This window comes from Carica papaya, chromosome 5, assembly GCF_054855325.1.
Source record: "Carica papaya isolate Zhongbai chromosome 5, ASM5485532v1, whole genome shotgun sequence".
Classification (NCBI taxonomy): Eukaryota; Viridiplantae; Streptophyta; class Magnoliopsida; order Brassicales; family Caricaceae; genus Carica; species Carica papaya.
In genome coordinates this window covers 13,158,369-13,230,457 of record NC_142313.1, presented here as the reverse complement: position 1 = coordinate 13,230,457, position 72,089 = coordinate 13,158,369, and the positions used below count along the sequence as shown (strand labels likewise).

The 72,089-nt window shown below is 34.5% G+C and overlaps 5 protein-coding genes and 2 long non-coding RNA genes across 16 annotated transcripts in view; 3 read left to right on the top strand and 4 right to left on the bottom strand.

The window, feature by feature from the left end:
- Positions 1-21,868: 21,868 nt before the first annotated feature.
- On the bottom strand, positions 21,869-23,141 carry LOC148253762 (uncharacterized). Its single transcript, XR_015819107.1, has 2 exons — positions 22,677-23,141; positions 21,869-22,199 (listed from the first exon to the last, which is right to left on the bottom strand). It is a non-coding gene; the product is annotated as an uncharacterized LOC148253762 (long non-coding RNA).
- A 1,615-nt stretch (positions 23,142-24,756) lies between these two features.
- LOC110814177 (Chitinase family protein) lies at positions 24,757-25,927 on the top strand. The gene is made up of 2 exons (XM_022041557.2): positions 24,757-25,291; positions 25,436-25,927. The coding sequence occupies exons 1-2, from the start codon at positions 24,834-24,836 to the stop codon at positions 25,800-25,802; spliced, it is 825 nt and encodes a 274-aa protein (XP_021897249.2). The 5' UTR covers positions 24,757-24,833; the 3' UTR covers positions 25,803-25,927.
- A 239-nt stretch (positions 25,928-26,166) lies between these two features.
- On the bottom strand, positions 26,167-27,322 carry LOC148253761 (uncharacterized). The gene is made up of 2 exons (XR_015819106.1): positions 26,704-27,322; positions 26,167-26,540 (listed from the first exon to the last, which is right to left on the bottom strand). It is a non-coding gene; the product is annotated as an uncharacterized LOC148253761 (long non-coding RNA).
- Positions 27,323-33,691: 6,369 nt separating this feature from the next.
- On the bottom strand, positions 33,692-35,078 carry IAA30 (indole-3-acetic acid inducible 30). Its single transcript, XM_022041563.2, has 4 exons — positions 34,728-35,078; positions 34,403-34,623; positions 33,981-34,080; positions 33,692-33,906 (listed from the first exon to the last, which is right to left on the bottom strand). Exons 1-4 carry the CDS (start codon positions 34,898-34,900, stop codon positions 33,846-33,848), a joined length of 555 nt encoding a protein of 184 aa, XP_021897255.2. The 5' UTR covers positions 34,901-35,078; the 3' UTR covers positions 33,692-33,845.
- A 2,511-nt stretch (positions 35,079-37,589) lies between these two features.
- LOC110814131 (Flavin containing amine oxidoreductase family) lies at positions 37,590-48,681 on the bottom strand. 2 transcript variants are annotated; one of them, XM_088219598.1, is made up of 10 exons: positions 48,197-48,681; positions 47,589-47,774; positions 47,375-47,459; positions 46,546-46,693; positions 46,384-46,464; positions 46,056-46,227; positions 44,587-44,688; positions 38,756-38,915; positions 38,538-38,641; positions 37,590-38,122 (listed from the first exon to the last, which is right to left on the bottom strand). In XM_088219598.1, exons 1-10 carry the CDS (start codon positions 48,578-48,580, stop codon positions 37,823-37,825), a joined length of 1,722 nt encoding a protein of 573 aa, XP_088075724.1. In that variant the 5' UTR covers positions 48,581-48,681; the 3' UTR covers positions 37,590-37,822. The 2 variants fall into 2 exon arrangements, with proteins under 2 accessions (XP_088075724.1, XP_021897188.1); XM_022041496.2 differs by lacking the exon at positions 44,587-44,688 and having other exon boundaries at positions 48,197-48,676.
- Positions 48,682-49,351: 670 nt separating this feature from the next.
- Positions 49,352-59,512, top strand: ASY3 (asynaptic protein). Of its 8 annotated transcripts, none has more exons than XR_002539623.2 (13): positions 49,353-49,605; positions 50,447-50,493; positions 51,020-52,555; positions 52,662-52,899; positions 54,872-55,009; positions 55,114-55,177; positions 55,286-55,435; positions 55,510-55,568; positions 56,524-56,670; positions 57,571-57,662; positions 57,781-57,820; positions 58,603-58,794; positions 58,928-59,512. XR_002539623.2 is itself a non-coding variant. In XM_088219735.1 (12 exons), exons 1-12 carry the CDS (start codon positions 49,566-49,568, stop codon positions 58,611-58,613), a joined length of 2,562 nt encoding a protein of 853 aa, XP_088075861.1. In that variant the 5' UTR covers positions 49,353-49,565; the 3' UTR covers positions 58,614-58,795. The 8 variants fall into 8 exon arrangements, 6 of the variants coding, with proteins under 6 accessions (XP_088075863.1, XP_088075861.1, XP_088075862.1 ...); XR_015819037.1 differs by having other exon boundaries at positions 58,912-59,512; XM_088219735.1 differs by lacking the exon at positions 58,928-59,512 and having other exon boundaries at positions 58,603-58,795.
- Positions 59,513-69,579: 10,067 nt separating this feature from the next.
- Positions 69,580-72,089, top strand: part of PIL2 (phytochrome interacting factor 3-like 2) — a 4,354-nt gene continuing 1,844 nt past the window's right edge. For both annotated transcript variants that reach the window (XR_015819050.1, XM_088219786.1), the window contains exons 1-6: positions 69,580-69,762; positions 70,096-71,029; positions 71,109-71,216; positions 71,315-71,380; positions 71,474-71,539; positions 71,654-71,978. Coding sequence is in view for 1 of the 2 variants with exons in the window: in XM_088219786.1 (XP_088075912.1) it covers positions 69,755-69,762; positions 70,096-71,029; positions 71,109-71,216; positions 71,315-71,380; positions 71,474-71,539; positions 71,654-71,962 (1,491 nt within the window). In the remaining variant the exon portion in view is untranslated. The remainder of the gene's footprint in view (positions 69,763-70,095; positions 71,030-71,108; positions 71,217-71,314; positions 71,381-71,473; positions 71,540-71,653; positions 71,979-72,089) is intronic.

Sequence of the window (72,089 nt, the reverse complement as noted above, 5' to 3'; positions counted from 1 at the left end):
ATGAGAAGAATTATCCCACCCATAACTTGAAACTTGCCGCAATCATACATGCCTTGAAAACCTGGCGCCATTATTTATACGGAGAGACCTTTCAGATCTATACCGATCATAAGAGTTTAAAACACATATTCACTTAAAAGGATCTCAACATGCGTCAGAGAAGGTGGATGGAACTCCTGAAAGACTATGATTTTGGTATCTTATACCATTCGAGTAAGGGCAACGTGGTGACAGATGCTCTCAGCAGGAAATGTGCAGGTATCTTAGCTCATTTGATGGTTTCAGAATACAGGCAAATTGGGGTCACACAACAGGTTTGGCTTCAAGACCTGAAGAGAGTCGCATGTTTGGGTCGTCTGACCGTCCAGCCCGAGTTAATACAAAGAATAAAGAAAGCCCAGTCAGTCGACGCCGCCCTTGTAGCCCACAAGATTGATGCAAAATAGGGAGTGAGCTCAAAATTCTGAGCCTCTGCTAATGGGTTACTCCAGTTCCAGGACAGGGTGTGTGTCCCAGAAGACAGTGAGTTAAAGAGAGACATCATGACAGAGTCCCATAGCTCGAAGTTTGCCATACATCCCGAAAACACCAAAATGTACCAAAGCATGCGACCTCAGTTTTGGTGGAATTGGATGAAGAGGGACATAGCTGACTTTGTATCTAAATGCTTGGTATGTCAGGAGGTCAAGGCAGAGGATCAACACCCAGGCGGGTTACTTCAGCCTTTACCGATCCCAGTGCGGAAGTGGGAACATATCACCATGGACTTCGTAACGGGATTACTCAAGGCACGTTCAAGACATGACGCCATCTGGGTAATTATTGACCGGCTTACCAAGTCTTTCCACTTTTTAGCCATCAAGATGACCGATCCCTTGGACAAGTTGGCAAGAATGTATATCCAGAAAATAGTCAGATTGCATGGAGTTTCAGTGACAGTGGTATCCGACAAGGACCCCAGGTTCACTTCTCGGTTTTGGAATAGCTTTCAGCAGGCAATGGAACAAAGCTGTCTCTCAGTACTGCCTTCCATCCTCAAACTGATGGACAATCAGAAAGAACAATCCGTACACTTGAGAATATGCTCCCGAGCTTGTGTCCTTGACTCTGGGGGCCATTGAGATGACCATCTACCCCTGATAGAATTTGTCTACAACAACAGCTACCAAGCGAGCATTTGCATGGCTCCGTATGAGGCGTTATATAGGCGCCCATGTAGATCACAGATTTGTTGGGAAGAAGTGGGCAATAGAAAATTGTTCGGCCCGGAGTTGGTGAAGGAGACCACGTCTAAAATAGTTAAAATCAGAAAGAACATTCAGACGGCTCAGAGCAGGCAGAAGAGTTATGTAGAAACCCGGAGGAGAGATTTAGCGTTTGAGAAAGGCGACCAGGTGTTGCTTAAGGTCACTCCTTTCAAGGAAATTAGTAGGTTCGGCAAGAGGGGACTGAACCCCCGATTTATTGAACCATTTGAAGTCTTAGACAGGATTGGTACTGCCGCCTACAGACTAGTACTGCCTCCAGAGCTCTCCAAGGTCCACAATGTGTTCCATGTGTCCATGTTACGTAAGTACAACCCGGACCCCTCTCATGTCTTGGCTCATGAACCGTTTCCACTCTAAAAGGACTTGTCTTATGAGGAAGTACCAGTTGGTATCACGGACCGAAAGAGTAGAATACTCCGCAACCGGAAAATATCATTTGTAAAGGTTGTGTGGCAGAACCACACGCCAAAGGAGGCTACCTGGGAGCTAGAATCAGACTTTAGAGCCCAGAATCCCCATTTGTTCGACCAAGAGTAAGAGGCAAATTTTGGGGACCAAATTTCTTTAAGGGGGGAAGAGTTATTGTAACACACTAATTCTTTTACTATTATTATTATTGGAATTATTTTTATTTTATTTTATTTTAATTTTTATAATTGATTTATTATGTAATAATTATATGGTTTTAAATTTAGTTTAATTTAATTAAATAGCAATAAAAATAATAATAATGATAAAAATGGGTAAAATTATTTTTGAGATTTAATTGAAAACAATTTTGGGAAAAGTGAAAATTCAGATTCTGGGGGTGTTTTTGAAAAGAAAATCAAAAAACGAGGGTCAAAACGTAATTTAAAAAAATTACGCCATGTTAACAGCCACGTCAGCAACCACGTCAGCAGCCCCTGCCAACCAGGACACGCCGCATGGTAGAGACGCTGACGCGGGAGGCCACGCGAAACGGAGTCACGTGGGCGATCCGCGTGTGCACGATCGAACGATTGAGATCCGTTCCCGCGCGCACGGACGGCCCAGATCAAAAGCACGTGCGGACAGCCCAGATTTCACGCGTGCAGACGACCCAGATTGAATGATGCACGAATGGCCCAAATCGCATCGCCATAGACGGCCCAGATTCATTCCTAATTTAATCGCGATCGGACGGCCCAGATTAAATCATGATGGACGGCTCAAATTAAAAGGAAAATGTTATAAATAATCTCATCCACACCTAATCCCAAACCCTAACCGCCAGAGCCCTCGCTAGAGAAGACAACCCAGCTGCCGGGGGAACCGATTGCCGCCACCGCCGCCGTACTGGAGCACTTTTCGGCCGCCAGACGAGGTAAAATTTCTCCTGTTGGCTCGGATTTCAATGCTGAACCCACCTGTGGCCAAATCAGAGCCAAACCACCGGCCAATTGACCGAAAAATGCTGTCGAAGCCCAGCGGCGTCGCCGCGGGTTTTCTCAGTTTTTATCTCCGATGAGGCCCTTCCCAATTTTCGTTCGGTGTAATTTTTACACTATTGTGACCACCATCTTTTCCTCAACAGGTTGACCAGAGCAAAACGCCAAATCGCAACTCGCACCGGAGGAGCCGCCGCACCCAAGAGCTCCACTGCCGGTAAGTCTCAGTTTTTTGTATTTTTTAGCCCACTGAGGGCCTTACATGTGTTTTCTCGCAGGAACTGGTACTAGTTTGGCTGAATTCGGCCAGAAACGGCCGAAAACAGCCAACCCGAGGTGGATCAACGCCGTGGGCAGCGGTGTCGTCGCCGGAGCACGGCGGAGCCACCGTGTTGGAATTTCAAAATTGCCTGAGGAGGCCCTGGGTCTGATTTGGAGTTTTTTGGGGACATGTGCAGGTACTGGAAGTGTGTTTCAGTTCCTGGAGAAAAATTTAGGGAATCTAGAGACTGCCCGTAGGCATAGTGAAAAATCGATTTTAGACTTCGAATCAGGTAAGGATCTCTCACCCTGTTTCCTATCACAGCATTAAAGCTTAATAAATGATAAAACGGTATTTTATGAATTAATAGATATGTATAATTAATTAAGGTTGCTAATGAGGCCCGAATATGATATATTTTCGGTCAGTTGCTGTTTTAGTTATTTTACAGTTTTAAAGGCATTATGGTGTCTAATCTATTTATTTTATAGTTTTGAATGCATGAATCACTGTTTACTTCACTACTGCTTGATTTTGTGAATCCAATTATATGCTTGCATTGTTGGATACTCGTTACTGGTTTAAATATTCATGATTATGTGAGAAACAAAAAACTAAGAAAAGAATAAAAAATGTATGTGAATTGATAAGTGGATAAGTCGACAGCCTCACTAGATATCCTAGAAGATGGTGGACAGACCAGGTCCATAGAGAACCCTACCGGGAACGTTGTCTCTCATACCGGACGGGGTATGGAGACTTTAAATGTTTTGGTGCTCATACCGGACGGGGTATGGGGACGGCCCGCTTCACCCTCATACCGAACGAGGTATTGAGATTTATAGTTTTAGCGCCCATATCGGACGGGGTACGGGGTACGGGGATGGCCCTAGAGTTAAGTTATTAAGGTGAATGGTTCACGTGTAGTGGGGATCCCTATGGATCTCCATGGATACTGGTAGGCTGGTAAAAGAGGAAATTTGTTGCCTGATGATTGAAATATTAAAAGTATGACATGTGTTATGTTACAGAGTGCGTATGATTTGATGATATTATAATGTTATTGTTTTCATAAATTGTTTTCATGAATCTCACCGAGGTAAGTGGACAGTAAAGGGTTTTATTATTGATAAATGAATTTGTTATAAATTATGCTCCATTGGTCGTTTTTGTTTTCTACCAACATTTACTTCTGTGACAGTGAGATAGTGTGACATCTTTACTGGGCTAGTGTAGCTCATTCTTTACTTAACCATTTCAGATCAGGAAGACTTGGTTCCCGAGCCTGTTCCGCAGGAAGACGGCGAGTAGATACCTAAAGATTTTATAATTTTCCTTATAGTATTCATTTCTAGTATTTACTTTAGTTAGCTTATTCTTTCATACGTTTAATACGTTTTGGTTATTGTGTAAGGGATGTTAATTATAATATTTTATTTCGCTTCCGCACTTAGAATTTATATATATACATTTCTTTTTTAATTTCTGGGGTCGTTACATTGTTTGATTGGATCTACACCTTCATATGTTTTGAGTAAAATATTCTAAGCTCTTTTATTGTTTTGGCATGTAATATTTTTTTTATGACCGACAGCTCCACAGACTGACAAATTAAAAATAAAACATTCTCATTAAACGAATGATTATGAACTAAGTCTTGTAAATCTATTGTTGACGACCTTTCCTTTTCAATAAAACCATTATATAAAATTTCGCCATAACCATTGCTTCTCAAACACAGCTCCATTAAGTGCTTCCATATCGTAAAATTATTTTTACCATCAAACTTAAAATTGATGACTGAACTTGTTGAATTTGGACTTCTGTTGTTGAACGATAAGCCATATTGATTAAATCTTACGCTCTAATAACGGATTTTGACAATTTAATTTTTTTATAATTGCCTAAAGAATAAATTTATAAATTAAAAAATACTCAATATTTTATTAATAAAAAGAACATAAATTTTACAACACTCACAAGATTAAATCTCATACCCCAGACTCGTTATATATTAGTTTGTTAAAGCTAATAAATTTCATTTATTTTTTTCACCTCACATCCAAAATGTTTTTCTTTTCCATGCACTTATCTTTTCTCTTTTGTCTAAATCTATTTATATAAGTAGAAATATTATCGTTTTGCATTCACATTCTTTATTGCTGTAATTCATTTCTTCTCTTTATTGTTGTCACTTCTCATTTGCCTCTCTGTATTATAAATTAATTGAAGTTTTAATTCAACATTAATTAAATTAAGTTTAATTATCCAACATGCCATCAACAAATTGTAGCAAATTCTCCTTAGACCCTCTACCACCAACCTCAATCCTCAAATACTATAAAGAGTTTTACAAATTGTTGTACGTCCTATACAAAGATCAATGGTACAATAAAGATGCATATTCTTCTTGTAGTCAAAGGTGCCTTACTTTACGGCCGGTAAATATTTAAGGGTGTTTAGATTTGTAAAAATTTTAATAAATGACTTACATTTTGTGTTCTTACTCAAATATATAAAATAAAAGTTGATATGAATGTATTACTATATATATTTATTCAAAAATATTTTTTTAAAAAAAAAAATTGATTAACGCTATAAATCATCACCCATATTAAGGAACATATCACAAACAACAATTGATCAACAAAAAATTTGAAAATTAGTCCATAATTCTAACAAACCAATCTACGATTCCCACACGATAAAAAATATAAGTTTATATTTTAAATAATTAAGTACCAGATACATATGTATGTATATAAATAGATGAGGGAGGGTAGGAGAAAATTGAATTTGAATAATGAATGATGAGTAGCATGTAGCGTGGGTCACTTGGGAGTCAAAAATGTTGAACAGAAAGAAGACTCGTACATAAATGGAATGGAGCTTAGTAGCAACTTAAGTAAAAGAAAGCGGCGCCTTATGAATTAATGCAAAAGGATATATATATATATATATATATAGCTGTCAATTTTCCAATCGACTTTCCTCGACGCCATCTAAATTAAAAACAAAAATTGCAAGCTTCCCGTGTACCCTTACCTTATCTACCACGCTTTCTTCTTTCCCATTAATTTATACTCAAGTTGACGCCTCCTCATTACTTCAAACTTAAAAGCTCAAAAACAAATTAATAACCCAACTTTTGCTCCAACTATAAATTGATTACTACTATTAATAACTATATGTGTATCTATATATTTGAAGGAACCAAGAGCCTTTAGCTTTAGTGGTACTAATATTTATTTGTGGGTAACATGTTTAAGAATTTGACGATACGTAATTACAACGAGAACTTTGCTCTTGATTAAAAAATTTAAAAAATAAAAAATAAAAAGATTTTAAAGGAAATTCTATCAACAAATATAGGGTCTCAAAAATTTAAACTTAATTGCCCTTTTCATACGAAACTATACATAGTTTTTTTTCTTCTAAGAAAATATGCGTTTTCTAATTCCTTTTTTGTTTTGTTTTTTGTATTAATAATTCTGAAGTATTTTTAATTCCAATAAGTTCAAAAATTAATTAGTAATATATATATAATGATATTGGATAAAAGAGATAGAAGGTGGTGATAAATAGATGAGGAGATTATGATAATTGGTAGAAAAATAAAGCATTATATATCTTGAATCAGTCATCTCAATTAGACTACAGCAGTGTGTAGCTAATAAATCCAAGTGCACATGTAAATATTTTGTGTTTTAGGAGTAGATTAAAACTCTATATAAATATACGAATATAAAAGTTAAAATAAAGTCATTAGGTGAAATAATAATAAAGGATTCCGTTTTGAAGGAAACAGACAAGGAGATCCTTTTCCTTTTGCTTTCGTTTTAAGTTGGCCTCGGGAGATTTTTAATATTTAAATATTATTATTTATCTACTTTTATATTTTATACAATCTCATGAACCAATCTCTTCGCAGTAGCTTTGAAAAGGGAGCGACCTCATTACAGAACCATATACAAAGAGACACAGTCGAACTCGTAGACCTTGATGGCCTCCAACCGCGTTCATTTCTTCTTCTTCTTTTGTTCTTTTCATTATTAATCTCATGACTTCGGCTCCATCTCCAGCTTAAAACTAATGACTTCGGCTCAGCTAATTTGTGTGTGTGTATATATAATATATATATATATACATAGTCTTCTCCGTCTGTTCTCGATGGAAAGATGCCATTTAAGGGTGGTTGGTGGTTGGTCCATACTCTAATAATGGAGTATTTATTTGTCTAAAAAAAGAACCAAATTATTAAATAAAATTAATATTATACATAAATAACATAGGACAAATTTAGTTGTAATTGTATTTAATTCTTATAAACCTATATATAATTCATAATTAATTACCTAGAAGTTTTTATGGTAATTAACATAAAATGCACAAGTAATAAAATTAAATTGCTTTTTATTAGTTGTTTTAAATTAACTCTTGACATAATATTCAAACATCTAATTCAATTTACTTAAGAGGACAAAAACACTTGATATTAAAATACATATAATATATATATCTATTATTTTTATAATCTACATATGGAAAACGCGTGTTGTTACAACCTTCGTATATCTCAACATTGATATAGATATATGAAACATGTATATATAAATTATTTATATAGATATCGAAGGAGATTAATCAGGTTGAGCATTTGACACGTTAAAAAATAGTGGCGTGGTACAATCAAACTTTAATGGGGAGGCCGAGCAACCCATGCCCTCCTATGTAGCTTTTTAATACTTTTGACTTAATTAAGCGGATGCCTACGTATGTTATGTATGTGTGAACAAATATTTATATGTGTATGCATATGTATATAAGAGAAAAAGAACGTAGCCCGCTGGGATCAGGGTCCTGGTCTAGTGGGACCACCACCGGTACGTGTTTTTCTTGTTTTAACCTAACTACATAGAAAATATGGATTCGTATACATGCATTTGCATGATGCAAACGAAAAAAATTTATCATTGCATCTTAAAGCAATCTATATATATATATATATATATATATGTACATTAAATACCCATAAATACGTATCACTTACATTTTACCCATCTACATAATATAATTCAGTATTAATAAATAGTATATTTCTTCAATTTCATTTTGTTCTTAGATTGTGTTTCGAATAAACATAAAATTATTGTAAAATCTATTTATGAATTTTTATATATTAAAATGATATAAAAATTTAGATATATTATAATTAAGAATAAAAAATAATAATAATTCATGCAAAATTCCATTTGTAATTTGAATAATAGAGATTATAAAAATTTTACCAACTTGGATGAAATTTGAAACATATCATTACGATTCGATATAAAATACAAAGAGTAAAACATGGCTGATAATTATTACCATCTCCTAGCTTTATGAAAAAGTTTTTCAATTTAGCTCCTAACCCAACTTTTTATAGTCTCTAGCATTTTAGGAATGAAATTTGGTATGATATAGGAGAATATATCTAATTAAATTTTAATATACAAAAAATAAGAAAATATTTATATATAAATATATTGATATTGCTTTAATTTTTTATTGAGACCAATAGCAAATTATTGTTTTCTCAGCCCAAAAGCATCAAAACTAACAATAAAATTACTCATTATTTTCATATTTTAATTATAAATAATAATAAAATATAAAAAGGAAATCAGTGTACTTTGAATGGGCCTCTTACCAATTTGTGAGACAAGGCCCACATTACCTACAGCTCTTTATTTATTTATTTTTCTTTTCCACTTCTTTATCATATTTAAAAACAAAGCTACAGATTGTAATAGTTATTTTTCAGCAAATCTAATGATTGAATTGATTTATTATACTGTTTTATAATTGTATAAAAATAGCATATACTATGTCAACAAGAATTATAAAACAGTAAATCTAACGTAAACAAAAAAAAAACTGTGTAAAATATGCGGAATAAATATAAGCCATATGTGATAAAAAAAAAAAAATTATGCGAATAAAAATTATCTATAGAGAAGTGGTCTACATAGTAATTTCATTTGAATAAGAGGGGATATGTAGTAAAGAAAATCATTTCGGTAAAGTCACACAAAATCTTAAAATACCAACAGTTGAGCTGTTACTGTTATATATATTATGATATAATAGAACTCGAGTATAAAACTATTGAGAATCAAAAATTGCATAGCGTTGACCCAAATTTATATAGTGAGCCAAAGAGAGAGGTGAATTCGGTTTAAAGGTTTTGGCTAATTTTAAATTTAAATGAGACTTAATTAATATAACTTGATAACCATTAAATAATTAAGACAATATATGAAGCAATAACCGAAAAATAAGCATTCTTGAGGTTTTTGCTACTCAACTTAGTATCCATCATAAATCACAATAATCTCTACAAGCTTATAAAAAAAATGACTACAACAATTTGAAACAATAGAACTTAGTTACCCAAAATGTGTCCACACATTTCTGAATAAAAATTTCACTATTTCTTCTTTCATCATGATTTTTTTTTTTGCTAGTATTAATATTATCATCTTGGAAAATCTATCCACCATTACATCTATATGGTTATATCTACTCCTATGAAATCCATAAAGATGTTTTTCATGTTCTACTTGGAATTGGCAATGGCGGTAGAGATCAATCTATATAGCACGCACTGCTTCAACAAAACATGTTACATCTTATTGCATCCGCAGTCAATAGACAACAACGAAGATTTTATATGGTCTTGTTTACTCCAAAGTGACTTGCTACCTTTGGAGTATGAACTTCTCGCATCCATTATATATGATTTACTTTTATTGAAAAATATAGTTATGATCATTCTTAGAGTAATCCATCACGTAATATAAACTCTGGTGGTTTCTTTATTTTCACCATAATCACCATATCACAAAAATCTAAATTCTAACCACACATGTTGATATATTTTTCGTGTACACTTAATTTAATTTCTATCATAGTAGACAAGTGAAATATTTTGATCAATGGCCAATAATGTATCAACCAATTTATTCTGAACTCTAAATGGTGGAATACAATTTGGTACCAGAGTATTTTGATCCTACATGTGTATGGTTAAGACTAAACGTGGTTACAATGAGATAGGGAAACTATTTTTATCCTCAACATTCACCGAAATCTTTCAAGAAGAACCACAAGTGTTGGATATGTTATAATGTAACAATATTATACTGTAGCCGACTTGGCCAAATAAATTGCTAATTTGTCTAAATAGATGACAAAAGTTTTGTTTTGGATAGAGAATCAATCTCGTGATGATTCTGACAGAAGCTCCACAGAGACAATTAAAAGTCCCAGTACGAGATCTAAAAAGAATAAAAAAGAGTAGTCTCTTCAAAAAGGGGAAGAGGGGAGGTAGCCAAGACCCTTTAAGGTGGAGACAAAAATTGATATTTCATCACATGACCATTTGATTGTTATTGAGAAATTAGATTCTTGGATCAACCAACTAGAAGACTTATTTTACCTCGTCTTCAACACTATACCTATATAATGTAAAGTAAGTTTCCAATTGATTGATCTAATAATTTAATTTATTAGCATCAATCGAATCATTATATGATGGAATATCAATTTTTGTCTCCACCTTAGGTTTTAGTTGTCTCTCATCTTCATCTTCTTGAGGAGACTGCTCATTTTTCTTCTTTTTTAAGACTCATATCGAAACTTCTAATTGTCTTCATAGAGCTTCTATTAGAATCATCGCTAAATTAATCCTCCATCCACTACATAAATTTTGTCACTGTTCAGATAAATTAGCAATTTACTTGGGCAAGTTGGCTATAGTTGAGTCTTGTGCCATTATAGTAGACTCAACACTTATAGTTCTTCTTAAAGGTTTTCGATGAATGTCGAGGATAAAAAACAGTTCCCTTGTCTTCTTGTAACCATTTCTAGTTTTAACCATAAACAGGAAGGATCAAAATGCTCTAATTACTAAATTGATTTGTATTGAAGTGACATAATTTAACAACTCTCAAGCATATATTAATTGGAAATTGAAAGAATGTTTATCTTAGAAGAGATAACTTTTATTTTTGTAACACTCGGGCCCGAAAATTTAGTTCAGAGTATAAAATATATATATATATATATAATTAAAATTTTAATTTAATTTAATTTTGTTAATTTTTTTTTAAAAAAAATGAATTAAGGACGAAATTAAAAACAATTCTAAAAAAAATAGGTGAAAGTGTAAATACGATGAGTGTTTTTGAAAGACAATTTGAAAACAGGTGGTAAAATCATAAAAAGAGAAAGTTTGGCCATGTGGGACAGCCCAATCAGTAGCCAAGGCGAATCAAGACACGCCGTGTGGCAAACACGCTGACATCGGCACCACGTGAGAGGCCACGCGGACGATCTGCATGCCTGGGTGATTCAACGGTCTAAGATGAATCTCGCACACACAGATGGACCAGATGCATTCCCTTTTTAGACACGATTAGACGGATGAGATTGATTGCAATAAACGATCCAGATTCGTCCACACAATCGGCATAAACATGCAACAATCGGACGACTTTCCACGCTCCACGTCGACACAGATGAATGGCTAGGATCATAGAGAAAAGAGATATTTAAACCTCTCTTCAGTCGGCCCAAAATCCTTGTTGACACCCAGTCGGAAAGAAGAAAAAGAAGGCGACTGGAGGAAAGACTAGCTACTAGAGGGACGCCGCCGCCGCTGCCGCCATACTGGAGCCACTGCCAACTGCTGAGAAAGGTAAACTCTTCCCCTTCCCGCTAAAAATTCAATCCCGAGCCTCTCCATTGCCATATTGGAGCAAAAGAGTTGACGGGTGACCCCCATCCCGTTTCCCATTTCACATTTTTGACCATCATGTTCACCGTCCTCTTCTGGTGCAGATTAACTGAAGGAAAACTTCAGCTGCGAAGGAGGACCGGCGGAGTCGCTGCACCCAGAGACCTTCCGTCAATAGAGGTTTCGGTTTTTTGCTTTTTTGGGCTAACCGATACCTCCTAACTTGGTTTTTTTCAGGTTTAAGTGTAAAACCGACCAAAATTGGCCTAAACCGACCAAAACCAGGCAGGTCGATACGAACTACCACTGTGGGCGGCGGAGCTGGTGCCAAAGCACGGCGGCACTTTTGGGATATTTTTAAAAATGTGACAAGTGTTTTAATTTCTACAGGTAAAATTCAGGAAATCTGAGGATCGCTAGAAGGCACAGTAAAATATACGATATTTCGGACACCGATTCGGGGTAAGAATCCCTCATTATTTTCTTTGTTATAGTAAATTGAAACCTAGTAATCGATAATACTATGTTTTGTAAAAATTAAACAATTAGAGAATTATAAAAATAATTAAAGATCACTAGTGGAGACGGAACCGGCCAGTGCATATTTACCCTAATTTACTATTTATTTTTTCTTGTACTATTTAAAATGCTTACTAATATATTGTGTACATTAAATTACCAGTTTTAATTGCTTTCTCAATTATTTAATTTACCTAACTGGGTTTGTTGGTTCATTTTGCAATAAATGCCCCAATTATGTTTTCTATATTTATATATCATCTCTTTGCATGACTTACTGCCAATTTATAAATATGAAATATTAATATGTAATTTGGTGATTGATTAATTGTGTGAATCTATGTATGAGAGATTTATTGGGTACCCTAGAAAGGGTGAACGAATCTAGTACATAGAAAAAATCCTACTGTAGACATTATCTCAGTCAGATGGGTTGAGAAGTCCCATACCGGAAGGATTTAGGAGATATGATTCACTCTCATACTGGACGGGGTATCAAAACAACGATATGTTCGGCATCCATTACTAGATGGGGTATGGGGACAGCCAGTTAAATGATAAATTGGTTATTGAGTTCACACGTCAAAGCACATCTATATGGACCCGCAAAGGTACCGATAAACAGGTAAAAATGTAAGTTGTTATTCTTACTCATTGGATATGAAATCACAATATTATTTGAGTTATTATCTTTATAGGTCAATTTTGAAAACTCATAACGGTAATAATAAAACTTGTGTAGTTTTATATTAATTGAGTTTATCTAAACTAATGGCTCTATTAGTTATTTTATAATTTTTACAAACCTTTGATTTTCCGTATCAGTGATTAGTATGATATTCTTACTAGACTAATGTAGCTAATCCTCCTACTTAACCATTTTGGATCAAAAATACCAAGATCTAGATCCTGAACAGTGGGAGAGTTGCGAGTAAATGTTATCTCCTAAACCCCATCAAAGTTGCCAGTGGAGGTTAACCCCATATGATTTCAGTTTCATTTCTGTTTCTATTAGTTTAACTTTTTTTGAAGGGCCATTTGCATAATCTTATTGAACATTCCAATTTACTGTGTAAGGAACGTAAACTCTAATTATTATTGTTTTTATTATTTTAATATATATTCATTCTTTTAAGGTTTCGGGTCTTTACATTTGGTATCAGAGCCACGTTACTCAGAACCATTCATTACACAAAGGTTTAAAAACACTATAATACAACCCAATATTCAACCTTTTCTTGTGAAATACAGGTACAAGGATATGAGGAGAGTAAAACTCCCACTAAATCGAGCAGCCTGGGACAGGTCGCTTCGAGAGGATGTCGATCGATTCTTTGAGATGCTGGAGAGACTTATCTCCGCCTAGTAGGCATGAGAAGAAAGGTGGGAGTTGTCTAACCCTCTACCGTTGTCACAGTTTGAGTCACCCCTGCAACGAGAAGAGTCAGAGAGTTGCGAGTAAATGTTATTTCCCAAACTCCATCAAAGTTGCCAGTGGAGGTTAACCCATAGGATTTCAGTTTTATTTCAGTTTCTGTTAGTTTAACTTTTTTCGAAGGGCCATTTGTATAATCTTATTGAACATTCCAATTTACTGTGTAAGGAACGTAAACTCTAATTATTATTATTTTCACTATTTTAATATATATTCATTCTCTTAAGGTTTCGAGTCTTTACAGTTGGTATCAGAGCCGCATTACTCAGAACCATTCGTTACACAAAGGTTTAAAAATACTAGAATACAACCCAATATTCAACCTTTTCTTGTGAAATGCAGGAACAAGGATATGAGGAGAGTAAGACTCCCACTAAATCGAGCAGCCTGGGACAGGTTACTTCGAAAGGATGTCGATCGACTCTTTGAGATGCTGGAGAGACTTATCTCTGCCTAACAGGCATGGGAAGAAAGGTGGGAGCTGTCTAACCTTCTACCGTTGTCACAGTTTGAGTCACCCCTACAACGAGAAGAGTCGGTGCCACCTCGATATAGCTATGCTCCTCCATCATATCATCTGGCACTGCCATAATACAATTCGGTGCCCCCACCATACAACCAGGTGCCGCCACATGGCCACCCATCATAATCCAGTCCCTCTTCCACAGGACTCAGTTCCACTCATGATGGACCCAAACTACATTGAGAAGTACAAGTGACTAAACTGATCTATTTTTATATGAGCATCCTCCTTCGAAGAAGCCGAGTATTAATTAGCAGAGATAGAGAAGATATTCGCAACTCTTAGAGTGATTTTTGAATAGAAGGTTCTACTTGCCACCTATATGCTTGTGGGTGAGGCAGGTCGCTGGTGGCAACTGAATCAGGCCACTCTGCCTATTTCAATCACTTGATAACAGTTCCTGGTAGCTTTCAATGCAGAGTATCTACTAGAGGATTTTCAGCATTTGAAGGAAATGGAGTTTACACACCTGATCCATGACGATATGACAGTGTCTGAGTATGCTTGAAAATTCTTGAAGTTTGGCCAATATTATCCTGAGAGTATGATGGATGAAGGCAGGAAGACAAAGAAGTTTGAGTAGGGCCTCCGTCCTAGGATTAGACAACAGCTATATGTATTCGAGTTCAGCACTTACTCAGCAGTCTTGGTCAAAGCGCAGCTAAAAGAGAGGAATCTCCACATTTTTCCTCAAACAATGAGAAATTCCAAGCGACCGGTCCCACACCACAGGCCAACACCTACTGCACCAATCCAGCAGAACAAGAGACTTAGGTCGGTGACCCAAGCTCTTCTTCAGAATCTAGCAACAGGACACGATATGACTTGCTAACACTATAGCAATGATTATGAGAACCGACCCTGCTATCGCCTTAACAATACCTGCTACATATGTAGGAGTGCTAACACTACGCGAGAGAATGCTCGCGAAATAAGAATCAGGCCAGATCTCTCATCCATGGCAGAGCTTACACCCTCACCCAGCAAGATGCTGAAGCCAACTCGGACGTAATATAAGGTATGTACAATATTTACAATCACATTGCACATGTTTTGATTGATACTGGTGTTTCAAATTCTTTTATCTCACATGCTTTTGTAAAAAATTTAAATGTGTTACCTAAAAATTTTGATTATGTGCTATTTGTATCTTCTATTGGGCATGGGACACAATTAGGGGAGGTCATACAAAACTTGTATTGTACAGATAACCGACAGAGAATTGAGTATAGACCTAATAGAAATAGATACAGAGATTTTTGATGTAATTTTGGAGATGAACTACTTAGCGACGTATCACGCTACCGTAGACTGCTTTCATAAGAATCTTGTATTCAATCTTTCTAATGAAGAGTCATTCACAAATTAATAAAAGTGTTATATATATTTTTCCTTATAGCAATTGCATTGTTATATGACGCTTCAACTTGGTTGTCTTTTCTACATTAGGTAAGGATAAGGAAAAAATCTACATCCAAGAGATTCTTATGGTCTGAGAATTTTTAGATGCATTTTCTGATGAACTACCCGAACTACTAATGAATAGGGAAGTTGAATTTACCATAGATTTTTAGTCTTGTACCAAATCCATCTCAGTTTTTCTTTACCGCATGAGTCGGATAAAGATGAAAAAACTAAGAAAATAGATCAAAGAATTGCAGGATAGTGGGTTTATCCAACACAATATATATTCTTATGGTGATGGAGTCACATTTGTAAGGAAGATGGATGAGTTCCTGAGGTTGTGTATTGATTACAGGAGATTGAACATAATCACAATCAAGAACAAGTACTCCCTTCTTCGAATTGATAATCTTTTCGATCAATTTTGAGGTGCTCAGGTTTTCTCCAAAATAGACTTGCGTTTGGGTTACCATTAGGTAAAGATCATAACAGAGGACATTCCTAAGACAGCCTTCAGAACTAAGTATAAACATTATGAGTTTTTGATCATGTCATTTAGGCAAACCAATGCGCTAGCTATTTTTATGAATTTGATGAACATGATTTTTAGGTAATTCCTGAATCAGTTTGTCACTGTATTCATTGATGGTATCTTGGTCTATTCAAAGAGTAGAGAAGAAAATGTTTATCATCTTACTCAATTTTTACAAGTTCTCAAGGAAAAGAAGTTGTATGCAAAATGAAGCAAATGTAGCTTCTACCTTGAGCAGACTACCTTTTTAGGGCACATAATATCAAAAGATGGAGTGTTAGTGAATCTCGAAAAGATTGAGACAATACTCGGTTGGGAAAAATTGACTTCGGTTAAGAAGATCCGTAACTTTTTAGGAATGACAAGATATTACCGCAGGTTTGTGAAAATATTTTCTAGCCTAGTTGCTCGATTGACCCGATTTACAAAGAAAAACGTTAAGTTTGAGTGGAACAAGGATTGTAAAATGAGATTTATAAAACTCAAGAAATGGTTGACTACCACACCCGTGTTAGCTCTACTAGGTGGGACAAGTGCATACATAGTATATAGTGATGCCTTTTACCTAGAGTTATGTTGTGTTCTGATGCAGCATAAAAAAGTTATAACCTATGAGTCTAGACAGTTGAAGAGTCATAAGAAGAATTACCCCACCCACGACTTGGAACTTGCTGTTATTATCCACGCCTTGAAGACTTGATGTCACTACTTGTATGAAGAGATTTTTGATATTTATACAGATCATAAGATCTTAAAGAATATATTCACTCATAATGATCTTAACATGCATAAGAGATGTTGGATAAAGTTCCTCAAGAACTATGATTATAAGATTTTGTATCACCTGGGTAAGGGTAATGTGGTAGCCGTCGCGCTCAGCAGAAAAAGTACAAGTTCGTTGGCTCATTTTATAGTTTCTGAATGCAGGATAATAGGGGCTGCGCAACAGATACAACTTCAATACTTGAAGAGGGTTACATGTCTGGCTCATCTAACTGTCCAATCCGAACTGATTCAAAGAATAAAGAAAGCTCAATTGACTGATTCCACCCTAACAGCTCTCAGAAAGGATATAGAACAGAGAGTAAATATAGAATTCTGAATCTCTACTGATGGGTTGCTTAGATTCCAAAATAGAGTGTGTGTCCCAAATGACAATGAACTAAAAAAGGGACATTATGGCAGATGCTCATAGCTAAAAGTTCACCATGCATCCTGAAAGTACTAAGATATACCGAAGTATGCGACTCCATTTTTTGTAGAGCGGAAAGAAAAGAAAAATTGATGATTTCGTCTTCAAATGCCTTATTTGTCAACAGGTTAAGCAGAGCATCCTAGACGAGCTACTTCAACTATTACCGATCCTAAAGTGGAAATAGGAACATATCACCATGAATTTTGTAACAGGGTTGCTTAAGGCACATTAGGGACACGATGCTATCTGGGTAATTATTGATTGACTCACTAAGTCTTTTCACTTTTTGGTTATCAAAATGACTGACCCATTAGACAAACTAGTAAGAATTTATATCCGGGAGATAGTCAGGCTATATGACGTTTCGGTGATAGTGATATCCAACAGAGACCCCAAGTACAACTCTCGATTTTGGTCTAATTTTCAGCAAGGAAGGAGAATAAAAGAATCCATCAACATTGCCTTCCACCCTCAAACTAATGAAAAATCAGAACGGATAATTCGCACACTGGAGGATATGCTCCGAGCTTGTGTTATAGACTTTAGAGGCCATTGGGATGATCACTTACCATTGATAGAGTTTGCTTATAATAACAGCTATTAAGCAAGTATCGGTATGGTCCCATATGAAGCATTGTATGGCCTACCCTGTAGATCGCTGATATGTTGAGAAGATGTGGGTGATAGAAAATTATTTAACCTAGATTTTATAGAGTAAATCACAGCCAAGATAGTTAGAATCATGAACAACATCCAGACAGCTCAGAGTAGGCAGAAGAGTTATACAGACACTCAGAGGAGAGATTTAAAATTTGAGAAAGACAATTGGGTATTTCTTAAGGTCACCCCTTTCAAAGAAATCAGAAGGTTTGGTAAGAGGGTGAAATTAAATCTCCGATTCATTGGACCATTTGAAATCTTGGACAAGATTGGTACGTTCGCCTACAAACTGACACTACCTCCAGAGCTATCCAGGATCCATAATGTGTTTCATGTATTTATGCTACGCAAGTACAACCCAGACTCCTCACATATCTTGTCTCACGAACCACTTTCACTCCAAGAGGATCTATCATATGAGGAGGTATCGGTAGGCGTTGTGGACCGATAGAACAAAGTACTTCGCAATAGCGAAATCTCATTCGTCAAGATCCTATAGCAGAGTCACGCAAAGGAAGAGGTCACTTGGGAGCTAGAATCGGACTTCAGAGCCCAGTACCCCCAACTGTTTGACTAGTGAGAGGGTGACAAATTTGAGGAGCAAAATTTCTTTTTTAGGGAGGAGAGTTGTAACACCCAGGCCCAGAAATTTAACTCGGGATAATCTTTTTTAATTTATAATATATATAAATAAATAAAATTTTATTTTAATTTAATTTTGTTAAATTTTTGAGGAAAAAAATGAATTAGAAACGAAATTGAAAATAATTCTGGGAGAAAAGGAGTGAAAGTGTGAATACGGGACGTGTTTTTGAAAGAAAATTTGAAAACAAGGGGTAAAATCGTAAAAATAAAAAGTTTGGCCACGTGGGACGACTTGATCAATAGCCACAACGAACCAGGACACGCCGCGTAGCGGACACGCTGACGTCGGCACCACGCAGGAGGCCACGCAGGCGATCCACGTGCCTAGCCGATCCAACAGTACAGATTGAATCCCACGCGTATGAACGGTTTAGATGCATTTCTTTTTTAGACGTGATCGAACAGATGAGATTGATCGCGATAGAAAGTCCAGATTCGTCCACGCAATTGGCCTAAACAGGCAACGATCAGACAACTCTTCTTCCTCTACGTCGACGCAGATGAATGACCAGGATCAGAGAGAAGAGGGGTATTTAGACCTCTCTTCAGTCGGTCCCGAAACCCTAGTTGATACCCAGCTAGAGAAGAAGAAGAAGAAGGCGACCAGAGGGAAGACCAGCTGCTGGAGGGACGCCGCTGCCGCCGTCGCCGCATCAGAGCCACCATCGATTATCGAGAAGGTAAAATCTTCCCCTTCCCCCTCAAAATTCAATCCCGAGCCTCCCCATGGCAATATCGAAGTAAAAGGGTTGATGGGTGAGCTGAAAACTGCAGGCAAAGCTCAGCCAAGTCACCACGGCCAAAACCCAAAATCCTCTCCAATGACCCCCTTCTTGTTTCCCATTTCGTGTAATTTTTTTACCATCGTTTTTAACGTTCTCTTCTGGTGCAGGTTAGTCGAAGGGAAATTTCAGCTGCGAAGGAGGACTGGCTCTGTCACTCCACCCGGAGACCTTATGTCGGTAGAGTTTCAGTTTTTTGCCTTTTTTGGCCAAATTGAGGCCTCCCAACTTGACTTTTTTTAGGTTTACGTGTAAAACAGGCCAAAACTTATATAAACCAATCAAAACCAGTCAGCCCAAGGTGAACCACCACCGTGAGCGCCAGAGCCGGCGTCGAAGCACTGCGGCACTACCGTGCTGGAATCCTAAAATTAGCTGAAAAGATGTTTCAATGCCTATTTTGGCCTTTTGGAGTATTTTTAAAAATGTGACAGGTGTTTTAATTTTTGTAGAAAAAATACAGGAAACCTGAGGACTGTCAGAAGGTACAGTAGAAAGTATTGTATTTCGGATACCGATTCGAATAAGAATCTCTCACCTTTTTTTCTGTTATGTAAATTGAAACCTAATAATCGATAATACTGTGTTCTGTGAAAATTATAAAACTCTAAAAATAATTACAAGTTACTAACGGAGCCGAAACCAGTCAGTGCATATTCGCCATAGCTTACTGTTTATTTTTCTCCTATACTTTTTAAAATGGTTACTATTATATTGTGTGCATTAAATTAACAGTTTTAATTGTCTTCTCGGTTATTTAATTTACCTAACTGCATTGCCTCATTTATTGGTTCGTTTTATAATAAATGTCTCAATTATGATCTCTTGATTTATATACCGTCTCTTTGCATGACTTACTACTGATTTGTAAATATGAAATATTTATATATAATTTGATGATTGATTAATGATGTGAATCTATGTATGAGAGGTTTACTGGGTACCCTGATCAATGGTGAATGGACCCGATACATAGGAAAAATCCTACCATGGACATTACCTCAGTTGAACGGGGTTGAAAAATCCTATACCGGAAGGATTTGGAATATATGGTTTACCCTCATACTAGATAGGGTATCGAGGCGATGATATATTTGACGCTCATTATCAAACAAAATATGAGAACGACCGGTTAAATGATAAATTGGTTATTAGGTTCACACGTAAGGGGACATCCATATGAATCCTTAGAGGTAACGGTAATCAAGTAAAAAGGTAAATTATTATTCTTGCTTATTGGATATGAAATCACAATGTTATTTGAATTATTATCTTTATAGGTCAATTTTGAAAGCTCGTAACCATAAAAATGAAACTTGCGTGGTTTTATATTAAATGAATTTACCAAAACTAATGGCTCCACTAGTTATTTTATAATTTTTACCAACATTCAATTTTCCGTATCAGTTATTAGTGTGATATTCTTACTGAATTAGTGTACCTCATTCTCTTATTTAACAATTTCATATTCAAAAAAACTAAAATCCAAATCCTGAATAACAGCTGAATTGCGAGTAAAAGTTATCTCTTGGACCTTATTAGAGGTCAGTGGAAGTTAACCCTATAGGATTTCAGTTTCATTTTTATTTTTGTTATTTTAATTTTTTTTGAAAGAATATTTTTATAACCCTATTGAAGATCCTAATTTACTATGTAAAAAATATAAAATCTAATTATTATTTGCTTATGTTATTTTAATATATATTTATTCTATTAAAGTTTCAGGCCTTTATAATTTTTCTCCAATTAATTCTTACAATAATATTCTCTTATATAGCTATGAAAAGTTTACAAAAATAACAAATAAATTAAAATAAATAAATACTAAAAATAATATATAAGCTAATATCTTGGTAATTTTTTAGTAAATTAGTTAAAACTATTAATCTATTAAAGGAAAACTATAATAACCTTAGATAAAAATAAAAAAGAAAGATCATTCTTGATCAACCAGCCGCAGACAACCTCCTCGGTATTGGTAGCCTGTCTTATATATGTTAGCAGCAAATTGCTGAGTACATATTGTTGTGCCAAAATGTGTAAATACATGTATTAAATAGAGTATTTTATAATTATATAAAAAAAATAGAATATATAATGTTTTATATTATATTTATAGATTTATATCTGTACATAATATGTATAACTTATATATATCTAACATATTAGTATAATAAATTTTGTGTTATAGATCCATACAATATACATAAAATTTAATTTTACATACATGACAATGTTATATACAATAAATTTGATAATAAATAATTGAAAACAAAACTGTGAAGATTAAAAAAAAAAAAGTGAAGAGCCCCTGACTACCGTTTCCTAAAACAGCATGTAATATATCAAATTTGAAAAATGATAACCTGAATGCATAAAAGGGAAATGGCCAGATTGAACTCATGAAGTCAAAACACAAGAATAAACCTTAGAGCAAGAGTAGAAACATTCATACTTGAAGAAGGAAATAGTTTGGAGTCTAAACCTTAAAACATGTTAAAGAGGATCACAAGTAATGTACAGAATGAAATGAAGCCACTAGAAATTCTAAGACTTGAAATCAGGTTTAAAGCTCCTCGGAAAGAAGTATGACCAGATTTTGAAGAACTTAGTGACAAAACATCCTCAGACAGCCCCTTTGAGGGAATGGTAATCCCAATTCAGAAAATAACAGTCTCAGAACTCTAAACATTCTCGAAAATCTCCATAAGAAATTGACATCCGATTTAAAATAATTAAGTGGTGAGACAAAATAGATTCAGTGCTTCCAATCATATTACAAAGCCCTGAAACAAAGAATTGAACATGGCATTTTAGCAAACTCAAGCCAAAGAATACATGAATGTGCATGAATCTAACTTACGTTCAGAGAGCCCTAAAAGAGTAGAGTCAGGGATTGGAAAGAAAACCAAAACAATGGCCAAAAGAGTGAGACTCAAACAGGTATGATACAGCCTGAGGTGAGTTAAATAGATTTGAAAATTCTAACATGAACCCTGAAAACATAGAAGAAAACCAAACAGCAAAGAAGTTTCTATTTTTACTCAAAACAGTAGACTACGTCTCGAAACATTCCATCTAATTCATTCTTCCAACAATTTCTTTAATCAGATCATCAAATCCAAAGTTTCATCCTTTTCACCACATAGAAATGAATAATCAAGCAACAACATATTCAATCCCCTAAATTCAACTTAAACTGTATACTTTTCGCGAATTAAAAGTCACTATTACAGTTGAAATCAAGGTTTTCGAAACCTTACCAAAGGGACTCGGATTAGAAATTCCTCTTTTTTGCTCTCGGTTAGCCACCTTTCTCTCACTCTCTATCCTTTGGCTTTCAACTCCTGTCCTCCTTTTAGACTGAAACACTGGCTTCCAAAATTTCATCCCCTCCTACCAGTCATGCGTCCCTCTATTAAAGTTCGAGCCCCACCTTCTCTCTGTCTTCACCGTCTAGTGTGGCTAAATCAAACTCCCACTCGGTACCTCGAGTAATTCCTCAATCCGAGCCTACGTCTCGTCTCCACGAGCTTCCCTTCACAATCCCGAGTTACCTTCTAGTCTCCATTCCGAGAGGGTATTGGGCTTTCCATTTTGTTGGATTAAAGATGGACGGGGATGTCCCCTACTCTCTTTTTTCTGCTTTCCTCTCAATTAATTTTTCATTCATTTTTCTTTTCTGAATTTTTCTTCTTCTTCATTTCTCTTTTTCTTTTCTTTTTTTTTTTTTTTTTTTTTTTTGTTTTTGTTTTGTGCATTTCGTAATATTTTTCTTTACCTTTTTAACATTTTTTTACAATTTCTCGTTGTTCAATGTGGAAGAAAATCCAAATCTTCCAAGTAAGAAGAATTGTCTGGGAGAATTGTTGGTTTTTTTTTTTTTATTATTTTTTCAATTTTATGATATTTTGATCCACTTATGATAAATATAAAAAAGAAAGTATCTCTCTTGAGCTTATCTCATCGTGTAAAACTTGTGAGTAGTAAATTAATGGTGATAATAACATGGGGCATTTTTGTGGGCTAGAATATATACTTCTAGTTAGTTAATTTATTTATTTATTAGGAAACCAAACACTTTTTATCTTTTTTTTTAAAATATAATTAATTAGTTACTATTTAAATAATTTTTTTTTTTTAAAAAAAAACAATTAATATTATTAATATACAGAACTAGAAGTCATAAAATATAAAGCATGATAGAATTTCAATGTTTATTGCATTGCATTGATAGTAGGATTTGATCCCTAATAATATAATGACAAATCTATATGGTATAAGAAATGCTTTGGAGATTGTGATTATTGTAGGTGAATGAAAAATTTTTATTGATCAAATCAAGTGTATTAATAATAAGTACATTTTAGATCTTTTGGCTCTACTCTTATAAAGGAGATGCTAAATTCTGAGTGTCAATTAGTTTAATTATAATGCGTTATGTCTGTGTCTATCACCTCCCTCCGATGGAGTGAGAAAAATAAGGCACTTTTTTTTTTTTGTTATATTCTAATTATAATAGACTTTTGAAATATTTGTGTGCATAATTTAATTAGTTTTTCCATCTGTATTTCTTATTCTTTGAAAATTAGTATTTTTATTAACCGGCCCACTTGTTTATTATCATTAATCATGGTCAAGAAAATATTATTGAAGTCAAAACTAATAAACAAGAGCTTTAATTTGGGGGAGTCCTTAATGATTAATATATAAACTAATCAATAATTAAATTCAGTCATTTTATCATCAGATTGGTAAAGATGAATGTAATTAATCATAAGGTATAAGACTAATATAAACTACACAAAAAGGTAAATTAAGCAATTCATACATTTAATTGAGTAATAACTCGTACACAATAATTTTCCTAATAAGTATGAAAAAAAAATATAGTTTGAAAATTTAAATATACAATTTTATAGAGATAAATAGAAGTAACAAAATTATCTTATATTAGACAATATTGATTATTTTATGGCTAAAGAAAAAGGGGAAATGGTCGTTGGACAGAGTTTGACCACTTTCCCTGTATTGCCTTAGGAGACTTTTACGTGGATTCTGTCGACACTTTCCATATTGGCGACGTCGACGTTGGGATCAACGGCTCAACCCAATTCTCAACTCTCCATATTTGGCTTGGTCAAAATACTCTAACCAATCAATGCCATTTCATTTCATTCTTATATTCTCGTACGTACATACATACATACATTATTATATAATAATGAAGGATTATTAAAGTCAATATTTTGACTTCTGACCCCAGTTTCTTTTTTTTCTAATCTTGCTCTTTCATATATTGGATTTCTAACTTTCCCACTGAGTATCCAACCCCAATACTTTACAAGATTAATGGCCAAGGCGTGAATGTATATACACACACACACACACACAGGGGCTACCCACCAAAAAAAGAAAGCATGTCAATCATGGCATCCTATTCTACTCTTGTCTTCTTCCTCATCTCCTCCATTCTCTCATTTTCTTCATGGGAAACTGAAGCTAGAGGATTGCCAATCACTTCATTGATCACCAGAGACCTCTTCAATGCAATTTTCCTACACAAAGACAACCCTGCATGTCCTGCTAAAGACTTCTATACTTACGATTCCTTTATTCTAGCAACGAGACGGTTCCCAAGATTCGGCAAGACGGGCCGTTTAACCACTAGGAAGCGTGAAATCGCCGCCTTTCTTGCTCAAATTTCCCACGAGACCACCGGCGGTTGGCCTACTGCCCCGGACGGCCCCTTTGCCTGGGGCTTATGCTTCAAAGAAGAAGTTTCTCCTCCAAGCAACTACTGTGATTCTACTAATACCAAATGGCCTTGTTTTCCTGGAAAATCTTACAAGGGCAGAGGACCCATTCAATTATCATGGTAAATACACACACACACACAAAAGTATGATTTTATGTTAATGGGTCAAATAATCTTATTGGGTTGAATTGTGTTATGCTTCTCTATGTGATCATTTGGATGTTGTGTTATATAAAAGAATAACATTAAGTGGGATGGATGCAGGAATTTCAACTATGGACCAGCAGGGAGAGCACTTGGTTTTGACGGGTTGAGGAACCCAGAAATTGTGGCCAACAATTCGTTGATTGCATTCAAGAGTGCGCTTTGGTTCTGGATGACAGAGCAGAGACCTAAGCCATCTTGCCACAATGTGATGATTGGCAGATATATCCCTACCCCAGCTGACATAGCAGCTAATCGGACGGCCGGATATGGTCTAGTCACCAACATAATCAACGGAGGACTCGAATGCGGAATACCGGGTGATGGTCGGGTCAACGATCGGATCGGATACTTTCAGAGATACGCTAAGTTGTTCAATGTCGATACTGGACCTAACCTAGACTGTGCAAATCAGAAATCCTTTTAAAAAAAACTTTCTTTTTTCATTAAAGAAATAAAAATATTATGTTAGATTGATGGAATGGAACTCTGTGTTTTGTTATTTTCTGTAATTCTCTGGGAGATCATATATAATATAATATAATTTATTCATTTCGAAGATACATGCAATGAAATGGTTACAACAAACAAAATGTGAAGCAAGACTGACATGAGGTCGATTCTGCAGTGCGAATTAATGTGTAATTAAAAATTATATTTAATTAAGCCGGCAAGATGAGACAAGGATATTATTGCATATAACTTCAATTTTTTTTTTAAAGGTAAATAGTATATATATTTATCAATTATTTGATATATATATATATATAACAATCAAGACATAACACATATATCCTTCAAGAAATTTATTTTTGTCAAAGATAAAATAACACAAATAACCTCCAAGAGATTTATTTTTATTTTAAGAATTAAAGACCTGACAGAAACTAGAATTAATCTATTAATACTTAAACCATACAAAATAAGATGCTGCAACCCAACAATCAGAAGAAATGAAAAAAAAGAGGAGAAGAAGAAGAAGAAGGAGAAGGAGAAGAAGAAGAAGAAGGAGAAGAAGAAGAAGAAGAAGAAGAAGAAGAAGAAATAGAAAAAGAAAAGAAAATCAATTAGTCATTGGTTGTTGCTTTGTTATGGCATTGACAGCATAGATGCTTCCTGGGATATATCCTGCTACTGTTAACAACACTGTGATCCAGAAATCAGCCTGCAACTCCAAGATTTAAAGATACATAATGACGTTAATTTTCGTTTGGTAAACATATTCGAATTCATATGATATGGGATTGTATTTAATTTGACTATATATATGTTTATATATACACATATGGTCCAGATCTAACTCAGAATTGAGATTAATGTACACAAACCTTGCATCCTTTGGACTTAACTACGCCGAGGGGAGGCAAGAGAATGGCAAGAAGAAGATCAGCACAGTCTGGATTTCTCTTTTCTTTACAGTAATAAAAAAACTGCGTCAGTATACAGCACATATTGAGAGGGTTATGCTTCACATACGCTACAGATTAGACCTCATCATGTGTACTTATATATAACATCAAAAGCTGATCTTTTTAATTTGCATATATTCTAACTAAAAAGGAGGAGAAAAAATGATGAATTGAAAGGTGTTGGCAGGAGATCACGCAAGCAAAGAATCGCAAAGATGATCAACATGTTTGATTAATTGAGTTGTGTGTTGGTGAAGCTTTAAGGTGAAAACGTGAATCATGCGTTCATAATTTCATTGTTTGAAGATGATCACCAAGAACATATAGCTTTAAGGGAATGCTAGCTGGAAATGTTGGTGTATATATATATATATATATATATATATATGCTTGCCTAGAGAATAAAAGAAAAATATTGCTTTCTTATCTGGAAAATATACTTTTTTGCTTACAGTATTAACTTTATAGGTACCATTATACAATAACTATTGAGAGATGATCAAGGTGGGAGTAGAAATAATCTAACAGATGAATTGAAATTTATTTTCTTTAAACAATGTATTTATATTCTAAAATGCGATAATTAAGCACATAATCCAGTCAGATATATCCACATTTTCCCAGTCAAAATATTCTCTGTACCCCAATAATATCTATGAAAAATATTATGTACATGCACAAGGAATTTGATTCTTTTTGTTAGGATAAAGAAGTTGATGCATCTTTGTAGTAATATTATTATTATTATTATTATTTAATAAATATAAATCATAATATTTATGTTAAACTTGGACATAAACACAAATATTTAAAGACTTTATTATTGTATTTATAGTAGTAATTTACATGTACTTTCAGATTTGACTACTATAACCATAATGCTTTTATTAGTTAAAATTCAGAACTGTATATAAAAGTAATGAAATCGAATTTTATTAATAATGTGAAGTTGGTCATTTAATTTGTTATGATGTTGGTGAAATTGTATTAACTAATAAAGGATTCATCTCGGATTTGTGTTATAATTAATGTGAAATTTATTTTTAACTTCTTACTTAAAACAATTAAAAATTTAAATAATAATAATAATAACGTTATCATTCTAAAATAATAAATTTGAATTCATAGTTTTTCAGTTCTAAATGTGTCTTGGTATTTCATATGAAATAGATTTTTATTGTCCTTTAATAAAACTAGAATTACATACTAATTTAAATTTTGTATAGAATAAGAATAAGAACATAGTAAATGTGGGATGAAGATTTTAAGAAAATTAATTATAAATAAGTAGAAATACAAATCAACCATTGTTGAATTCAAAATACTAGTAGAGTTATTTCAGTTATCTATTAATCTGGGAATTAACATATAATTACGATATGTAATTAATATTTGATTTATATAATAGACTTGATGCATCCAATCACTAATTAAGAATAAGTAGGTGCCATAAAAATGTGTAAGTGAATTCTACAGATTTGAATTTATTTCAAACATAATAAATTTAAAAAATATATATAAACATATTTTATTTTATTGAAATAAAATAATAGAAAATAAGAATCAAATTTTCTCTTAAATATTGCAGTATAAGAAATTGTACTTGTAATACCCGGGCCTGGAATTTATCCCGTGTTTAATTTTAAAATTAAAAAAATATATAAAAATCTAATTTGAAAATTAATAAAATTTAATTTAATGTGAAATTATTAAAAAAAAATAAGTTGAAAACGAAATTAAAAATAATTTTGGAAAAAACAGTGAAAATTTAGGTTCGGATGGTGTTTTTGAAAGAAAAATAAAAAAATGGGAGTCATAACGCAATTAAAAAAAATTGCGCCACATAGGACTGTCCAGTCAGCAGCCTCGATGAATGGGAGCGTGCCGCGTATCAAGGCATGCTGAGTCGGTGCCACACTGGAGGCCACGTTAGCGATCCGCGTGCCCTGCGATCGGACGGTCTGAAAGCGTTCCCACACGTATGGACAGTCCGAATCCGTTCCCTCCTCAGGTGCAATTAGACGGTCGTGATTAAACGAGACGAACGGTTCATATTCGTTTACTCTTTAAACGAGATCAGACGATCGAAATTAAATCGCAATGAACTGTTCACATTCATTTCCTCTTTAAACGCGATCGGATGATTGAGATCAAACACGATGAACGGCCCATATTTATGTAAAACGGGTATAAATATTTTGCATCACACCAAACCCAAATCCTAGCCACTACCCTTCTGCAGGAGAAGAAAAACCAGTCACTGAAGAAGAGAGCCGACTATCGCCCGTCGCCGCGCCAGAGTCACCTCTGACCGTCAAAAAAGGTAAAAATTTTTCTATCAGCTTAGAATTTGATTCCGAGCACCCCTATGACCAAATCAGAGTAAAAAGAACGATGGTGAGTCGAAAATTGCGGACAAACCCGAAACCTCCTTCAATGAGCCTCTTCCCATTTTCCATTTCGCGCGATTTTTTCACCATTGTGTTTACTATTTTGTTTTCTATAGATTGGCTGACAAAAAACGTCCAGCCACGAAGGTGAGCAAGCGGAGCTACCGCATTGAAAAATGTCACCACCGATAGGTTTCTATTTTTTGACTTTTTTCGGCCAACTGAGACCCCTTAATGTCTTTTCTCACAGGGATATGTATAAAACTAGTCGGAAACGGCCAGGTCGATGCAAACCGTCGCCAGAACATGGTAGTGCAGCCATGTCAGAATTTCAAAATTGACCGGAAAAGGTTTTTAACACCCATTTTGAATTTTTTAGTGCATTTTTAGATATGTAAAACGTATTTTAATCTCCACAGGAAAATTCAGGAAATCTGGAGACCGTTAGTAAGCACATTAGAAAGTTTAGTATTTCAGACACCGATTCGAGTAAGAATCTCTCATCTTATTCACTGTTATAGAATTAAAACTTAATAATTAGTAATATGGTATTTTGTGTAATTTAAAAAACTTTGAGAATAATTACAAGCCTATGTAACTGATTGTTGAATTTACAGCTTTAAATACATGATGATATACTAGAATAGTTGAATGATTTAGTTGTACTTGCTTAACATATATATTGCTTATCTTGTATAATTTACAGTTGATTTGTGAAATTGAAAATTAATATGCAAATGGAGAATTGATTGGTCATGTGAATTAATGAATGATAGCCTTACTAGATATCCTGAGAGATAGTGGACGGATCGCATACATAGAAAACCATATCGTGAACGTTGCCTCATACTGACAAAATATTGAGGAATAGTACTTTTGGTGCTCATATCGGATAGGGTATGGAGACGACCCGATTCAACCTTATACCGGACGGAGTAGTGATGAATGATATTTTTGGCGGTTATACCAGCTGAGGTATGGGGACGATCGGTTAGTTAACAATATTGAATATTGGTTCACGCGTAGTGGGATATCCTTATGGGCCCCCAAGGATACTAGCAGACAAATAAAAAGGGAAAGTAGTTGTTATTGCTCACTCAAAAATGAGATTGGAAAGTTATTTGAGTTATTGTCTCTATAGAGCAATTTTGAAAATCTCGCAACGATAAATATATGCAATAAATAGTTTTCTTTATGATAAATGAATTTACTTAAATCAAGAGCTTCATTGGTTGTTTTTATGATTTTTACTACATTCAGTTTCTGTATCGGTGAGTAGTATAATATTCTTACTGGGGTAGTGTAACTCACCCTTTCATGAACTATTTCAAATCCAAAGGACCAACACTAGATCCTCATCAATAAGAGGGTTGTGAATAGTTCACCACCTAAACTCCCTTCAAAAACTAGTAAAGGTCGTCCTAAAATACTCAACATATTGCCTTTTGTTTATTTCTTTTATTTTCGTTTGTTCTTTTAGAATGGTCATTCCCGTAACCTTATTAGACATTCTAAATTATTGTGTAAAAAATATAAACCCTATTATTTCTCTTTCGCATTTAATTTATGACTTTATTTCCTTTAAGTTCCGAGTCTTTACAGTTGGTATCAAAGTCGTGTTCCTCAGAATCATTTTTTACACAAAAACTTAAAAATACCAAATACGAATAATCACCCAACCATTCCTTGTGAAAAATAAGTACAAAGATGTAGTACTCGGGTCCGAAATTTGGCCCGGAGTTAATTTTAGCATTAAAAAATGTGTAAAAATCTATTTTTTAATTTAATGTAGGATTATGGAAAAAAAATAAGTTAAGCATGAAACTGAAAATAATTTTGGAAAAAATAGGTGAAAATTTGGATTCGGATGGTGTTTTTAAAAGAAAATTCAGAAACTGGGGGGTCAGAACGTAATTAAGAAAAATTGCACCATGTAGGATCGCCCAATCAGTAGCCCTGACGAATCGGAGCTTGCCCCGTTGTAAGGCACGCTGACTCGGTGCCACGCGGGAGGCCACACTAGCGATTTGTGTGCCCTGTGATCAGATGGTCCGGAAGCGTTCCCACACATGTGAACGGTCCGGATTCGATCCCTCCTCAGGCGCGATCAGACGGTCGCGATTAAACACGATAAACGGTTTAGATTCGTTCTATTTTTAAATACGATTGGACAGTTGAGGTCAAATCGCAATGAACGGTCTTGATTTACGCGAGACGGGTATAAATATGTCGCATCACACTGAACCTAAACTCTAGCCGCCAGCACCTCCGGTCAGAGAATAAGAACCAGTCGCCAAAAAATAGAGCCGACCGCCGCCCACCACCGCGCTGGAGCTACCTCTGACCACCAAAAAAGATTAAAAAAAATTTATCTACTAGGAATTTGATTTCGAGCACCCCCATGGCCAAATTGGAACAAAAAGAACGGCGGATGAGTCAGAAACTACGGGTGAAACCCGACGGCATCGCTGTGGGGAAAATCCGCAATCACCTTCGATGAGCCCCTTCCCGTTTTCTATTTCATGTGATTTTTTTACTATTATGTTCACTGTTCTGTTTTCTACAGGTTGACAAAAAAAAATGCTCAACCGTGAAGGTGAGCCAGTGGAGCCGCCACATTTGAAAATTCTACTGTCGGTAGGTTTTTTTTTTTTACTTTTTTAGGCCAACCAAGGTCCCTTAACGTGTTTTCTCACAATGATATGTATAAAACCAGTCGAAACTGGCCAAATCTGGCTGAAAACAGCTAGGCCAAGGTAAAGCACCGTTGTGGGCGATGGTGCCGTCGCTAAAGCACGGAGGTACCGTTGTGCCGAAATTTTGAAATTGGCTTAAAAAGGTTTTAACACCAATTTTGGATTTTTTAGAATATTTTTAGGTACGTAAAACATATTAAGAATCCCTCACCTTATTTTCTGTTATAGAATTGAAGTTTTATAATCGATAATATAATATTTTGTATAATTTAGAAAAGTTTGAGAATAATTACAAGTTACCAATGAAGGCAGAACCAATTAGTCATTTATTTATTATCCTATGTAACTGATTATTGAATTTACAGGTTTAAATACATGATGATATACTGAAATGATTGAATGATTCAATTGTGATTCCTTGATATATATATTGTTTTTCAATATACATTATTTTTCTTGCATGATTTACGGTTGATTTGTGAAATTAAAAAATAATATGCAAATGAAAAATTGATTGGTCATGTGAATTAATGAATGGTAGCCTTACTGGATATCTTGAGAGATGGTGGATGGACCGAATACATAGGGAATTCTACCGTGAACGTTATCTCATATCGGATGGGGTATTGAGAAATGGTATTTTTGACGCTCATACTGAATAGTTCACGCGTACTGGGATATTCTTATAGGCTCTCAGGGATACTAGTAGACAAATAAATAGGAAAGTGTTTGTTATTGCTCACTCGAAAATGAGATTGAAATATTATTTGAGTTATTGTCTCTATAAGTTAATTTTAAAAATCGCGCAATGGTAAATGTATGCAATAAATAATTTTTTTATAATAAATAAATTTATTTAAATTAAGAGCACATTTGTTGTTTTTGTGATTTTTATTAACCTTTAGTTTCTGTATCGGTGAGTAGTGTGATATTCTTACTGGGTTAGTGTAGCTCACCATTTCATTAATTATTCCAGATTAAGAGAATCAAGATCCAGATGCCGATCAACAAGATAGTTGTGAATAAGTTCACAATCCGGATTCCCTTCAGAAGATAGTGAAGGTCGTCCTAGAACGCTCAGTTATTTACCTTATTCAGTATTCTAAATTATTGTGTAAGAATGTAAAATCCTAAACTCTATTATTTTGCTTCCGCATTTAATTTATGATCTTATTATCTTTTAAATTCTGGAGCTTTACAGTACTATCTTGAAATGTTTTTAAATTGTATAATTTGGACATTATTATTTATGAATTTCACTTGTGTGAGGGAAATTTGAAAATCCTGGAGGCCTTATTTACTAACAATTGCATAATATTTGAAAACCCAAATGAATATATATGATGGTCCGTTTTTCAATTTCCTAACAAGGCCTAGTTTGATATAATTTTATAAATACTTAAATGCAATTTTATGAATAACTACATGTATATATTGTTTTATTAGAACATTATTATTATTTTTTAACAATTTAGTATTTGAATTTTGACATTATGAACTTTTAGAAAAAGACATTCGTTATAATATCCTAAATAATAATATCCTTGTGTGTGTGTGTGTGAGAATTGATACTTGCATAAATAGGAAGTCTCAATTTTCCAAATTAATTAATATCATTAATCAGAATGAAAGTAGGAGCAGCCAATATTTATGAGAATTTGAAATACATTGTTTTGATCTTTGTATAAACATAAATTTAATTTTTATAATTTGAAGTAATATTCTTGTCATTTTGTAATTAAAATATGTGCATACTTGTAAATAAATTCAGACATAAATTTTAAATATGATATTATTTTTATAAAAAAATAAAAATAATAATAATAATAATGATATAGCTGGTGCTGCTACTGATTTACACTAATTGTGTATGTAAATAAATGTACATGATCCATCCGTAAAACTGTCAAAATTTTCAATTCTATGTCTCTTCCAAACCACAAAACCATATCATAAATCGAACACATCAAAACCATCATTGTTGAAAGTGGTAAGCTCTTGTGATCTTCAACCTTCTTACAGTCGATAAGAACATCCTGCAATTATAAATTAAACATAACTAAATATATAGAGATTTACATATATACATATAAATACTGAAATTACTTACTCCCAAGGAACATCCCCAACCATCATCCAATCGCCTTCCTTGTCCTCATATGTCAACACATGACTTTTCTCACAATGCATCAATTCCTCCTCTTCAGCCCCTGTAATTAATTTGTTCCGTCAAAACAGAATATTAATTCCCAATTCTCAAATTATTACCAGAAGAGAAATATAATATTGTTGGGAAAATAAATATAAAGTAAAAAAGAAAATGTACTATATGCCTGTTTACACACATAAAATCAAGAAGAAATTTTTTTATTATGATCAAATAGCGTACATTAATAATAAATTATAAGCTATTTATATAGAAAAATTATGAAAATATAAATAAAATATAACCAAGATCAAGCTTGCCAAATCAACACATATTAATACGAGAATGGACAGACACACTTAGAAAAAAAGAGAAAAGAACTTAACAGAAAATGGCAGCGTTAAACATATGATCGAGACTCCTTATCAAATCACGGTAGCCATCGTGAGCCAAAAGATCTAATTTTCGACCAATAGGAATGCCCTCCATGTAAACCTTTACAAAGAAAGTTGCAGAACTATTACATTCGCTTTCTTCTTCTTCTTCTTCTTCTACCGTTTGCTTTAAAACCGACTTTATGGGTGGCCAATTGCCAGATCCCTGCAAACTAATTAAAAATATTTTTGAAAGAAATGAGAAATGGGTATTGGTTAAAAACAAGTTTGGTCAAATGGGCTCTTGTTATAGTAATGAATGAATGAACGTAAGTACCTTGTAAGCTGAGAAGGAGTGTGGTGTTGAGTAGTTGATGAAACGGTGAGTCCGAGACTGAGATCAGTGCTAAGATCTGTTTTGAAATTTGAAGAAGAAGAAGCAGATGAGAGAGGAAGGTGGTAATTACTGCTTTCAATAGATGAAGACGACGGAGTTACAGCTCTGCTCATTTTGTTGAGATGTGAAGACAAGGAAGCCGCCCTCTCTGCGTTTTGCAGGTATAGATAAATAGACAGAGAGAGAGAGAGAGAGAGAAGAATGTTGAAAAATGATTCATGAGGTTTTTTGTGGGAGACAATTCCTTGGGAAGACTGGTTGGCCTGATATGTTGCCAGCTTAGCAGACAACTACACGTGTCGAATATCATTACATCTATATATCTATATATAATTATACTTCCTAAGAAACTTTTCATCATCATCTTCACAGGTTTACACTGAACATGAGTCTTTTTAATAGTTGTTGGCGGCTAAGTAAATTTATTGCGTCCATGTAAACATTTAATTTAATCTCATGTAAGTAGTTAATCACATTTATTATGTTGTATTAGCATATAATTAATTAAAAAGATACCATGTTAATCTAATACATAATTGAATGCACGAGTTGTTTATAATATGGATAGAGACATTATAAACTCAGAGGAAATGAATATGGACGGTTGAGGGAGAATCAAGAAGGATACAAAAGCATCGATATCAGAAATAGAAAAGCTTTGTATAATATATATACGTACATGTATATACGCAGAACAACAACATGCAGTGTACAATAAAATTAAATCCGGAAAAAGTTTGTCTGAAATCGAAGTTCAATGGATGAGATCATCGTGTCCCGAAATCAAAAAACACATATTATTAATTAGGGTTAATATTGATAATGATGATACTGACATAATGTTCTTGTAAAATTTAACATACAAAAAGTATTAAGCAGAATGCTTCGACCTCAAAATTCATACAGGAAAAAGGAATACAAAAGACAGTTTGGATATTTAGTGACTGTTCCCTAGGGTTTCACACTCGAATAATTTATTCAATTTTCATTCTATTCTAACTTGATATAACAATTATATATGTACATACATTAGGGGTAATATATAGATACTTCTCTTCTTATATTTTTACATTAACTTTTTTTTTTTTTTTTTATTTATATATAAATAGATCAATTAGAAACAATTTTTAATTATTTATGTGCATTTATAATAAAATTAAATTGTATTATTATTTTTTTAAATTTATTTTTATCATGTTATAATTATTATATATGTGTTACATAATCAATAAATACATATATTTATTTAAAGAAAATTAGATTGCATGAGCATTGGGAGGAATTTTTGGTGAGATTGAGAAATGGGAATTACTACTTAATCTTTAAAGAGTAAAAGGCTGTGTTGGGGATAGAAACACAATTTGCAAGCACAAGGAAAAGGAAGCAAAGACACAAAGTAAATGCAATTGGAATTGAATTTCCAATTTCGCCAACCCCACGTGCACAAACCACGTGTCTCTCTCTTCATGACAAATCTTTTATATCATTGGTCCTCTTGTTCCTCAACAAATATACATATATATATATGTGTGTGTGTGTGTACACATATTACCCAAAACAAAAATATTTTTTTAAAAGGGAAAAAAAAGAAGGAGAGTAAGGGGAAAGGGAACATGAGATATTGCTTGTACCGAAAGAATCGCCATTTGTAAACCAAGGAAAACGAAAAGGGATGTGAGATGGAAACAAATGAAGGAAAAAGAAACAGCACTTTGTCTCCCACCGCCCATACCATCCATCCTCTTTGGTTTGGTTCAATTTTTCTTTTTCTTTTTAGTTTCCTAGTTTCAACTTAATTAAAAGGAACTTAATTTCTCTGGAACTGCAACTGCCAATTTTTCTTTTTGAGTTGTTTGGGTGAGAATAAGAAAGGTGATTCATAGTAAGTTCACCGTCATTCATCATTCATGTCTACTCACTGTTGGGGAATTAAATTTCGTACTTTTGATTTGGGGGGGGGGGGATTACTCCAAATTTTATTGGGTTGCTTTTTCTTTCCTCCGCTAAAGTTTGTCTCTATTGATAGGGGCTTCACTAGTGGGGGCAGCATCCCATTTACAGCCTTGCTTTTATCAACCAATATCTTCTTTTTATTTATGGTTCTGCTGTTTTCTATATATGTATGTAATAAAATATAATACAGTAATAGGAGGTAGTTTCTTGTTAAACTTGTTTAACTTAATTTGGACAAAAGAAGAAGCTCTTTGAAATTTCCCTTCATACGTTAATGCAGTATTAGGCTACACTTTGTTGTTTCCAGATTCTTGTCTTTCGCTATTTTTTAGGTCGATTCTCTTCTTTGCTTTTTCTAATAAATTCCACAACTCTCTTTTTTTCCACGTGCCTACAAGCTATGCTTCATGCTTTACGGGTTAGGGAATTCTTCCCATCTATCCTCTTCTACATAATTCAATAATAATAGTGACGGTAATAACATATTTTACATTAATCAATACTTTAAAAACATTCAATTTCTATTTCTTGCGCTAATATTTCAATACAAATTAAACAAGCAAAATTATTTCTGACTAAATAACTTCTGCAAAAGGTGTAAATTTAATTTACAAGTTCATATTTTTATTCACTCCCAACATAAGAATGTAAATTTGCAAAAGAATACCATCATCTTCCTATTATATATATATATATATTAAATTATGACTAACAAAAAAGCTTTTTACTTTGATTTTGCATAATGGGAAAAGGGGAGGTGAATGTTTTTTGCGGTGAAAATAAAAAGTGAAAAAAGGATGTGCCCGACAAGTTTATGTCCAGCGCGTATCGTACATTCCCTACAACGAGTAAAAGGAAGATTTGCTTCAATAGCCCCATAGGCTTTTCAAGGGTGCCCAAGGCAGAGCCACTAATCACGGAATAAGCAAAGACTTAATACGTCGTTATTACAAATTTAATGGAAATGCCAAAAAACGAAAGGGAAATCCAAGGAGAAAAACACTACCCATTAATGTTTTAACTGCTGAAAACTACACGGGACTACATACTCAGAATATGGAGAACTTGGCCTGTATCAGACACTAATTGTATGTATATTGTGATAGAAAACTGTTTACTTCTGCTGCAACCTCGTACGCACCCTCCACACATCGTCCCAATGCCACACCAGATACATAATTTCCTCCCAAGAAAAGCCCTTCAAACCCACCGCTGTTAAGAGCAGATTTTGCAGCATCTACAAGGTCTAAATGACCAACCAAGAATTGTGGAATTGCTTGCGGCCACACTCTTACACCTAATACAAACGGATCCTTTGCACTCGGATTTATGAGCATCTTTCTCAAATCACGGTCGACCACCTCCACAAGCTTGGCCTCAGTCTGTTTACAGAAACTACAACATCAGTCAAAGTAAAAATGAAATGAAGCTTTATGGAATAGAGCCCTTATGCATAGCCCAAAAGAATAGTAGTTATTACACAGTGTTGCAATATATGTAGTTGCCTGGATTGGTGAAATGTAAGCAATTTAGTTTTAGAAATAACTACATGTCAAGCAAAGCCTCAAAAATAGCATCAACTCTTGAGGAGACATAGCAGTGCCAAAACTTAAGTTCATGGGTAAGACTCCAAACACAACTAGTGTATTTACAGAGCAAGAGCATAAAAACATGGTCCTTTTTCTTCAAAAAATGATCCTATTTAGTATCTGAACATAAAGTGTCAATATGCTACTACTGGATCCACTTATCCATATCATCCACATATCCTCAAATTATACTTCAGAACTCTATTACCTTGGACAAAATCCCACGGTTGGTAGCTCCTCCAATATAGTTCAGGAGCAGAACCCTTCCTGCTGGCGCTCGATTAGGAAAAAGCGAAGAGCTGTATATTGTTCCTGCAGGAAAGGAGTTGATAAAACTTGAAAATTTTGGTATGAAAATTTTCAGCATGTCCAGGACAAGCTATTTTTAATTATCAAACATTAATCACTAGGTAAGAGTTTACAAACCTAAGGTTTCCACTCCTTGGCTGCGTGGATGCAATTGGCCGAAGCCTTTAAGTTCACCATCGATCAAGCACTCAGTCCGAATTGCTTCCTTTGGATATGAGATGGACACTGCTGCAACTGGCGGGTAATAGAATTTTGAGAGTGCATCTGCAGCAGGATCCTGAAAAGAAAAAGTAGTAATGGGTAAAAACTCATTAGAAACTCTACCAAAGTAGACCAGCAAGAGACCAGAAATTGCTGACTCAAAATATCTAGAAAATATCCTTTTTTTGGTCGAAAAGAATATAAATAATCAACAGAGGCACCAAGGGGGTCTCAACCTCGTACAAAAGGGACAAACAAATTACAAGATAGAGCCAGCTTTCTCATCATTGAGGTTCCCAGAATACTCTCATTTCGGAGTGGATGACCTTCAAAAGTAAACTATAAGGTACAGAACCACAGCACTCAAAGAGTAGTAAAGTCACCAATAGAACCATTAGAACATCTTTATTTCTAACCAAATTGTCCATAAAATCAAGAGGCCAATGAGGCCAATAATAGTCTTCTTAGTCCAGCCTGCTCGACTGCCCTCTCCTACTTTCAGTACAGCAAAGATTAACCTACTAACCACCCACCAACTGATTGCCGATACCCACAACCTTCTCCCTTCCTTACCCAATATAATGAGATGGGGCTCATACTCCCTCCCTCCTAATACAGTGGAGTGGCTAAACCAATTGTCATGCTTACATTCCCATGTCACATTAGATATCAGAAATGACATCCTTGGGTCAACACATAGGACTTTTCCAGTTCATTCAACAAATGCATTACAATGATCACAAAGAATGGTCTGCCACCAGGACTTTGAGGTTGAAGGTATCCATATGAGCCTCCAAGCAGCAGGATTATGTAGAAACCCCATACATAATCTGGAGAGTATCTTCGGGTGATCTCCAAACTAAGAAGCGGAATAATTCTCTTCCATAATAGGGATATTTGCTCCTTGTAGGACCAATTCTATTGTGTATAGTTTCCTTTTCTAATTCTTTCCTAACAATCTTCTATATATACCTACCTGCTGTACACTGTTGGAAATGAATACAAATCACACTGATTTAATTCCAAAAAACTTCATGGTAACAGAGCAAGTTCTCTGAACCCTGGAGAAATTTTTTTCTTTCGCTCATGATCAAATACGGAATGGCCATGGGGAGGACAAACAAACTTTCTGAAGTTACGTCAAGGGCCAATGGAACTATTTCCATCAAGTCTAGTGAAGCAGAAGCCCCCCAAATTTCGATCACTGGCCACAAGGTTAATAGAAATAACTACTTTCAATGGTCTTAATCGGTCAAAATGGAAGTGGGAGAGAAGAATATCTCACTGGAGAAATAATCCAACCAAGCATTAAAGACCCAAAATTCCGAATTTAGAAGGCCCAAAACAATCTGGTCATCTTGTGGCTGATAAATTCCATGACCAACAACATTGGTGAGAATTTTTTGTTGTACACTACAGCTCATGAAATCTAGGAAGCAGCTACGAAATTCTACTTGAGCAAGGAAAACATGTCTGAAATTTTTGTTGTTGAATCTACTTTCCATGACCTGCAACACGAAGACTTATTTGTAACCCAGTATTATGGCACCCTCACTCACCACTGATAGTGCCTAAACGTATTTGAGGAGCTATCTTGGGGTTGTCCAGACAATGGGAAATGATACAGAGAGATTCCAGAAAGGAAAAGAATTTTTAAATTCCTCACAGGACTGCACAAGAATCTAGATGAAGTTTGGGAAAGAATAATAGGAACGAAATCATTACCTGGTAACTGTGAAGTGTTTTCTGAGTAAGAAGAGAAGAAAACATGAAAAAAAGTGATGCTGTGAGGCATTCATTGGTCCACCAACTGAGCAAAATTCTGCCTTGGGTGCCGGTGGCTGTCATCCCAACACAAGCAACTGGCAAAGGAAGGAGAGACCCTAGTGTGATCACTGCACAAAGCCTGATCACAACTTCAACAATTGCCAGAAAATTCATGGAAAACCAGCAGACTTAAAGACCACATAATCAATCACAGGGAAAGGATGACAAAATTATGTCTCTATTGATGAAGCAGCTCCCCTTAATGTGTCATGCGCATTTAGCAAAGAACAAACAGAAGCCCTTCAAGAAATGTTTCTTCAACAAAACCCGATCCATAATAACATTGGGATTGGGAAAACCGCACAAAAAAGTAATTCCTATTTTGAAATAACCAAAAAAGTGATTCTTTAAGTGCTCTTAATGCTATTTCAGGAGGATAAGATACTCAGATCATTGATTCAAGCTCATTTGACCACATGATGGAAAATGCAACATTGTTCCATGAATATAATTTGTGCAATGATAATCTTACCGTGAAAACAGTGGATGGATCTCACTCAAGAGTAGCTGGAGCAGGTCCTATTCCCATTTCAAGGGAGTTAACACTAAATGGAGTTCTTCATGTACCAAGTTTAGACTGTAATTTGTTATCAGTAAGTAAATATACTCGAAACCATAACTGCATTGCTAAATTTTCTTTATATGTGTGTGAATTTCTGGATTTAGGTTCGTAGGAAACAATTGGCAATGCTAAAGTGAGCTTCAGATTCTCTCCTTAAGCAAAATGTAACTCCTAGAAGACAATTCAAAAATGGAGTATGGTATGACATTTTGACTAGAACACTCAAACTTTGTTTGCTTTTAATAATCGTTCCTATTCTTATTAAAAAATTAAAATTTGAAAAATTTTCATTGTGAAGTGTGTCAATTACCAAAGCATACTAATATTTTATATCCTATGTTGCCTTACAAAACATCTATACCTTTTTCTATATAGTGATGTTTGAGGACCATCTACAATCAACATCATCACTGGGATCAACAACAACACTGGTACTAGATAATTTATTCTTTCATGGATAATCATACTAGAATTGTATAGCTATTCCCTATAAAAGAAAAAAATCAGAAGATGACCATATCTTCAGAAAAGTCAATATTAAGGTCTAAACTCAATTTCAAACAAGAATACTCGGACACTAAAGTCATTGATTCAAGCACATTTGACCATATGATGGAAAATGCAACATTGTTCCGTGAATATAATCTGCGCAATGAGAATCTTACCGTGAAAACAGGGTATGGATCTCACTCAAGAGTGGTTGGAGCAGGTCCTATTCCCATTTCAAGGGAGTTAACACTAAATGGGGTTCTTCATGTACCAACTTTGGACTATAATTTGTTATCAGTAAGCAAATTTACTCAAAACCATAACTGCATTGCTAAGTTTTCTTTATATGTGTGTGAATTTCTAGATTTAGGTTCGGAGGAAACAATTGGCAATGCAGGTGTACTCCAGATTCTTTCTCCTTAAGAAAAATGTAACTCTTAGAAAACAATCCCATAATGCAGTATGTGTTGAGCCTAGAAATAACCCAAACTTATTTGAATAATTCTAGCACAATTTTGCAATGACAGTATTGACCAAAACATCCAAACTTTGTTTACTTTTAATAATCTTTCCCATCCTTATTAAAAAATTAAAATTTGAAAAATTTTCGTTGTGAAGTGCATCAATTATCAAAGCATACTCGTATTTTATATCCTATGTTGTCCTACAAAGCATTTAGATCTTTTTCTAAAGTATATAGTGATGTCTGAGGATCATCTACATTCAATGCCATCATTGGAATCAACAACATCACTGGTATTAGATGGTCTACACTTTCGTGGATAATTATACTAGAATTATATAGTTATTCCCTATAACCATATCTTCATAAAAGTCAATGCTATGGTCTAAACTCAATTTCAAACAAGAATACAAGTAATAAAAACTGACAATCCAAAAGAATACTTTAAAAGAGAGTTGGGCACATATCTTAAAAAAGAGAAAACTGTTCGTCATAGTTCATGGTTGATACCCCTTAACAAAATGAGATAGCTGAAATGAAAAACAAATACCTTTTAGAGGTTATTCAATCCCTCATGTTCACCGCTCAAGTTCCCAAGTTTTTCTAGAATGAAGTTGTTCTAACTAAAACCTACCCCATCAATAGAAAGTCATCTCGGTTTCTCAACTTTCAAACACCCTATAAAATCATGTTTCAAGTCTTTCCTACCACACTGCTTCTATTTACTCTATCTATCAAAGTTTTGAGAGTTTAGTTTTTACTCACATACACAACCATCATAGAAACGAACTTGATCCTAGATCAATCACATGCATCTTTGTTGTTGTACCACTCAAACTAAAAGGAGCAAAAGTGTTATTCACTTATTACGAGGAAGTTTCACAATTTCATAAATATTATTTTTCATGAAAACCAACCATACTATAAAATTGATATTCAATGGGAGAAACATACACATGAATACCAACTTTGGGACTCCACCAGTGACCCTATCTTCAACAATACCTCAGAAGATCCTCATCCTCTTCCAACTAAACCCAATCAAATTCACGATGAGACATCCAAACCAACTTAGTCCCTAGACTAAATGGATCCTTGATCAAAATTCCATATACCTCTAAGACCACCACCTACTCAACCCACTACAAAGACTAAACTATGTGTCTACACCAAGAGAAACAAGAATCAAGATGAGAAAGAGCCGCAGCCACCAAATCAAGGCTATGAATCCAGTTCAGATCCAGAACCCCAAGATCCTTCAGGTAACATAAGATCATATCCCCCTTCTGAAGGTTTGTATAGTGATGATAGATCTATTACATTGAGAAAGTAGAAAAGAGTATGCACTGATCATCCATTACAATTTTGTATCAGATAAAGGTCCTATCATCAACTCACCAGGCCTTTATTATCAATATTTTTTTTTGAAATACAGAAGACGGTAAATGAAACTCTTAAAGTACCTAAATGAAGAGGTGCAATTATAAAGGAAATCTGAGCCTTCTAGAAGAATGGGACATTAAAAATAATAGAATTACCATATGGGAAACAACCAATTTACGGTAAATGGGTCTTCAAAGTCAAGCATAATGCTCATGGCAGCATCAACATGTTCAAAGCCCGCATAGTAGCCAAAGGCTTCACTCAATCTTATGGAATCGTTTATTAGGAGATATTTCTACCTTTGGAAAAAACTCAACACAGTTTGTATACGGATGTCTCTTGCAGCAACTCTGGATTGGCTAAAAAACTCAACACAGTTTGTATACGGATGTCTCTTGCAGCAACTCTGGATTGGCTACTGTTTCAACTAGATGTGAAGAGTGTCTTTCTAAACGGAGAATTGGAGGAAGAAATCTATACAGAAAAAACCATAGGGCCTTGAAAATTAAGTCATGACCAAATAAGTTCATAAGCTAAGAAAATCTCTATATGGTCTAGAATAATCTCCAAGAGTGTGGTTTGGTAGTTCATTGAAGCAATCAAAAAGTTTAGATATAATCAAGGCCAAACATATTACACCATGTTTGTCAAGCATGATTCCTCAGGAAAAAGAGTCATTCTCATCGTATATATAAATGACATAATATTTATAGGATTAAAGACCTCAATCCTTATATTAAAAGAAGTCTTAGCAAAAGAATTGGAGATTAAAGATGTAGATAATCTCAAGCACTTCTTGGAAATGGAAATTGTTAGGTCAAAGAAAAGAAGCTCAATGTCTCAATGAAACTATGTGTTGGACCTCTTAAAGGAGAATGAGATGCTTGGATGAAAGACAACAACACACCTATGGATCCCAAATTAAATTGGGAGGTAAAATTGATAGTACTCCAGTAAAAAAAAAAAAAAAAGAAAGATATCAATGTTTTGTAGGGAAATTGGTTTACATGTCATATATCATACCAAATTAAATTTGCTGTCAGTTTGGTAAATCAATTCATGAGCACCCAACTGAAGAATTTGTGGAAGCAATATTTCGGATTCATAGGCACCTACAAATGACAGCTGGGCAAGGATTATTTTTCACATAGAACACAAATCAAGAAGTTGAGTTATATATCAATGCGAACTAGGCTGATTCTATAACTGATAGGAGATTCTCTTCTGGAGACTGCACATACGTTTGGGAAAATCTAATCAATTTGAGAAGTAAAAAACAATCAATAGTATCCAGGAGTAGTGTTGAGGCTGAATTTAGAGTCTCAGCATATAGCATCTACAAAGGAATGTGGCTATAAAGAGTATTCTATGAATTGACGATTCCCTCTTTAGAGCCTATGAAGATTTTCTATGATAATCAATTTACAATATGCGTAGCGAAGAAGCTAGTTCAATATGATCAAATAAAGCATGTTGAGGTTGATAAGTAAAAAACAATCAGTAGCATCCATGAGTAGCGTTGAAGCTGATTTAGAGTCTTAGCACATAACATCTATGAAGGAATGTAGCTATAAAGCACATTCTATGAATCGAGGATTCCCTTTTTTAGAGCCTATGAAGATTTTCTACGATAATTAGTTTACAATAAGTATAGTGAAGAACCTAATTCATCATGATTGAATAAAGCATGCTGAGATCGATAGACACTTTGTTAAAGAGAAGATAAAGATGGACAATATCCTTCTGGTACATCCAGGCCTACCACCATAGAGCAAATATCTTCACCAAAGCATTACCCAAGAAGAATTTTGATGACCTTAATTCAAGCTAGGTTTGCTCAAAATTACAAACCAGCTTGAGGGGGAGTATAAAAACCCTTATCTAATCTGGGGGGTATCTTCAGGTATCTGCCAATTAAGAAGCAGAATAATTCTCTTCCATAATGGGGACATTTGCTCTTTATAGGACTGATTCTATTGTGTATACTTTCTTTTCTGTTTCTTTCCTAACAATCTCCTATATGTACCTAGCTGCTGTACACTGCTGGAAATGAATAAAAATACACAGATCTGATTCCAGAATACTTCAGATTACAATTAGGGCAATCTTCTTTTTGCACTTACCCTTAAAAAACAACCTTTATATAATATGAAATCATGATAAATTTGAAGTAAATCTGTAGGTTGATCAACTATAAATTTGATGAGATTTTACTACTAACAGATAAAAGTTTAATCCTACAGGAAAAAATCTTCTGAACAAGAGATCATATATAATAGATTTAGTATGTCCTATGTCATATAGAAACAGGAGGATAACGTCTACCTAGTGTTTACAACGAAAAGAAAAGATTCAGTATGTCCTTTGCCAAATTTCTCTGGCAGCATCTAAAGGAAAGATTCAATTATTGAGGACCACTCATCTTCAAACATTTTCAGCCAAGGAAATTAGTAATCTATGATCCAAACAAAAACAGGTTAATAATGACTTACAGAAAGAGGGCGCAACAGACTACTTGCAACATGAGATGGAACAGTCATGACCACACTTTTGCTCTGCAATGAAACCAATCCTTCTGGAGTTTCATACGTCAAACAATATCCTCGATTGTTTAATTTAATAATACTTGAAAGCTTCCAAGATAATTTAACTTTGCTACCCAACCTGCCAAATATAAAGCAACTAATAAAAATATTTTATAAGGAGCTGATTTCTGAGGTGGGAAACCATCAGAAAAGTGCTCTACAAGGCAGTTAAAAATGATGTTGGTCCATAAAGGGTATCTATTTTCTAAAACATTCAATCAACAAGCAACATCACCTTGCAGAAATTGCCTCAGGCAACATTGTGAGTCCCTTCCTGAAAGATCCAACTGTTTGTCCCTTTGGTTTTGGCAGACGCCTGCACATTAACAAAGTTAGTGCTTTTGAGCATATAAAAAAAGAAAATAATACAGGCCTCAAAGCAAGTGTATATTATTACGGGTCACGCGGTGGCTTGACAGTGTTATTTCTCTCCTGGATTGCTTTAAAAGCGCCTCCAATAATGCTGCCACCAAGCTGTTCCAGTCTCCAAACCTTTCCAAAAGCTGCTTTCATGCTAAGTTTTGAAGGATCACCCGCATAAACACCTGCATAAACAACATTGACTGGTTTAGAAACCCTGATCTCTTTGGGAAGTGAAACAGACACATGTTCTGATAGTTGAATGCATCTCAGTCAAAAGATACAATATTTGCGCAGCTCATTTATCACCAATCCATATATTGTCCTGCTTATTTTATACAGCATTAAAAATACAAATTCATAATGCTAACCATAGCCAGTAATGAGATATGAATAGGGATTGTTTATCGTCATTAATATTGTTCAAACAAAATTGACTCGATAATCATGGAAAAAGATTGATATAAAATCCAGTTTCCGGCGTCTGCAAGTGCAATCTATTTCAATTTCCACTATCAGTCATGTCATGGCTGCCCTCTGAAATTGCCTACTCAAGATGATGCAACAGCTTCAATCATATGCAAAAGCATATTTCTTTTCAATTCTGGGTAATGAATAAGAAAGTTTTGCTTTTCGTGCACCCATAAAAGATAGCATGTAGCAATAGAAGACATTCTGCAAAACTCATAACAAGGAACATGAAGCATCAAACACACATAGCATAAACAAACATGATAAATGATTGATCAAATATTGTTATAAAAAATGTGTCATGTATGGAGTAATTGACAAAAAGCTGTACAGCATGTACTACAAGATACTGAACCGTTCCAGGGTTGTCGGCGCTATGGATCCTTAACCATCACCTGAACAAAATGGCTCAATTAGTCGCTCAAAAACCTCATCCCCAAGGTTGCGGCGAACAAACTCTTCAACAGATTCCTCATGACCCTGTAACCTTTGTCAAAGTCGAAAATAATGAGTAAATTCAGTCAATAAGAGCATATATACATGCGTTTCTAGAACTAAATCTTTTCCAAAATAAATCTAAACAAAATTACAAGAAAGTTGAGCACAAACTGGAGGAGCAGGGCGAATTCCAATGGCACCAAATCCAGCCCTAAGCTTTCCACCAAAGCTCATCAAGTCAAAGAATGGCAAATCAGTTGGCTTTGCAGGCACTGGCCTTAATTTCCCATTCCAAAAAACAAAGCGAGGTGCATTAGGGTCCCCTAGTACCAAATCATCCTTCAAGCCACTATCTACCTGCAAAGCATGCATATAATCCCAAAAAAGTAAATGAAAAACGACCCAGCAGCGAGCTAACAGCAGCACAGCCAAGAACCCTGACTACCATGGAAGAAATAAAATGCTCACAAACACAATTATTCGTAGGTAATATTTTTTTTTTAAAAAAAAATTTCTTTTGCACATCAAGTTTGTGATGTTATTAGCGTTGCTACATAATAAATCATGACATTAAATGTTTGAACTCGAAATAGCAATTCCATTGTACAGTTCAAGTCCACAGTAAACAGACAGTTTTATCACTCTAACAAATGTCTCGATTTCAATAGTAAGTTCAAGAAATGGTAAACTAATCGCCATAACCAATTCACTACTCCTGGAAAAAGCATCAATGCATTACGTAATTAGTTAAAACCAAAGGAGAAATCTCAGAAACGCACCACCATGGTGAGAATAGGATCAGACGGCTGGAAACTGTTGGGGCCCTCTTCCCAGAGGTACCCGTCCCTCTCAACGGTGGTTATGTTGCCGCCGACGCGGTCTCTGGCCTCGGTCACAATCACATTGGAAGCAACATCACGGTGCTTCGTGGCAAGTGCCTGCGCGATGCAGAGGCCACTAATCCCACCCCCGACAATTACGCAGTCCGCCGTGGGGATACCTCCATCGTCGATGTTCGATGGCGAGATGGTGGAGCCCTCCGCGATCGAGCACTGGAGCCGGAGAGAACTGTTGGTTTTTACTCTGAGGTTGGATGTGGAGATTGAAGGGAAAAGGGAGTGCCCTGTTGGCCGTAGCACAGACAGCTCCATAAGAGCCGCCATGGCGGGGTAGAGAGAAAGAAGCGAGGAAGGAGACTGCGTTTGATTTGGTTGTTTGTTACTGCCTCTACGCACAGCATTTGCGAGTAGAAACAATTATCAGATTGCGTTGATTGGGTTTGTTATCCATAAGGGCAAATCTTGGGTGTGCACGCTCATACCTCTTATGCGTCCATTTTCGATATTTGGTTTTTGAACAAATTATAAAACATGAATGATTTACATGGCAATAAATAAAATTCAACTTTATTTGCTAAATAAACAAAAACATAACTGAAAATATGATAATTCAAAAAAATTACTATAACATTATTAATAGTCCATAATCAAAAAGTGGTAATAATATTAAAAATATATATATATTTTTTTTTTGTGTAATATCCAAATATACTCAGGTCTATAAAAACTAAAATCATTAATAAAACTTTAATAAAATTAGTCAATATTAATTTATAATGATCTTTAATTCTAAATGTCATTTATACCCTTTTCTGTTCTTATGAGAATCTCTTGAGTTGCTTAGAAATTTTAGGAAAACTGAGAGTTTGGTTATTTTGTTATTGAGGATTTGGTTACTTTTGCAATTTAATTACATTCATTTGCTTATGGATTTTTTTTTCTTCTTCTTCTTGCTTTTCAAAATTACTACTTGGTAATCTTTGAAATTTTGAAATTGAATTGAGCAGAAGGGCAATATCGTCAATTACAGATTGACCCCTTCGCAGTGCGCGCCATGTGTGTGTGTATATATATATATATATATATTAGAACTACTAGGTCGTTTAACCGACAGACCATTAATTACTTCATACTTTCATAACAAACCATTTCATTTTCCCGCTTCCTTTTGTTCTTCGCTTTCGCGCTCCTCCAAAGTTTGAAATCTACTGTCTCTTCTCACCACCTCGAAGTTTGATTATTCTCTTCTCTAGATCGTTAGTTTTTTTGGTGGTTCTAATGAAGTCTCTCACTAGAGATCTCCTGAAATATGAAGTTGGAGCTCCGTGATTTTCATTTGCAAGCAAACTGTAAGGGTTTCTTTTTTTTTTTTTTTTATTGAATCTCACGTATCATGCTGTGAAACTTGTTCAGTTCCACTTTGCTTTAAGATTTTTTCTTTTCTTTTTTGAGTCCGCATTTGGAATACTAGTATCCAAATACAGGATACTCTGTGCTCTGCTTTCTATGTCATTTTTTGGGTTCCTCAGTTTTCCGGACATTTTGCTCATTAACAAATGCGGGCTGTGATTTTAAATCTGAAACTTCTCGATATTTTTATTGTTCCAATTTGCAATTATTATTTGTCTTCCTGCAGATTTTCTCTTGAATTTGTCGGTGTTGATTTCTAGAAGCAGGTAAATTCTGGTACTAGAAAGAGACCGTGATATTAGGGTTTTGCTAATCCACGTTCTACCATTCTGATTGTCACTGGAATTCTTTTTAAAGGCATCTTGTTCTTGTTTTTTCTTTTTATTTGTTAAATACACCATCATATGATTGTTTTATCCAAAATTTTGCAGGCTTCTTTCTCTAATTTTACTTTCGCATTTTGTTATGTTGGTGGAAAAATTGAGGGCGATTTGGTATTGTATGTTTATAATATAATGGATAAAACTGAACTCTTGTTACTTGTAGCCATAGTTTTGAAATGATCTAGTTGGGTCTAATATTCTGCTTCTCTGGTTCCAAAATATTCAATCGGTTAAGTAGACAGTGACACTCTTGTTTTCTGGATGATTTGTACTAAGATAAATGAGGTTGAGAGATGTACTACGTCATGTTTGCTTCTTCATAGAGATTATGTTCCCTTGTTAACTGTCAAGTTGCTGGTTTGCAGCGTCTAATGTTCTTGGTTATGTGAGTTCTTAGGTCTCTTTGCACAGATGGAGGTTGATCTGCAACAAAATTTACAAGGGGTAAGTATCTAAATACGTTTTAATATTTGACTGGTTATAGAAGGTGTATATGCTTCCTAGTCGCTGTTGGTTGGTAAAAACATTTATTCTATGTTCCTGTATATTATTCTCTTTGCTTAGGGATAAATTTATGTATACTGTAACAAGATGCATATCTGTTATTTCCCGAGACTGATAAACTATCAACATAACTTTTAGTTGATGGCTCTGTCTATTTGTCTTAGTCTTGTTTGATTATGATTTAGTAGTTAATTTTACTTGCTACACTTGCATATGTCAATCTATAAATTTGATGGTTGAGCTTTACTTACAACACCTGTAATGTACAATTTGTAAGGTCTGTGAATGTGTTTGTTCATGTGCAACTGTCCTTGGTCCTGAAATCTGCTGCCAATTGACTTCAATTCATTATTCACTAGAATTTATGCAAATCACAAATTGTGTGGATGTGCATATACGTGGTCTTTCAGATCTGCAGATCTTCTGCAAATTAAATGTCTGACATTTTTGTGAAACTGTTTTTTAGGACCAAAGGAATGACTACCGGGGCTTTGGAAGTGAATATCAGCCTTCTAGTCAATCTAGAAAGATGTCAGTAGGAGTTATGGCTGATTCATTTGCTAAGAAAGTTGGAAAGAAGGATCAGATTATTGTGCCAAATACAGAGATGTTGAATACTGAGTCAGAACCAAAACATAAAAATGAAGGTCTCACAACTGCCATAAAACGGAAACAAGATGAGGCTCATGGGCAAGTATCCTCTCCATGGATCACTACCAGATCCTTTTACCAAAAAGTTCCAACTTCGGGTACTGATCTTTCCGTGAAGCAAACTTCGAGTTTACCTGGTGCTGGTGTGAAGCAGAAGAAGCCTAATGGAGTAAAGCATGCACCATTCACATATTCAGTAAAACTTTTTGCAAATGAGACCTCTGTGTTACAGTCTGTTGATGGTAAGCAGGACAAAGTTAATGGCATAACCAACAAAATGAATGGAGAGAAGGGAAGAATTCCAGAGAGGGTCGAGGAATTCACATTTGCAGCTACACAGGAAGTCCTTGTGCCGCAAAAGGCTGTGAATGTGATGAAGGATAATACAGACAAGGCAGAAAACAGAGGTACTGAGGCTTTGAGAATGAAACTTTTGGAGATTCTGGGTACTGTTTCTTCCCCAAAAAGTCAGTATTGTAATTATCAGGACCATAAGGTTGGAGCAAGTAACTTGGATTCAGCTCAAGTTGTCAACCGAGAGGATGCAAAAAATCTCAAGCCTAGACAAAATTCAGATACAATAGAAATGGATTCTGGAAGTCCTGTCCCTGCTGTTAACAGACCAGTAACCAGGTCTTTGCTCCACAAGAGAGCTGCAAACAAAGTGCAGCCAAGCAAATCTAAACTTGGTTCATCTTCTAACTGTAAGGGGAGACAACAAGAGAAGAACATTTTCTCTTTCCAAAAAGAATATCAGTGTAAACTTGATAATGCTGCCGGTACTAGGTCTAAGAGGAAGAGAAGTCAGAGAAAGGATGCATTTAAAAGAGGAACAGTTTGCTTTACTGGAGAGGATGGTGCAGATTGGATTCACAAAGAAAATTATGGCTGGAAAACACCACGAAGTACCAAAAAAACATCCTCATTTAAGAAAACAGGAAATCACAATGTTACGCCTCCTGTGGATAATAGTGATTTCCAGGAAGCACAAAATACCATCCAAGAAAGAGAATTGAATCAATCATCTGTTAGAAACAAGGAAAATCAGCAAAGTGATTTGGATAGTCCTGCTTCAGCAGAAAAAGGACACCAGGAAGAAAATATTGCTACTACATCTCTTAAGAAGTTTATGGACTTGCAAAATGATTTAGAAAGTCCAACATTTGGAATTAAAGCTCCCAAATCAATCCCTTCACCCACCTCCATGGCAGAAACCGTCCAAATGGAGGAGAGTGATCTCAGTCTTCCACCAGAAGAGAGAAGATTTAGTTTGGAAAATATATGTTCCATCAGGACTTTCAAAACTTCAAAACAATTTGATTATGAATCAAGCCCACAAATAGAATTATCTGTATCCTTTTGCTATTGTGAGAATTTGAGTGCGATAATTAGTCTCCAGAAGTGTGTATGCTCTACTATAGTCTTTTCTGCTTTTGCCTTCCCTTATTGAACTTCAGGATGACTTAGAGAAGTTCCAAGATTATGCAGCAAAGGAACAGACTCCAGTCAAGTCAAGAAAGGGTGCAGAAGATAACCTGTCTGAATCATCTTTAGGAGAGGGACTTCAGGTTCACTTGCAAAAGTTTCAAGATTATGCAGCAAAGAAACAGACTCCTGTCGAGTCAAAAGAAAGTCCAGATGATGGCCTGTCTGAGTCATCATCATCATCAGGAGACTCCGACAGCTCTAAAGAAGGTTCACCTATTATTCAATGATATTACTGTACACTTCTAATCACTATTGCAAACATGCAGACTTCACTTATATGGTGGATATTTTTATTACTAAATAGGTTCATTTTTGTTTTATAATGTATTCTGAGGTGCCGCACAAGCATGGCATCTTAGAGCATCAGAAACACTTTCCTTGTGATGTTTCTGGAAGCCCTTTTTGACATTTATGGTTATATCATGATGGACCCAGCTTCTATGATTTGCATATTATCCCAGAGGGGTCTACACTCTTCAACTAAAGAACAATAGGTAGCAACAATTCTAATTCCTTGTTTCATATTTTACTTTCAATTATGGTAGGATGTTAACGGATTTTTCCCAATTTATGCAGTCAGTAAATGCAAAAGGCTGTCTGTCCTTTCCGTTAGTACCCTGGTAGAGTCCCTACCGTTGCATCTACTTGCAAGATGATTAACATAGAAATCCATAAAAGATTTTGAGTGTTTTGTTTTCGAGTTTCCTTGTCTTTAACTATTTTGGATACAATTAAGACTCAGCAAAGAGAACCCTACAATTTCTAAAATTTTCAAAACTTCGATAATTTTCGTCCATGTCTTTCATAGATTAGAAATAAGGATTTATACAATAGACATGATAGTAACAGTTTCTCTTTTTAGCAGGATGTAAAACTGCTACAACTGCCTATGACAACTGCTAACTACAGAAACTGCTAGAATTGCATATTATAATTGCTACAACTGCTTAATCTTATCTTCCTAGGCTTAGTCAACTCTAAGAACTACTTGACAAAATTTATTCCCATACAAACTGCCCATGTACAAAATATAACACCTATAAACACATATAAAACACCCAAAGACCTAAAGATAATTTGTTCTGAACAACAAAAATTTTCTTCCTCCTTTCATACACTTTGGCAGATGGGATTATTTTTTGGTGTTTAAGATCCCTAACATCTCATAACATTAGCTTGCTATGTTGTTTTTGGACTTAAAAGCCTGTTAATTTTCTGAATTATAGTTCTGATTTTATCATTGTGGAAATGCTTCTGTTAAGTTATTTACTTGTTGAGACTTGAGTTCAATTTCTTGCTACGAGGTGTAGGCAGCTTTACTGGTTTGAGGCAGGATATCCAGTTGACAATCCTCTTTTAATATATTTGCAGTTTCCTTAATTCACTATATTTCATTTTCCTGATTTCTTCCAACATCCCATTCCTTCCCATCACTTCTATGTTGTAATGCATTCACGAGGTAGGATGTGTTTTTATGAACTTGAGTGCTACTGCCATTATTCTTTTATTTTAATTTAAATTGTTGAATCAAGCATACCTTCTTGAATATCTGATCTTGAAATTGTGATGGGTGCAGATAAGTAGCCAGTTACAAATAAGGGTCAAAAAACAAACTAGCGATATCTCTAGCAGAAATATAGTTCCTAAGCAGCAAGAATGAACTTTTAATCCTGAGAAGAAATACTCTGATGCATAAGAAAAACTTGAGATTGTTTTTGCCCCTACTTCCAGGAGGCCCATGTCATACCGATGTTGCCACTATGGATCACCTTTTGATTCAAGTACTTCATGCCATATGCATGTCTTATACTGGATTTTTGCAGTACCTATCAGTGATCATTTTGTAAAATTCTTTGTTGCTTGTCCATCATCATATCCCCTTTGATGATTCTGCTTCCACAAGCATAAATACCATTCTCATTTCCTTTTTTGTTACAAGTAAAAGAACTATCACTGTAGCATCCATGATCTGACTGTCTTATAACTTTTGGATTTTTGGGTACAATCTTTCAAAGAAGTGATCAGACAGCTTGATTGAATATAAGCTTGAAACCACTGCAATGAATATGATACCGGCACCTTTGTGTTGTTCTATTCTATATATTTTCTTCATTCCTTCCCTTTTTCTTCCTCCTAAATTTTAGTCACCAAGTTGACTTTATCCAATGGTCATGAGCAGGTCAGAGGGAAAGAGGGACCTTTTCAGGGAATTGCTCCCCAGAGAAATCAAAATTCATGCTTTCTCCAACTAAAATGGTCTCAGATCTTAAAGGAATTCGGATTGATGAACTTAGTCCCAACTTACCCTTTCCAGAAGGTAGAAATCCACTTACAAATATTTATCTTACAAATATGTATCTCCTGCTCTTCTTATCTGTAAATGAAAGTTCATTTTTCATGTCTTTCTGACAAAATGAGTAGGGGTTCATGAAAATGATTGCTTAGCAGAATCTTCAGAACAGGATCAAGAGGATGGCTTGGGAAGGTTCTTTTTTTTCTATGCTGAGAACATTGGAAAATTTTCCTATGAATGCCATCTTTCTCCAGTACGTTCTCTTGGTGGCTGAGTGTAGCTTTCTTGACAATGTTTCAGCGCTGTCACAATATTGGCCTTAGCTTTAGAGAACTTTGAGAGAAAACTGGCATCAGCAGCAAAGAAAAAGTCCTCTGAAATTCTGATTTCTGTTTCCAATGGGATAAAGTTGCAGCTACAGAATGCTGAATCCCAGATCCAAACAGATCTGTAGGTACTTCCAACTGACAGATATTCTCATATGTGATACTAATTTCTCAGGTGTGATCTTGATGATCTTTCAGAGAGAACCTGACTAGCCTCAGTAACTCAAAGAGAAAACATGTGGAAACAAGATTGCAAGGTAGAGAATTAGCATAATGACAATTGCATTGACTTTTAACTGAATTTTGTGAAGTCCTACTCAAACCTGTGTGACAGTCAAATTGCGTTTGCCCCTGTTCTTCCTTTTTTTCTTATCTGAAGGAGGGTGTCTTTGTTCTTGACTTTCCGTAGGGAATTTCTGAAAATGGCAAAAACTGACTGTGATAGTATGCAACAGTACCTGTTAAGCCCTTGAAATTTGTTGAGAATGTTATATATTCTGAGCACTTGATTTATGGAGTAATGAGTTTCTGTTATACTATATACATGGTGAAGATTACTTGGTCAAGTTTTTGCTATCCTAGCGTCTGGAATTCCCATGTTTAAGATAGGTTGAGGGTCTGGGTTTCAATTTGGTGATTGTGTTTCTTATCAAGAAAGTTCTATGATTTGTACTTCTTTGGAAATCACAACCTTAACTGTGAGATAAAAATTACTTTGAGTTTTTAACAAAAATAATTTATTTTGTGAATAATGTTTACTCGGAAATGAAAATAATGTCAATCTAGCTGCAGACTATCATAACATTACTCTTTTACCATTTAAATTTACTTATATGTTTATGTTGATTTCAAGTACCATAACAAATGCTAATAGTTATATATGCTGAATTATTCTGGTTTATTAGGTCTTAAAATTTGTTTCTTGGGTCTTGCTCCACAGTGTACACTTACAATCTTTACATGCGGTATGCGTATCTTGGCTTAAACTATTGGGTACAAAATGGGTCACCTACAAACAAAGCAATTTCTTTAACTTGATGTGCAAGTGCGGTTCTCTAACTTTGAACAATTATAAGTGTATTACCAATGTTTCCTAGTAAACCGTTCTCATAGGGGTTTTATTATTATCATTTCTGAGATCTATTTCTGCTCTTAAAATTCTTCTCTTCCTAATGTTGAAATGGTGATTTGCACTTTCTTTTTGAAAAAAAGAAAATTTTGCAGAACAAAAGGAACGTTTTAGGTTATTACATGAAAAGTTTAAGGAAGAGATTAGTTATCATATCCAGGATTGCAGAAGCATCATTGAGGGGTTGGAAATGCAAAAGATTGAGTTGAAGGGAACTCAAAAAAAGCAAAGTGAGAACTATCATTGTCTTGAATGTGTTTTTTAACTCCATACATGTTTGAGTAAACTGTTGCTTTTATTTTCCTAAAAGTGATTCAATTGACAAAACTTATGGTAATCACAATCTTTTGGCCTTTTATGAACACCACGGGCCAAATTATGCTCGTACATTGTTTTTTTATCATGTGCTTTGGAATGAGATATGAATGATTTATTTTGATCAAGCTTCTCTCTATGAAGATTTTCTAATCAACTGATGGACTATAGAATTTATTATATATTATTGAACATTTGGATATCAAGGAAAAACGATTTAGGACAGTTTCTGCACAAGGCTGATAAATGTTAGTTATTTCAAGTGACAGAAATCTAGTCACAAGGTTAAGTGGGTAGGAGTTGGTTAGTTGCAGAAAGTCTAGATACCCTTACTTTAAAGAATTATAGGTGGGAGCATAAAGAACAAATTTTCTAATAATAGTTAACTGCTAGGCAAACTGCACTTTTAGGAATTCAATCTAATACATTTATGCTACCAAAGTACACTTCAGCGCCATCTGAGTGCATCCATTTAATTTAGTTAGTAATACTAGTCGCCTGGCCTCTTCAGCAGCCTATTCTCATATCTTATATTCACTCATGGAGGAACCTCAGAAGTGGTGCAATTTGCTAGTTTTGCCGCTGGCATGTCTATCTTTGGTAATATGATAGTTTTGCCGCTAGTATGTTTATTGTTGGTAATATGGCAAAATTTATAATTTGATTTGGGATATCTACGAAGAGTGGATTCAAACCAGACTTGACATGCACTAATGTATGTTACATTTAACTAGCTTTCATAAACTTCATGACTATGTACATTTGGCATTGTAACAATGCTTCATCAGAAGAATTTTTTTCTGTGATATTTACAGAAACATCACATAAGAAGCTTATCTCCCAATTGGAAGAAGCAGTTCAGAACCAACTTGATGACGCCCACAGAAGAATCACAGCTGTTAATGAGGCATGTTCTCTGTTTATTACGTATTATCTGATACTACCGAGCCTAATTCTGGAAGGAAGAGTGATCACTTATGGAAGTGTTGTTTGTATAATGTGCATGTCATCCTATTTCATTGCAGTTGGCCAGAGGAAAGATGCTCCAATTGAAACGAATATTAGGTCAGTGCCTAAAAGAGGGTATCCTGGATTGACGTGAAGACTTCCTCTGGTAGAAACAGACGTAGATATCTTTGTTGATGTATGAGAGTTGATGGTGTCTAATCTTTTGCGTCTAATAGGTCTTCAATCTGGTAGTTGCGTTAGTATTATGTCCCACTCTATAAGAGTTGCTATTTACCTCTCAAATGATTTTGGAATCACTTACTTAAGCGTACAAAAACAAGTTCTTTATAGTATTGTTGAAATTGAATTCTTTTGTATCCATGGTTTTGTTTATGCTTTGCTTTTCCATATGTAGTTAGAGTCAATCTCTAAGATACTACCTGAATTAGATTTTTGATATCGCGACGTGTTTATCTGGTAAATGGGCTCAAAGTTGCAATGGAATTGAATACATATAATGGACTAATAAGGTCAAAATCATGGATCGGCCTGTATTGGAATTCTGTATATGATGTCATCTCTAATGTCTATGTTCGTATGAGTCTGGCCATAGACATGTCAGTTATTGCACGTGAGTACGCGTGGGTTTTTACTACACTGGTTGGTGTGGCATTTCTGCTCACAGCCTTGTACGATGTACCTTTCACTTCATATTTGCTTGAACATTAAAGCCGGTGATAAGTTGTAGCGCCTCATATTGCTTGATTTCTGGCTTGACTCATTTTTTTTTCTATAATTATAATTTACTTGGAACAGTTGCGTGGTGGAATTAGAGTAGAATGGAGGGGTGTCAGCTATGTCGTCCTTTAGTTGTGATTCAGTGGCTAAAATATTTGTAGGGTCTTGGTGACGTGCCTGCGAGTGGTGCTGGGAGTGGGTGATGTGTTGGAGACTCTGAAAATCCACGTAGGCCAAAGAAAGTGGAAACCTGAGGGGGGAAAAGATTAATTACTACAGTAGCACCCAGCTCCGGGAGCATATTGTACATGAGAATTTGGTACAATATCTGACGCCAAAAACTGCTGATTGGGGTAGGTTTCTAATTTCTTTCCTCCTTATCATTGTAGCTGTCTTGTCCGTCTCCTCATTGGTAGTGTCGTTGTCCGCTTGGTGAACGGACTGGCTGAGATTTTGCTTCGTCACTCGAGTCTTGTGTGGTAACAGGAAAAAGTTCGAAGACAAAAAACATGAGCACGTGAATCCCACGCCTTCACGTGAACAACACGCTTTTTTCCATCCCCAAGTTCCTATTCCACCGGTTCCGACTCTGATTGGATTGGATGCTTTAAGGATGTTGACCCGTGGAAAACTGTCTCTACAGCTGGGGGAAAGATACCGTAAATGCCCTTCGCCATAAATGCTATTTCAAACATATAGATGTTGGATATGTGGGTCCCTCCCTTCCCTGCCTATTCTTCGGGAGTGGGACCCCAACACCACGTGGGTACTTCAAAATGGGCTTTAGAAAGCTCTTGCAATAGAGTGTAGGTTGTGTCCTTGTCACAGCCTCCGACTTCAAATCGAAGATAACGAAAACGATGCCCCGATATGGCTACACCTTTTTGTTTTGTGTCCACCAAATTAAATAATAGTATACATCGGCTTATGTGGGCTGGCTTAGATTTTAGAAAAAGCAGAATCTTCTTTTGAAAAAATTTGAAATTTTGTTGAATGACAATTAATGTACATAAGTAGGATAACAATGAACGGGAGTGTAACAAAAAATAGTAGGTTAACTATGTTATAGAAATTCCTAGTTGAAGAATTATCCAATGTATAAATTTGATCAAGAATTTTTATAAAACTGTATAATAACATTTTTCTTGATTATTAAAATGTGAGAAAAATATTTAAATCTTTTCTCACATACCTTAATTGATTTTTGAATAATAAAGCATACATTTTGACAAGTAATAGTTAGATACAGGTTATGCCAAGTAAACTTTAATCATTCATTTTTCTTTGAAATATTTAATTTATTATTTGAATTTAAAACTAATATAGTTGTTCGAGCATTAAAGTCTTTGATATTGAATAAAAATTTTTCATATCAAACATGGTTGTTAGAAAATTAATTCTTTGCATACAAAATATCTAGTAATTTTTATTTTAAAGTGTTTCCATAAGTATAAAATTAATTTTTTTTTCCCTACAAAGGAGAAAGAGGAAACAAGCGAATGACAAAAATAAACAATCACGCCATCAATCTGCCATAGGTAGCGTCACAATATCCAAACATTAATTGTTCGGAGAGTGGATCAACCTCTTAAGGCCAAAGGAATTTCATTTGTCCAAGAAACCAAGCAATCAACATAACTATTCCCCTCCTTGTAGATATGTGAGATCTAGATATCTCACTCCCATCGAATAAGCACTCAAAGGTAACTAAATCGATTCATATCTATCTACAATGGTATGTATGGTTTATGAGAGTTTATTTAAGAAATTAGGAGTCTGTCTCAATAATGAGCTTCCACATCCTAATAGCTTAAGCTAGTTTAATACACTCCATGACCCTATAAAGCCTTGTTTGAAGAGTATTACAGGTACCAATATTATATATAGAGTCATCAACCGATTAATCCTTATCGTCATGAACGATGCCCCAAAAGTGGCATGTCCTAAATCATCATTAGTCTAGCTATCTGTGATCTTGAACCAATTAGGATTGGGAGCCTTTCAAACTACCTAATAATTGTTGACCACTAAGTAATATTGCTAGCTTGATATTCCAAAATCGAGAGGATATTCTCAAAGCTCATTAGTCGAGCTAAATGCTCAGTAAGCTCGAAGGCTCTTGTTCCTATTTTTCTGGATAAGTCATCTAGTAATGGGAAGCTCACTTTCCAATTTGCTATACCATGCATATTAATCTTCATATTTAGGTTCCAAAAAAATAACCTATTTAAAGGAAGAGAAAAAAAAATATGTTAAAATATTTAAAATCAATTATATCTATTTAGCCATGGTATAGTCATGGATAGCATGGAGGGTATCCTCTTTATCAGCAGAATATCGTAGCATTTATCATCGACATCAATATGTATATGTTTCTTTTTTATATTAGTAAGCAAGTGATTATACACCATTACCCACATGAAATGGTGAACATGCTTAAGAATATAAGGTCTCCAAATATCTTTCCATTTATTATTCAGTTTGTATTTTGACTGAGAAAAAAAAAATCTAATTAGCATTCTTGATGAAAAGTTATTATTACTAGTATGTGGCTTGTAAAGGTTTATCTTAGACAGACGTGAGTAATATGAGTGATCTGAAGATATATCATGGGGAAGAAAGCTAACAGATTGCTCTTACGTATACCACCTATGTGGGGAGAAATACTCCACCACCAATATATCCAACTAACCATGAGGGATCAAGGATTAAAGGATGTAGAGAAGCTGACAATCATCGATTCAGAGTTTTTTTTTTTCTAAAACTTAACATCAATCTCATTCCCAATATCTCATCTAATTCTGTTCTTAAGGAAAAAGGGATTTATGCATGAGAATTTTTCAAGTTATAGATCCATAAAAAGGAAGATAGATTGCCTACTAATCTCATGGAAAAATACTAAACTTTAAAAAACTAGACCTAGAGATTAGATGATTCAATGAGAAGTGTCATCCAAGCTTCATTAAAATTATCTTGTTTTACCTCGACATGCTCTAGATCCTTAAGCCTTCAAACTCTTTGGCCTAGCAAACTCGATTCTAACTCATTACATTAATCTTATGCTAACTCATCCTAAAATCTCAAATAAAGTCTCTAATGAGCTTGTCCATGTCTTTCATTTTATTACAGATGTGCTAGATAGTTCACATAATATAATAGAGTATAATAGATAATATGAATTTCGCCAATGTGGTACAGTCAGCACCAGACAGGTGGGGAATCTATTAACCAATGGGTCCTTTCTAGAGCCGTTCAACTAAGCTCTAGTATGTCTGCTCATTGTTCCTTTAATGAAGGAGAGGGACCCTTTGATATATAACTGAAATCATAATTTGATGAATTTTGCTCAATTTGTTTAGGTCTTGAGTGGTGGGGTACGAGACATTATTGAAGAAAAAGATTTGTGATCTTGTGAGTTTAATCTTCTAAGTAGAACATTTATAGAAAGCATTCATACAAAATTTTAATATTCTTATTTAGTTAATGAATGCATCAGTAAACAATATATGTGAGATGTTACGACTCTTATGATCAAACTTAAGTTAGATCTAATCTTTAGATGCGACTCTCTCATGTATGATGTAGGTAGCTTCTAGATACGTAACAAAGATGTAGGGTGAGAGTGGGTTTCCTTGGCGAATACCACAAGAGAGAGTAAGCATTAATCATGATTTACATGTTTGTGGTCGTGATGCAATGCATGGTGCATGTAATCCACCTAGTGGGGAACTACACTTTCAAGAGGGTACTCTTGATGAAACTCTAGTTTAATCTATCATAGACTTTCTCCATATCAACTTTGATAACCATCAAATCTTTCCTCCCTTTACGCCCTTTCATGATATGAATGGATTTTTGAGTGATAATAACATTATCAATGATTAGACACTTAGGAAAAAAGCAAGCCTCATTAGGCTAGATAAGGAGCCTAATAATATGCTTAAACCTATTAAAATTTATTTTATTCAAGATTTTATAAATCATGTTACACAAGCTAAGAGGCCTAAAATCAACAAAGGTCTTGACTTGACCCTCTTTAGCATGAAGATAATAATAGTATAAGTAATTGCACAAACATCAATCATCTCTTGAAAAACACCTCTAACAAAATTTTGAACCAAGGGCCCACCTTCTCCAAATACTTTTGATTTATATATTTCTCACCTTATGAAGGTCTAGTTCTTAGAGAATTTATTCTCTTTATGTAAGTATATACACTTGTGGTTAATTTCTAGTTAAATAATTTTGTTAACTATTATAACTAACTCTATTTTATATATAAGTTTTCTTGCATACACTAACCATTTAGAGGACATATTACTAAGTTAAAAATGCTCTTAAAAATTTGTTGCATGAGCAAATGGAAAGAACTAACAATTTTTCATATTGGGCAAGCTAATTTCTTGCATTCCCCCATTTTTGGAGGCTACTCTACCTCTATTTAAAAAAAAAAGACCATTAAACTATAATAAAATAAGTAGATAATTTGGTTGGATAATAAAATAAAAGAAAAGTGAGAAAGATATTTGCTTAATAAAACTTTTTATGTTCTTTTAAGTGCGATTGCCTAAGCTTAAGAGAATGATATTCTAAAGTTAAAAAATTTGGTTGTATCTAACAAATTGAAATTTTTTTTTTCTAATTAACGACAGACAAAAAAATTACAAGTACGTTTTTTTTTGTAATTTTAGCCATCTAAGTTACACATACATCTAAACCTTGGAAAAGTGTATAAGGTGGTTTACATTTTATTGAAATGTGAAAATTATTTACTAAGTGATATTAGTTAATATAATATCATTTGAGAATAGAATTGCTATAAATATTTATTTTATTGTATTTTTAAGCACTTACAATTTTTGTCAAGAAGCAAAACCTTCAACAAATTAAAATCACACAAAAATTTGAATTCAGAGTGAAAATATCATGGAATAATGGAAATCTTCAATTTAGTCTTCGAAGTTTTGAAGGGAAAAATCCATTTTTTTTCCCTCAAACAAGAACTCTCTCTTCTGAGCCACATGAAGTCTTGTTTTCTGAATCATATCAGAATACCCTATTGAATTTTGAAGCATTTGGTGGCTCATATTTGTGTGTGTGTGTGTGTGTGTGTGTGTGTGTGTGTTTGTGTACATATATATATATAGTGTCATTGAGCTTGTGAGACTTGATCAGCCTTGAGAGGGTAAAATATTTGTTTATAACTAATGAAATTAATGAAGTAGAAGTTGGTCATATTGAGATACTTAAATAGATGATGGAGGTCAGGAATCATTGCTATCTATCTCTTTCACTTGTATTCGGGTAAAGGATATTGAGAAGGAAGAAACAGGGGGGGGACGGGCCCACGTCTCTTAACCTTTCCCCAAAGCAAGAACCCAAAAAAAGAAAAAGAAAAAAAAAAGTTCTACAAAAGTCAATAATCCGTGCGGTCCCAAAAGAATTTTGCCTCCCAATCACTATTATATTATATAATTATTTTTGCAGATATTTATGATATCAATTCAAAAATAATTGATTTCATATTATATTTCTAGTGACATATCTCTTCTAATATATGGTAAATCATATATTTCAATAAAATATTAATAATATTATTATAATTTCTTAAATAAAACACTCAAGATGCATGACATGGTTTGCACTTATTTTTTCATAAATAATAATAAAAATATATACACATGTTTAAATTAGATGTCGAGTTCCAAATAAAATTATAAATTTTATTCTTTTTTTTTCCAGCTAAATGCACACAAAGATGCTCAAAAAAATTTATTTTACTTAATTAAGTGGGTGCTCAACCTTCTTTGCTTTTGTCTAGTTAATTATCCAATATTTTACAATTATAAGATTCTATGTTTGTGTTTAATTGAATATCAAATGTTTATCATCATATTTAATTGAGTATATCTTAGTATTAAATTTCATATTTTCTAGAATGACACATAATACATACATGACATATTCTCATCATTAATAAAAATCATGACAAAATCATTTTACTTTTTACTTTTTACGTTTTACGTTTTGCCTTTTATATTTTACCTAATAAGGAAGTACATGTAGTTAATATTTTACGTACAATTTTAATATATTTTTACATAATTATGCACACGTATTTATGAAAGCAGATATTATATCAATAGATTGGCTAAATATATTAATATGTTGAAATAAAATGAGTGACTTATTTGACATATTTGATTATTCAAATAAGTTGCCCAAGGAATCTAAACAATTTAAATTGGTTTAATTAATTTAAAACTAATTGTTACATATATAAATAGGTTTAATCCATTAATGATAAAAGTTCATATAGACTAAACTTAAATATATCAAATTTAGCATTTAAATGAATTGTGTAAATATATGATGTAAAATTTTGTCACCCAACAAACAAATAAATTATAAAATATGAGTAAAGTTGTTAATTTTTGAACCTACATTTGTCTTTGACATTATACAGAACAATTAAATGGCATACCAATTAGCTAAAAAAGTTTGTTGAAACCAAGTTAGTAAAGACATTAGTTTATTGATTTGTAGTATAATTAATCATTTTTCTACATGCACATCCGCATATCTAACAATGTAAATGATATCGATTAAAATTGTATCTAATGTGATATTCACACAGATGCAACTTTTATGATATTACAAATTAAGTGATAGTTAGGTGATACAACTTGTGCTTGAGTAGCAGACGACTCGCTTCAAATAAAAACAACAACTATTATTCTCATCAAGTTATGAAAGAAGAAGATCTTAATATCTACACCTCATTGAGACGTAATGTTGCTGATACATGTTGAGTGACTTGAATTGTTGTTTTCATATAATAAATGAGAGCACAAAGTCAATTAAGATGACTAGAAGAAAGGATCAACTTATTAGTAGTAGTTAATGATCAATTTACTAGTAATAGTTAGGCTAGTGTATATTATACATAATTGATATCATTGTATTAAGCCAAACTCAATGGTTTAACAATCCAACACAAAGAAAAAGTAGTCATTACTAACCTAACTTGGTTTTGGCATAATGGTCTTAGAAATCCTCAGCTTGGAACTCCAAGCTATTATCAGGAAGTTCGATATTTAACTTTGAAATGTTATTGATTAATAGATAAAAATGAGTCTCAACCCTTAAATTTAACTCTTTTTTACCTCACTGTGTTGTTACTGTTATGTTTCTTTACAACCATGAGGTAAATACACACCTTGGATTACCTTGACTCAATCAGACTCAATGTGAGCCAACAGTTACTCTTGATTTTACAGTCATGATTCAAAATGGACAAGTTAGTAATATAATAATAACAACATATGGAGATAGAGGTGAGTCGACCCCAAGGGTTGAGTAACCCTTCGAACCATGAGCTAGGTATACACTTTTGACTACCTCGATCTAAAAAGAATTAACATAAGTGAAGGGTTACTCTTGATAACAAGTGTTGTCATCCTTATAAATGACGTTTATGATATTACAAATTAAGTGATAGTTGGGTAATACAACTTGTGCTCGAGTAGCAGACAACTCACTTTAAGTAAAAACAATAGTTATTATTCTCATCAAGTTATGAAAGAAGAAGATCTTAACATCTACACCTCATTGAGATGAGTGTTGCTGATCCATGTTGAGTGACTTGAATCGTTGTTCTCACATAATAAAGGGGAGCACAAAGTCAATTAAGATGATTAGAAGAAATGATCAACTTATAGTAGTAGTTAGGCCAATGTGTATTATACATACTTGATATCATTGTATACATCGAGCAACATATAAGCCAAACTCAATGGTTTAACAATTCCAACACAAGGGAAAAGTAGTCATTACTAACCTGACTTGATTTAAGCATAATGGTCTTAAAAATCCTCAGCTTGGAACTCCAAGTTATTATCAAGAAGTTTGAGACTTGACTTTGAAATGTCATTGAGTAATATATAGAAATGAGTCTCAACCCTTAAATTTAACTCTTTTTTACCTCACTATGTTATTATTGTTATGTTTCTTTACAACCACGAAGTAAATACATACCTTGGACTACCTTGACTCAATCAGACTCAATGTGAGCGAACAGTTACTCTTGATTTTACAATCATGATTGGAAATGGATAAGTTATTAATGTAACAATAACAACATATGGAGATAGAGGTGAATCGACCCCAAGGGTTGAGTAACCCTTCGAACCATGAGCTAGGTATACACTTTTGACTACCTCGATCTAAAAAGAATTAACATAAGTGAAGGGTTACTCTTGATAACAAGTGTTGTCATCCTTATAAATGACGTTTATGATATTACAAATTAAGTGATAGTTGGGTGATACAACTTATTCTTGAGTAGTAAATAACTCATTTTAAGTAAAAACAATAGTTATTATTCTCATCAAGTTATGAAAGAAGAAGATCTTAACATCTACACCTCATTGAGACGTAGTGTTGCTGATACATGTTGAGTGACTTGAATCGTTGTTCTCACATAATAAAGGAGAGCACAAAGTCAATTAAGATGACTAGAAGAAAGAATTAATTTACTAGTAGTAGTTAGGCCAGTGTGTATTATACATAATTGATATCATTGTATACATCGAGCAACATATAAGCCAAACTCAATGGTTTAGTAATTCCAACACAAGGAAAAAATAGTCATTACTAACCTGACTTGATTTAGGCATAATGGTCTTATAAATCCTCAGCTTGGAACTCCAAGCTATTATCAAGAAATTCAAGACTTGAATTTGAAATGTCATTGACTAATAGATAGAAATGAGTCTCAACCCTTAAATTTAACTTTTTTTTACCTCACTATGTTGTTATTGTTATGTTTCTTTAGAACGATTAGGTAAATACACATCTTGGACTATTTTGACTTAATCAGACTTAATGTGAGCGAACAGTTACTCTTGATTTTACAATCATGATTCAAAATGGATAAGTTAATAATATAACAATAACAACATGTGGAGGTAGAGGTGAGTCGACCCCAAGGGTTGAGTAACCCTTCGAACCATGAGTTAGGCATACACTTTTGACTACCTCAATCTAAAAAGAATTAACATAAGTGACGGGTTACTCTTGATTCTACGATCATGGTTCGAAATGGATGAGTTAGGAAATAAAAAAACCATTATTGACTCAGGCACTAGCGAAACTCAATTGTTAGCTAAAAATTAAAACTTGCTTTATAATGTTTTCTTTAAGGAAATAACATAGCTTGTTATTAGTAATCAATATGGCATGAAGATGATGGTCATATTTGGTTTTATAAATGATTATTTTTTAAACATTTTAAGTTGATTTGATCTCTTATGTTAAATGAACGATTAAACTGATTATCTCAAAAATTTAAACTAATAAGAAAGAGGCAAATTAATTATTTATATACAGAAAAATGTTAAATCAATTATGCATAGGTCCTCCTAATCTTGTTGAAAGTTATTTTTCAATATTCATATGTATTAAATACTTAATTAAACTAATCATTCTAAAAGTTTAAGTTGAATGAAAATTATTCATTCAATTATTTATTTTCTAATATATTTCCTTCATGCATAAGCCCACTAGCTGAAAGCGTGAATCATGTACAAACTCATTGAGTTTTGTGTGAACCTGATTTTTAATAAAGATGGAAGAATCGAGATTTAAATAGTAGACATTTAATTTTTATATCATGTTATATGATTTATAGAACTCATTATCTCAAAAATTTAAACTAATATGAAATAGATAAATCAACTTTCATGCTCTTATCGAATTATCATGTTTAGACTTATTAATTTTCTTTTCTCCATCTTTTAATGTTACTTTCATTGAGGGCATTTCCTATCATTTAAAGTGGAGCATATAGTATAGATTCCTTTTAGTAGTCAATTCAGATATGCATAATACACAATAAAATCGACTTATTATATTAGCTTGATTGAATAAAGTTCATAACCAAGGTATTTTCCATCCATGATACTCTTCTTTAGATTGAAAAGTAATTTGGCATGCTTCCATTTACTTGAAGGTAAAACACTTTATTTGACATTTATGCAAGCATATTTACCATGTTTACACTATTCTTTGACTCCTATGTGTGGAACCCATGAAAAATCTTGTGATCACTTGTTCTTGGGATGTTTATATATTAAACTAATTGATTTTGAAGGTAAATCATTTGATATTGATATAAACAAACATGTTTTCTTTAAATTTCCATGACTGGTTGTTCAATAATTTCATCATGAAGTAATGCATGAGAGATTTATGATGTTTTTATGATACGTTTAATGGGCTTGTAACATACTCATCTGTTTAAAAAATAAATAGATTAAGACTTATAATTTAAATAACATCCTTCAAATAAAGTTGAACGAACAACTCCCAAAATTATGAGTAACCTACAATGTTGGCTCTAGAAACATTTCATCTTGGGGATAAAAATCACTTTGGTTTTTACAATTGAATATGAATGTTTCTTTGGTCGATTCTAACTAGGTAGGTCTTGGAGTTGTTTGTGTGGATTCCACGGATAATATGACATTTATAGGGATGTAAAAACTCTCTAAGCTCTCAATAGAGCAAATTGAGACATTGGTTTTGCTTGTGTGTTTTGGAATTAGCAATAATGGAGAATATTAATTTAGTGATTGAAAAGGGAAACACTAATAATGCTTTGGTTTTCTTCTTTTTGTTATTCTTTTTCAATTTATACTATGCCCTTTGATGACATTTCTTAATGGCTTCTTTTGGCTGAACTTTTAGAAATTATAACAAGTTGCTCCCTACTTAGTTTGGGAGGCTAGTACTATATCTAATAATAATGTTATATGGAGTAAGTTCATGAATTCTTAATCAAGTTCATGAATTCTTAACCCCTATTCTCATGTATATATGTATATATCTCTATTTTTTTTATAATTTTATGCATTAAAATAGACATTATTAATTCCTTTTCTAATTCAAACAATTCCACCCATCATATTGATAATCAAACCTAACCTAATTAAATCTATTTAATTGGCATCCTTCACAATTTTGTCAACCCTAGAGGCATTTGCTATCATCGCAGGGGGGGTACGTGGTACGTGGATATAGGTGTGGGGGTCCACCTGGACTCGTGGATGCGTAACCTCCATTGCTATAAATATACGAAGCTGGGCGGTGGGAAAGTTTCTGTGGACAGCTTGCTAAGTTTCAAACCCAGGATCTTTCCAACCAAACCTCCTGCTCTTATCATATTTGTCACCACCACCCAATCGACTATCATTTCATGCCTTGCTTCGAATCTGCTCATTTCTAGGTAGGATTTCAGTGGGGGACGAAGCCATGATCAGGTAAGATTCCCCGTTTCCATTCTGCTAATTCAAAAATAAACCTGAGTGGAGAGTTTCTTTTTAGTTCAGATCTTAAGTGAGTCTATATATATTTTATAGCTCAATTCAAACAAAATTTTAGGACTGTATTTGCTAGTGGGTATATTTGAATCGATGTCTTGAACCTAAACCCATGGCTCAAGACTCCTTTGGATCGTCTCCTCCAAAGATGCTTCCCTTGGTTACTTTAGCCGCGACATATGCTTTTTTTCTTTAACTTCTTTGTATGTACACTCAGGTGTTTCTTTTATATATCATGTTATGGGTGTTAATTTCTAACATATATTGTTGCAGATCTAATGATGATTATGAAGAGTTGATATGGGAGGATGGTCGAGTTAGAATGCGAGGTTTGTCGAGAAAATCCTCAGTTCAAAAGACCCCCTCCTTCCTTGGCTATTCTTACCAGTCTTCTAAAGCTCAAGAACAAAGGGGGGAAGACACTTCTGCGCCAAAGAGAGTAAGGTTTGAGGCTGCACCAGATCATATCAACAAGTACCCTTTGTTGCGGCAGTCGGTCTTGGATCGGAGAAAGTTGGGTGGTGACAATAATGAGAAGATGATGGAGTCTTCTCCTTCTTATTACCCTAAATCAGCTGCAGCTTTCTTCTATGAACACAAGAGAAGTAAGAATGTAAACGACCCACAAACCGTTCCGGTAAATGAATATGGAAATCTGGAAGCAGCTGAGCCTTTTACACACACTAATTGTCTGCCCACAGTACCAGATACTGATAACATTCAAATAATTCCTCAAGCTTTAGATCCTCGTCTTGACTCATCAAGGTCGCAGAAGCAGTACTCAATAACTGGTAAAGCAAGTGAGAGGAGAAACTTCTCTATGTTCTTGACACCCCAAGTCCTTGGTAAACCCAACTGCTCCTGGAGGCACTTATCATCAGGAGTCCAGGAGATGCAAAGAAATTGCTCAAAGAGTGTAAAAAATGTTGAATTAAACCAACCAAATTACTCAAATAGAGCCCAGCTAGAAAGGACTGAGATGATGGTGCCGGGGGACGAGCAATCTGCGGCTGTTGAAACACATCGTACCCAGATTCATGATAGTTTACGGATCAACAGAAACAAAAGAAAGCACAGCGACGAAACGATTGGGGAAGTACCGGTTGCATCAAATTCAGTATGCTCCCGTGGCGCTTCCAATGACTCAACTTATATTTTGAAGAGGAGTTATCATCAGATAAATGACGAGGCAGGATATTTAAGTGAAGTATGTAAATTAAAATTTCATTTGGTTAATTTCTCATCTTTTTCCATATTCTGATGAGGAAATTGTTTGGTGCATGAAGAATGAGAAGGAAGAAGGTGAAGATACGATGAAACCAGTGCTTGCTCGGAGACCCAAACCAGCTCCCAAGAAAAGTGGAACAGCACAAGTTCATAACTTATCTGAAAGGGTAAAAGAAAGAAGTTTTTTTTTTCTTTCTGAAGTATAAAAATTGAAACTTTAAGTTTTAAGTAATTGGCTTGAAATATATACATATACAAATTACAGAAACGTAGAGACAAGTTCAACAAGAAGATGCGTGCATTGCAAGAGCTCATACCCAACTGCAATAAGGTTTCTCCCTTTCTTTCTCGAAAACATACAAAAGAGATGTTTAATATTTGTGTGTGTATAGGTAGCTGATTTTTTCCCATGTGCTGAATGAAGGTGGATAAAGCTGCAATGCTGGATGAGGCAATTGAGTATATGAAGACCCTTCAACTTCAACTACAGGTACACACACACACACACATATATATATATGTAGATCCTTTTCTTGTTTCTCTTAATATATATATTCTCAAAAATAAGAAAGAGTTACATATATACACAAATGAAATGAAGCAGATGATGTGGATGGGAAGTGGGTATAATTACATGTCCCCCATGATGTTACCTGCTGTAAATGGTTCCCTGATGATGAGTCATTGGGAGATGATGAGGATGCAGATGGCAGCAGCTGCTCCTGCCATAACTTCACCAATTCCTGGAGTATTCCCAGCGGCTTATATGCAATCTCTTGTTTTACCCGGTACTTTGTCGGCACCGGCTGCGGCTCTTCAGCTTTCTTCTTCTGCTCACTTATCGGGAGCTTCCAGGGACTCGATGCCCAACACTAACCCTTATTCTATCAACTACAAAGCTGCACATTCCTGATCCAAAGTCCTCTCAGGTTTCTTCTTTACCTAAAGTTCTCTTCCTTCTAATTAACTAGCTCAACTCTTAATCTTAGTATGCAAAAAATTATTGCAGTAATATCTTTATCGTTAAAATTAAAACATAT

Bases quoted from the DNA above. Each gene is read 5' to 3' on its own strand.
- ASY3 (XM_088219734.1), top strand. From the start codon at position 49,566: ATGAAGTTGGAGCTCCGTGATTTTCATTTGCAAGCAAACT. The intron at 55,010-55,113 runs GTAGAAATCCAC...CAAAATGAGTAG, and splicing joins CAACTTACCCTTTCCAGAAG to GGGTTCATGAAAATGATTGC. The intron at 55,569-56,523 runs GTAGAGAATTAG...TTTGAAAAAAAG, and splicing joins TGTGGAAACAAGATTGCAAG to AAAATTTTGCAGAACAAAAG.
- LOC110814131 (XM_088219598.1), bottom strand. From the start codon at position 48,580: ATGGCGGCTCTTATGGAGCTGTCTGTGCTACGGCCAACAGGGCACTCC. The intron at 47,460-47,588 runs GTTTGTGCTCAA...CAAAGGTTACAG, and splicing joins GAATTCGCCCTGCTCCTCCA to GGTCATGAGGAATCTGTTGA. The intron at 38,123-38,537 runs GTAATAGAGTTC...TTCTGTAAACAG, and splicing joins ACCGTGGGATTTTGTCCAAG to ACTGAGGCCAAGCTTGTGGA.
- IAA30 (XM_022041563.2), bottom strand. From the start codon at position 34,900: ATGAGCAGAGCTGTAACTCCGTCGTCTTCATCTATTGAAAGCAGTAAT. The intron at 34,081-34,402 runs GTTAAGTTCTTT...AATTAATTACAG, and splicing joins GTTTAACGCTGCCATTTTCT to GGGCTGAAGAGGAGGAATTG. The intron at 33,907-33,980 runs GTAAGTAATTTC...TTATAATTGCAG, and splicing joins GTTGGGGATGTTCCTTGGGA to GATGTTCTTATCGACTGTAA.
- LOC110814177 (XM_022041557.2), top strand. From the start codon at position 24,834: ATGTCAATCATGGCATCCTATTCTACTCTTGTCTTCTTCCTCATCTCC. The intron at 25,292-25,435 runs GTAAATACACAC...GGATGGATGCAG, and splicing joins GGACCCATTCAATTATCATG to GAATTTCAACTATGGACCAG.